Source organism: Mesocricetus auratus, unplaced genomic scaffold, assembly GCF_017639785.1.
Source record: "Mesocricetus auratus isolate SY011 unplaced genomic scaffold, BCM_Maur_2.0 Super-Scaffold_6730, whole genome shotgun sequence".
Lineage (NCBI taxonomy): Eukaryota > Metazoa > Chordata > Mammalia > Rodentia > Cricetidae > Mesocricetus > Mesocricetus auratus.
Window position 1 is genome coordinate 94557591 of NW_024429184.1, and position 72089 is coordinate 94629679.

The window sequence follows — 72089 nt, forward strand, 5'->3', positions numbered from 1 at the left end:
TATTCCTAAGAGTGGAATTGCTGGATTTTGTGGGAGACTGAGTTCCATTTTAGTGAGGAATCTCTATACTGATCTCCAAAGTGGCTGTACAAGTTGGCATTCCCACCAGCAGTGGAGGAGTGTTCACCTTTCTTCACATTTTCTCCAGCATAAAATATCATTGGAGTTTTTTATTTTAGCCATTCTGACAAGAGTGAGATGGTATCTCAGATTGCTCCCCTTTCACCACAACCTCTCCAGCATAAATTGTCCTTGGCGTTTTTGATTTTAGCCATTCTGACAGGAGTAAGATGGTATCTCAGAGTTGTTTTGATTTGCATTTCCCTGATGACTAGGGATGTTGAGCACTTTCTCAAGTGTCTCTTGGCCATTTTAGACTCCTCTATTGATAATTCTCTATTTAGTTCGGTACCCCACTTGTCAATTGGATTATTTGGTGTTTTGGAGACTAGCTAATTGTATTCTTTGGAGGTCAATCCTCTCTCGGATGTGGTGTTGATGAATATATTTTCCCATTTTGTGGGCTGCACTTTGGTCTTGTTGACTGTGTTCTGTGCCTTATATAAACTTCTCAGTTACAGGAGGTCCCATTTATTAATTGCTGATCTCAGTGTCTGAGTTACTGGTGATAGGTTCAGGAAGCATTTAGGGGTAATTCCCACTTTCTATTCTAAGAGGTTCAATGTGGCTGGATTTATGTTGAGGTATTTGATCCATTTGGACTTAAGTTTTGTGCATGGTAATCTGCCATCTTCTGCATGCCAGCATCCAGTCATGCCAGCACCATTTGTTGAAGATGCTCTCTTTATTCCATTGTAGAGTTTTGGCTTCTTTGTCAAATATTGGTTGTTCTTAGATATGTGTGTTAATATCAGAGTCATTAGGTCCATTCCATTGGTACACTTATTTGTTTTTGTGCCAGTACCAAGCTGTTTTCATGATTATAGCTCTATATCAGAGCCTGAAGTCAGGGATGGTGATGTTCCTTTATTGTTCCTTTTGCCTATCCTGGATCTTTCATTTTTCCATATAAAGTTGAGAATTGTCCTTTAAAGGTCTGTGAAAAATTGTGCTGGGATTTTGATAAGGATTGTTTTGTATCTGTAGATTGCTTTTGGTAAGATTGCCTTTTTTACTACATTGATCCTACCTATCCAAGAGCATGGGAGATTTTTCCATTTTTTGGTATCTTCTTTAATTTCTTTCTTTAAAGACTCAAAGTTCTTGTCATACAGGTATTTCACCTGTTTAATTAGAGTTACCCCAAGATATTTTATATTGTTTGTGGGTATTGTAAAAGGTGATGTTTCTCTGATTTCTCTCTTAGTACATTTATTGTCTATTTATAGTAGGGTTTGCTGATTTTTTTAGTTAATCTTGTATCAGCAACTTCTGTAAAGGTGTTTATCTGCTGTAGGAGTTCCCTGCTAGATTTTTCAGGTCACTTATGTAGACTATCATATCTTCTGTAAATAGTGAAAGTTTTACTTCTCCCTTTCCAATTTGTATCCCCTTGATCTCCTTTTGTTGTCTGATTTGCTCTAGCAAGAACTTCAAGTACAATATTGAAGAAATATGGAGAGAGTGGTCAACCTTGTCTTGCTCCTGATTTCAGAGGACTTGCCTAGAGTTTTTCTCCATTTAGATGGTGTGGGTAGTTGGTTTGCTGTATATTGCTTTTATTATGCTTAGGTATGTTTCTGTGATCCCCGATTTCTCCAAGACCTTTATCATAAAGGAGTGTTGAGTTTTGTCAAAGGCGATGATCATGTGGTTTTTCTTTTTCAGATTGTTCATATGGTGGATTACACTGATGGATTTTCAGATGTTGAACCATCCCTAAATCCCTGGGATGAAGTCTAGTTGATAATGATGGAATATTTTTTCTGATGTTTTCTTGGATTCATTTTGCCAGTATTTTAGTGACTATTTTTACATCAATGTTCATGAGGGAGATTGTTCTGTAGTCGCCTAATTTAGTTGTGTCTTTGTGTACTAAGGCAATTGTAGCCTCGTAAAAAGTGTTTGACAGTCATCCTTCTGCTTCTAGTGTGTGGAACAATTTGAAGAGTGTTGGTATTAGGTTTTCTTTGAGTTTCTGGTAGAATTCTGCACTGTAACTATGTGGTCCTGGACTATTTTTTATTGGAAGATTTTTTGATAGCTGCTTCTATTTCTTTAGGGATTTTAGGTCTACTTTGTTTATCTGTTCTTGATTTAATTTTGGCAAGTGACATCTGCCTAGATAATCATCCATTTTCCCTTAAGTTTTCCAATTTTGTGGAGTACAGGTTTTCAAAGTGTGACTTGATGATTCTCAAGATTTCCCCAGTGTCTGTTGTTATGTCCTCATTTTTATTTCTGATTGTGTTAATTTGCATGTTCTCTCTCTGAGAACCAGAACAAGACAGACAATCCTTTATCCAACATAAAAAAGCAAAGAACCAACTCTTTGTTTCATTGATTCTTTGTATTGTTTTCTTTGTTTCTACTTTATTAACTTAAGCTCTCAATTTGATTATTTCCTGGAATCTACTCCTACTGGGTGAGTTTGCTTCTTTTGTTCTAGAGCTTTCAGGTGTTCTGCTAATTCTTTAGTGTGTCTATTCTCCAGTTTCTTCATGTGGACACTTAGTGCTTATGTTTGGATGGATTGTTCTATAAATGTATGTTAATTCCAATTGGATCATAACTTCTGTGAGTTCCTTTATCAAGTTTCGGTCTGGTGGTCCTGTCCATTGGTGAAAGTGGGGTGTTGAAGTCTCTCACTATAAGTATGCAGGGTCTAATGTGTGATTTGAGTTTTAGTAATGTTACTCTTACGAATGTGAGTGCCTTTGCATTTGGGACATAGATGTTCAGAATTGAGACTTCATTGTGGTGGGTTTTTCCTGTGATGAATATGAAATGTCCATTGTCATCTCTTTTGATTAATTTTAGTTTGAAATCTAATTTTTTCTACATTAGGTTAGGTACACCCACTCTCTTCTTAAGTTCATTTGATTGGAAAATATTTTCTGAACCCTTAACTCTGAGGTACCATCTGTCTTTGAAGTTGAGGTATGTTTCCTGTATGCAGCAAAGGGATGGATTCTTTGTTTGTATCCATTCTGTTAGCCTGTGCCTTTTTTTCAGGTGAGCTATGACCATTGACATTGAGGGATATTACTGATCATTGAATGTTGTTTGTTGTTTGTTTCAGGTTCATTTTTTGTGGTGGTATTGTGTGTTATTTCCTCCCCCTATTTCTGGCTTTTGGTAATGTGAGATTACCTATTTCCTATGTTATTTGAGTATAGTGATCTTCCTTAGGTTGTAGTTTTCCTTCCAAACTTTCTGTAGGGATGGGTTAGTGGATATGTATTGTGTGAATCTGGTTTTGCCATGCAATATCTTGTTTTCTCCATGTGTACTGATTAAGAGTTTTGCTGGGTATAGTATTCTGGGATGGAATCTGTGTTCTCTTAGTGTTTGTAGAACATCTCACCAGGATATTCTGGTTTTCCAAGTTTCCATGGAGGAGTCAGGTGTAATTCTGATAGGTTGGCCTTTGTATGTTACTTGGTTGGTTTCCTATTGTGCTCTTAATATTATTTGTTTATCTGTATGTTTGGAGTTTTGATTATTATATGGTGAGGGGAATTTTTTTGGTCCAGTCTATTTGGTGTTCAGTACGCTTCTTGTACTTCATGTCCTCCTTCATGATGGAAAATTTTTCTCCTATGATTTTGTTGAATATATTTTCTGTGCCTTTGAGCTGTGCTTCTTTGCCTTCTTCTGTACCTATTATTCTTAGGTTTGGTTATTTCATGGTGTCCCATATTTCCTGGATATTTTTATTAAGGTTTTGTTGGATTTAAGATTTTTTGACTGATGAATCTTTTTTCTGTAGTTTATATTCTGTTCCTTAGATTCTGCCTTTCATGTCTTGCATTCTGTGTGGTTTTCTTGCAGCTTTTCTATTTTCAGCATTCCCTCAGTTTGTGCTTTCCTTATTGTCTCTATTTCAGTTTTCAGGTCTTGAACTATTTGAATTGTTTCCTTCATCTGTTTGATGTTTTTTAGTTCTTGGCTTTCCTTGCTTTCTTTAAGAAATTTGTTGATTTGTTGCATTTTTTGGTTTATGTTTTCTTCTATTTCTTTAAGTGATTTTTCTTATGTGCTCTTTGAGGGCCTCTATCATTTTCATGACATTGTTTTGAAGGTCATTCTCTTCTGTTTTATGTGTGCTGAGATGGTCAGGTCTTGCTGGTGTAGAGTCTCTGGACTCTTTTGGTGTCATATAAGTTTTTCTGTTGTTTGGTGGTTCTCATACAGTAGTCTTCCCATCTCTTCTTCCAATGGTTATAGGTGACGTCTCTCCCTCTCCTGTTGGGTATGAGTTCAAGGCTCTATCCTCCTCCTCCTCCTCCTGCTTCTCTCTCTCTCTCTCTCTCTCTCTCTCTCTCTCTCTCTCTACTCTCTCTCTCTACTCTCCCTCTCTCTCTCACCTCAAGGGTGGAAGGGCAAGCCAGGAATGATAACCAATGGGATTTCCTTCTTTGTTCTGCCTCCAGGTCCATCTGTGTGGTTCCATGGCACGAAGGGTCTGACTGCTGAGGATCAATGGATTTGAAGAGAGTAAGGTGGGTTAGAAGAGGCCTTGGGACTCATCTCTTTACCAAAGGGTGGAGGGGCAAGAAAGGAATGTTGGCTTATGAGGTTTCCTGCTTTGATTTGCCTCAGATCCCTCTGCGGGGTTGGTGGCAGGAAGTTTCTGGCCCACATGTTTTCTTTAAGATTACCTATGTATAAATTTTTGGCTATCATTCCTACCATTATAACTTTTAAATCCACCCCTTTGTTACAGATTATACAAGGTTTTAATCATATCCAATATGCTTACAAATCTTGATGTAAGTTTTAGAAATCTTGAGATGAGATTTTTACCTTAGCAAAATTTTCAGAAAGTTAAATCAAATCCAAAAGAAGATGAGATGAGTAGCAATAGTCCTTATTGAGAATAGTCGCGTCATTGAATTTAGAGGAGCCATACCCTAACACTAGAGACAGATTTTAAATCAAGGGGAACAACATTAAACAGCACTCTAATGCAAGAAGGAGTTGAGAGAAGCAACAGTCAATGAAGGAAGAGTGTGTGTAGGCTGTGTACATGTTGCAGCTGGCCTACTCATTTGCTTTCTACCCATCCTGTTAGGTCTTGCTCCTACCACAGTATTGGGGCTAGACAAAAACAAAGAAGAGAAATAGGGAATAGCTTTCTATTTTCCTGAACCCTCACAGAACTTGTAAAGGTTCCAAATAATATTAGGATCTAAGGTGCTATCAGGTGGCCCTTTGGATTGATTATCTAAGGAATACTGAAATTTGATTGTGAAAGTGAATACATTTAGTGCCCTTCAGGTCAGTGTCAGGTGGAGAACCTGGAGGTTTTCTAAGAGGCATCCCAAGGAAAATGAGAGGGGGAAGACATGTTCCCATTGATGAGAAGAAAGGAAAATGTCACTGCAGCATGTAGTCATGGGTGTTCCAAGGACTCATGGAGGACCAAATGAGGACCAAACCATTCAGTAGGTCTTTACCAAACTCATCAGGGGACAGGGGCTTACCCAGAGTAAGCCATTAGGGAGACTTGGTTCCCAGTACCAGGGCTTTCAAAGAGGTGAGACAGTAAGAACAAAAACAGAGCTTTAGGAGGAGGGGTCTCATCCATATGTAAGGGTTGAGGAATAGGTTCACAAAATCTACAAGGGCATAAAGGAGCTGTGGAACTATGGGCAGCTCCAGGGGGAAGATTCGAGAAGAGGGCAGGAAGGGGTACAATAGCCTTGCTTGGACTAAGGGAACTGCAGGATTAGAGCTTCAAGGAAGATGGGATGTGGTCATGTGAACAGGGTCAGTCACAGCTTTAAAGACTGTTTCTGGAGGTACCTTCACTTCCAAGAGTAACAGAGGGGTGCCAGACACTCAATGGTAACTTCCTCATACTCAGGGAAACATTTACATGGACCAAAGGCGAAACTTACCTAAATGCTGCTGGTGGATGGAGTGCTGAGCAATTGGTTAGCCAGTGGCTGAGTCTGTTGAAGGTGGACTGGAGATGAGGGATAGGGTAACAGTGAGGCTTAGACCATGAGGGGAAACACAGGCTCTAGAGAGCCTATCTGAGTCCCAGCACCAAATATAAGCATTGCAGCTCAGATGGAAAGGTATCCTGGCAGCTGGAAGTCAAGGAATATCACAAAGTCACACCACACAACAAAGCTCACACGAGATTTATTTGGAAGGAAAAAAGTCAGGAATGAGGCTGCTTCTGCTTGGGCAAGAAACAGAAGCCATCTGAATGGGATACAGGGGTTATAGAGATGTTACGAGGAAGGGGGTGGATCTTTTCATAGTTGAGCTTTCAAGGATGGACATTGGTGGGATTTTATGTCCAGAGACCTTTTTACTCTTTAGGAGGGTCAAGCAGTTATGGCAGTTAGATATACTGTATGTGTATCCTGGCAGGTAAAGGTTCTCAGGGGAGGAACATTGCAACTCCTGTGACTTGAGGGGCTTACAATTTGTACAAGGAACTCATCATCAACTTCGATCACCTGCCCATTCTCAATAGAGAGGTACAAAAGCCAGCTATAGCCATGGTATCATTATTTGTCTTCACTGACCTCAACGAGTCCCTCAATCAATCATTAAAAGTGTGTCTTCATAAACCTTAAATAGTTTCCAAAGATTTTCTACCCCAAAGTCATTAACAGAAACATCTTTAACTTTACTAAAAATTTATAAGTCTAAATTCTTTCTAAGGAATCAGGAATCTGCTCCAACAGAAATACTTGGAAAAAGTCAATCACTATTTTAAGGATCAGTAATCCTGCCCTGTGAGGGGTTAGTTTCATACAACCCACAGATTTTGATGGATGTGGTAACCATGAAGACAACAACCATAGCTATGCTCAATAACAGCACGAGGGCCTCAGGACAAGTAGTCTTCTGGGCTTGCCCAGCCATGTTCCATGAGTTTGAATGCTCTCTATTGATCTCCTTGAATGACCTCCGACAGAGAACTTTGGCATCTTCAGTCACTGTGTCAAGGAAAAGTAGTTGCAAGTAATAGGTTTTCCTAAAGTGAATAGCTGAAGAAAGGGGCCCACCAGTTGCTGACATAAATGTCTCCAAGTATTTCATCAACATTTCCTCTGATGTTTCTTCTTTCTTAGTTTCCAATAAATAAGGAGATTTAATGATTTTTTTCAGTTGTTCAACAGGCACTTGGAAATCCTTGGCAATGAATTCCAGAGATTCAGCATCCACCCCAAAGGTGACTTGATAGTGGTTTAAATTCACCTTTAGCTTCTCCACATCATCCCTGAGGATGCCCACCATAGGAAGTACAGCCATGATTGCAGACATGCTAGCTTCCAACCAGATATAATTCTGCATAGACTTGCGTTTTCTGTCAATGGCTGCCTCCGTAATGTTAGGCAAGGAAAGCATAAAATTGTGGCGCTTCTGAGCAGGAAGATCCTTTATCAGGGTGTCCATCAGAACCGGAAAATCATAGTCAGATAAACTGATGTTAGAGATCAAGAAAATCTGTGGTGCATCCATGTTATTCTGAATAAAGGTTTTCTCACAGTAGCTTCTGATCATCTGCAGGATCCTTTCTCTGTCAAATGTATGTGGTTTGCACTTCTCATTGTCTAAATCAAAGTCTACCTTGGTTCTCACAAAGTAGTAATTCTTTCCCATTATTCTGATTGCTTTGGCAAGGTCCAGTTCAAGTTTGGTAAAACGTGTGGCTGAAACAATAATAAAGAAGTCATACTCTTGGAATTTCACTTTCTCCAGATAATCTTTCGGTGGAAAGTTCATTGTTCCGATGCCAGGCAGGTCCCACAATGTCAAAGTTTTAACTTTGGGGTGTTTGTATGGAGTTCTCTCCATAGTCGTCTCCACTACTCCAACTTCAGCTGCACTTTTGTCTTCATGCCCAACTTCTCTCAGGGCATTGATCAAGCTGGACTTCCCTGCTCCAGACTCTCCTGTCACAGCAATGCTTATTGGGGCATTATCAATATTTTTTAATGCATTACTGATTACAGAGTGTAACCCCTCAATGTTTCCTTTTTTCAGATTATACTCTATTAAATGGATGGTTTCCTGAGAAATGATTTCATTTTCTCTCTTAAACTTCTTAAAATATTCAGTGAAGTCAGACACCAAATCTCCATGGTCTTCATGCTCAGCTGTATAAGAGGAGGACTGACTCATAATTGTGATCAAAACAGTTACTGAAAGAAGGAAGGAAGAGTAAGTTGCAAGAGATCAAAGATTCCTTCATCCTTAGCACCATGTTCCTTCACTATGTTGCATTCTTAATTACATTCTGATTTTGATTAGTTCCCATATATTTTGTGCTGATTGGTTTGTGTTTGTGCCTTCAAATGAATGGAAAGTTAATCAACAAACACATAGCTTCTCAAGTTGGAAAGTAAGTAATAATGAATGATGATTGACATATGTTTAATCAGTCTCTAATGGTCAAATGAATCAATTTTGTCTGTGTTTTGATATTGTCAAGGATGTCAGTAAGTCCAACTGTAATTTTGTCTGAAATAACTTCAATTATTTCAGATTTACTTTCCTTCTGTCTTTTTTATGACATGAAGCTTGTCTCCATGAGGAATATTACTTACAATAACATAAAGCTTATTATTCATAAAGACCATGTTAAATTCCATTTATTCAATAAATATTTTAGAGTCTTCAAGTCATCAATAAGATTAATTGTTTTCTTTTAAACTTTTACTTTATGAAAGCAATCTAACTGTGCACTGCAGATATAGTCATGTGGGAGAGATCTTTCCCAGTGTGAATAAAGCCTTGGGTTCAATCCTCAGCACCTCCTCAAATGCAGCTGCTTATGGATCCCTTTGATTCTGGTACTCAGGGAGTAGATATAAGATGGTCAGTCCCTCCAGGTCATCCTTGATACATAGTGAGTTAGAGGCTAGCCTGGCCTCCTTGAGACTCTGTCTAAAAAATAAGAATATCAAATTCAGCAAGATTACTCAGCAGGTAAATACTCTTGCTGTCAGACTTAAAGACCTGAGTTTTATTGTTGGGTATTTAGTTCAGATCTCCTATTTCTTTCCTTTGTTCTCCACAATCATACCTATTAAACTTCCCATGGCAGCACAGTGGACCCCCACAATCAGCTAAGGAAACAGCAAATCTCTGTTGTCATCCTGAAGCTTCCATTTTATGTCTCATTCATGTCAAATCAGTTTGCGGTTTTAGCCTCTATTTCCAAATCCAATTACAATTGATTATTTCTCCTACATTATCTTCTTCAAGACTTCCTCAATCCCAGTTTTTATGTCATCGACATTAATGTATTTCCCATGGTTGTTCTTGCAACAACATGAATGATCAAACAGCCAGAGTTATCCTATTGACACTGAAGTCATGTGATGTCAACTTAATTCTAAGAAATACTATAAGGATACCATCTCACCCAGGGAAAGTTCATTACGTATAAAGTGCAATAGGTTTTACTACAGTTATGCAGGCTTTAGCTTTGCCATTTACATTTGGAAATAATAATGTACCCAGCTTTATCATTCACCATCATTTCTTTATCATTCACCATCAGAACTCACTGCCACATAATGTGTGTCTGTCTAGGATCAGTTGCTGTCACCCTCCTACAGTATAATGAACTCAGATAACAGATTGTCCCTGTGTCTTGCTCACTTCTTCTTCACCAACACACATGTATATGGTGGTTTATAACCAGAGAATGAATGGGGAATATGAGGAAAGCACTTGGATTTATTGTGAATATTTGTGCAAGTTCTGTAATTCTAAAAGTTCAGTGGGAAATTGAAGTGTTACTACATTAAAAAAGAGTTGGTACCAACAGTCTGGTGAGGGCATAAAAACAGTCTAATATAAAAGAGGGATCTCTATAGAATAACACTGTGCATAAGTGCCTTCACAAGCGTATACAGACTCACTGTACATGCAGCCCCTGTCCAATGCAAAGGACAAATGGGGATCTGTTTGCAGGATACAAGAACTGCAGAACTGTGTTTAAACTGACTGCAGATCTAGGCTAGGAAGATGTGGGAAAAGAAATGTCCTAAAAGAAAAGCTAAACCTGTTTAAATAAACACCATTGCCTGATTTACTGTTGAGGGTGACTGTCACTCACAGGACAGGCACAATGTCCCTGAAAGCACAAATCCTATTCTCATCTTTTCTGTTTTCCTCTAATTCTTTCAGTTTTAGTTCTCAGATTTGTGATGCAGACTCCAGTGTGATAGTTGTGTGCAAGTTTTTTTCTACTGAATATGAGCACTGAGAACAAGAATGCTGTGACACAGCAACATTACAAAAGGAAGCCTGCCTAAATGACAGCTGTCACCCCATCCTGACACAGCTTGCAATCCTCAAGATGGAGAGAATATTGTTTGCATCCCTGCTTTACAGTAAAGAAAATCACAGTGAAGAAGATTCTTCAGACACAGCTTTGCACAGTCAGCTACAGCAGAAGCAGCACATAGAGAGACTTCTTCTCCACAGTCCAGAGGGCTCAGGATCTAAGGAATAAAATAGTTGACCCTGAATCTGGAAGCAAGTTGAGAGTGAGATGCAGCAGCCTCACACACACTGCAGATGTTCTCCCAATGACACATCCATTTACAATCATTTTAGGGGAGGAATAAGGCAAGCCAGAACAATTGGTCACATTTTATCAAAGCTAACATCCCGATCTTGTCCTTTAGCTTTGCCTCAACTGTAAGGACTGGCTGAGCCCATCCATGAGGCAATCCTGTCAACCTACCACTAAAGCACCCTAGATTCCATGCTGAGGATTCCCCACTCTCAGGCTGTTCTGAAATGTCTTGTTACCTCTCAAATCTTTAGAGAAAAGAGATGGTGAGGTTTAGAATTTAGATTTGAATGCTCCTGCCCCTTAGCAGAAAACCCCGAGTCTAATGTATGCACTTACTGTAGTTCATCTGCAGGAACCACTGTCCACTGTGCTGCAGTCTCCTATGGACCCACCCATGCCCTCCTCTGAAGGACTTACATATTCATTTGACTTCTGTTCTCCCTTCTCAGGGTGTTTTGGCCAATCACAGTAGGGCATGGATCTAGTCGCTTTTCAGAATCACCTGGGTTTCCAAGAAAAGGAAAGTGAAATAAAATGAACAGCTGTTTGTAATTCTGTCAACACTTCATTTCTTGGCAGGAAAATCTGCACTTTCCTAAAATAACAATGTGGAATGGGGCTTGTAAAAAGAAAGGGGAAACAGAGAAGCAGCTTACTAGCTGGTCTGGACAGCTACCCTTGAGAAGTAATTTTCCTGATCTGTGACTCCACAAATGCAGCCTAAACTTAAGTAACACAACACATGGTCTTGGGTCCAGCATTGATACCAAATATGGTCTCAACCAAGAAACAACCCATTTGAAACCCTCTGACTAAAACCTCGTTTCTTCACAATTGTCGATTCATGTTCTTTAATTCTTGCCATTATCAATTCCCCTCTCAATGCAGGGCTTGGCAGGTCTTACACATGCTGTCACATTCACACTCAGTTTATATGTGTAGCTGCCTTGCTGTATCCAGAAGGCATTGCATTTATCACAACTCTGGCTCTTTCTTCCATAACCAATCCTGTGCCTTGGAAGTGGAAACAAGTATATTACTTTTGGTGCTGGACATTTATCAATGTCTTATTTTATTATCTTGACCAGTTGTGGCTATCTGTACTGATTATCATCTAATGCAAACAAGACCTTCCATGATAAAGGTTAAGCAATTCCTTAATCTATGGGTATTACAGAGAATTAATAGGAACTGGTTTAAGATAATGCCCTTTTAGCAAAATAATAGTAGGTTTTCACTAGGTTGTATGACCAATATTGTCTTAGATGAATGTCTAGATAGCTTACCAAGTATAGATATCATCAGTGGAATAGTACTAAACCCAATAAGGATATAGTTGGTTTCTATCATAGCAACTTTGTCACTATTACAGTGGTGGTTATATATTATCTGGACAATCATTATTTTTGATCACCTGGATATGGCTAATATTTTATTTTCTCCTCTGCTCATGAGGCTAGAAACTTCCTGCTCTATGAAAGCTAAATATTAAGGATAGATCTTTTGGGTCAGTATCAGCTTGATATCTACATTTTCTGTAACTCAGGAATGTGGTGTTTTCACTCACAGGATCCTACTACCAAGTTCTGGAAGGCAACCAAGAGCACTGACAATGGCCTGTAATTATCATGATCACCACTCACCAACAAGTCCATAAAAGTTAAGTAATTCCTGGGTCTGGGCTTTTTATTTGTTATCCTGTGCTGTCTAACAGGGACATTGCTGCCTCAGTAGAGGGCAACTCCATCTTCTTTTTATACGTTTGTAGATATATTATAGGAAGCTTGTACATTTTGATAACCCTTTCATGTTGTTTATTTATTCTACCTTCAGTCACCTTCCCTATTATCAACTCCCAGCTCAATTTAACCCTTCTTCATCCATAATTCTCTTTTAAATTCCATCTTCCCTGTGTTGCAAGTCCCACTTCATGGCATCATAGTAATTTCAAAACCTCTGTGGGTATTCCAAATGGAACACATATATCTTAGGGTTGAAGCCAAGATCTGTGCATGAGAGGGATTAAAGGATGTTTGTCCCTCTGGGCATCTCTTAAGTTTCTTAATATGATTGTGTCCATCTACATCCATTTCCTCACAAATTTCATAGTTTCGGTTTTGTTAACAGATGAGCAATATTCCATTCTGTAGAGTTCCATGTTTTCATCATTCATTCATCTGTTGATGGGCCTGTAGACTGTTTCCATATCTTGGCTATTGTAATTAGAGTATGAATGAATAGAATGAGTAGCTCAGTAGTAGGAGATGAAGTCATTTAGGAATATTGCCAGGTGTGGTGCAGCTGAATCATGATGTAAACCAATTTTCCCTTTTGTGGTTCTTCCACATATTACCTCAGTAACTTCCCTAGCTTGTCCTGTCACACTCAGTGGCTGAGTGTTCTACTCTCCCTGCCTCCACAACACCATTTGTTGCCATTTGTATTTTTGTTTTTAGCCACTCTGACTTGAGTGAGGTGAAATCTTAAGTGGTTATGACTTGTGTTTCCTTGATGGATAAGAATGCTGTATATTTAAGAACTGTTTCTCACCCACAGCAGACCAAGCAACAATAAATGGCACACTTACTGAAAGTAAAAGTAAGTATTTATTGTAGAAATTACTCACAAGTGACAAACAAGTAACCCAGATGAGTCAAGTAGTTTTCCACCGCCGAACTGGAAGCCGGAAAGCCAGAAAGCCGGAAAGCCAGAAAAGAGAGGGAGACTTCCACTATTCAGTCTTTTATACCTTCCTTAAAAACGCCCCTAGCCATGCCCAAAAGTGGGCCTGGATAGTGACGTAGTTCACCGCCTATGTCCGTATACATCTTTAGTCATGCCTAAAGTGGGTGTGGTTAGTGGTGCGGTAAACTGCCCTTTTATTACCTCATCTGTACGTGCCTCTAATAAGTCACATGGTTAATGGTGGAGCACTGTTTCCTCCTACAAGCAGCCCCAAGTCTACTGATATCCCTGGGTTACTCCCACCCCACTCAGGGGAGAGGTAAACTTGGACTCCCTCTCAGGCCTAACTTCTGCTTGCCCACTCTGGGATCTCCTGGCCTGGGGATGCAGGCAGATCAATTCATCCACTGCAGATTGAGCAACTGCAAGTCTGCTGACAGCACTGTGCTAGCCCAGCTCCCACCACTGGGAGAGGGAGTGCCTCAGACCTGCCTGCATCCACCATGAGATCCATCAAAGTGCTGGACCTGCTTTGACCCATCAGAAGACAACCTTGGACCTGTACACACCAGAAGAGGAAGAGACCCCACCTGTACTCACTGTAAGAAGGGATGGGAAGACGACAAAATAAAAAAAAACAGCAGAAAAAAATTGCACCATCATAGGCTAGGGAATCTACTCCAGCAAGACCTGAATAACCCAACACAGATGAAGCAGAAAATAATGACCTTAAAAACAACTACATTAAGATGTTAGAGACCCAAAAAGAGCAAATGAGAAAATCCTTTAAAGAAATGGAAGAAAAGACAAACAAAACTTATTAAAAAAAAACAAGTGAAACAGTGCAAGGTTTGAAAGCTGATAGAGTCAATAAAAAAAAATCTGGTCTGAGGGAATGCTTGAATTAGAAAAGATCAGGAACTACAGAAGCAAGCATAACCAACAGAGTAAAAGAGATGGAAGAGAGAATCTCAGACGTTGAAGATACACCAAGAGAAATAGATTCATCTAACAAAGGAAATCTTAAGCCCAACAAATCCCTAGCCCAAAATATCCAGGAAATATAGGACACCATGAAAAGGTCAAACCTAATAATAACAGGTATAGAAGAAGGTGAAGAAACCCAACTCAAAGTTGCAGAAATCATTCAACAAAATCATAGAAGAAAACTTTCCCAACCTAAAGAAACACATGACAATGAAAGTATGAGAAACCTACAGAACACCGAATAGAGTGAACCACAAAAAGTCCCCTCTTCATATAATTCTGAAAATACCAAACATATTTAATAAAGAAAGAATATTAAGAGCAGCAGAGGAAAACGTTCAAGTAACATATGAAGACTAACCTTTCAGAGTACACCATGGAAACTTTCAAAGTCAGAAGGTCTGAGATAGATATTCTCCAAATACGAAGAGATCACAGATGCCAGCCTGGACTACTATACCCGGCAAAGCTTTCAACAACTATAGATGGAGAAAACAAGATATTCCATGACAAAACCAGATTTAAACAATACATATCCACTAATCCAGCCTTACAGAAATCACTGGAAGAAAAAAATCCAACCTAAGGAAGTTGTCTACACTCACAAAGACATTGACAATAGATAATCCTACTTTAACAAAGAAAAAGTAGGTAAATCCACACATAAAACCACCACCACCACCAAATACAAAACAAACAAGAATTAACACTCAATGGTCTTTAATTTTCCTCAAGATTAATGGTCCTAACTTGCCCTTAAAAGACACAGGTAACAGAATGGATATGAAAACATCATCCAGCCTTCCTTCTGCTGAATATAAGACACACACCTCAAAATCAAAGACAGACATTACCTCAGAGTAAAGGGTTGAGATAAGATTTTCCAATCAAATGGACACAAGAAACAAGCTAGTGTAGCTATCCTAGTATCTAACAAATTAGACTTAAAACTAAAATCAATCAAAAGAGATGAAGAAGAGCATTTCATATTCATCACAGGGAAGTCCATCAAGATGAAGTCTGAATTCTGAGCATCTATGTCCCAAATAGGAAGGCACCAACATTCATACAAGAAACATTACTAAAACCCAAATCACAAATAAGACCTTATACAGATATAGTGGGAGACTTCAACACCCCATTCTCACCACTAGACAGGACCAGTAGACAGAAACTTAACAAGGAAACAAAGGAACTGACAGAAGTTATGATTCAATTGGTTTTAACAAACATCTATAGAACATTTCATTCAAACACAAAGAATATACCTTCTTCTTAGGGCCACATGGGACCACATACTCAGCAACATAGCAAACTCCAACAGGTATCTTATCCAACTACCATGCTTTAAAGTTAGAATTCAACAACAACACAAATTGCAGAAAACCTACAAACTCATGGAATTGAACCACAGGCAGTCGCAAGGGTCAAGGAAGAAATAAAGAAAGAAATTGAAATGTGAATCAGGGGAGTGCCAGCATAGAATCCCATTGCCAGAGAGTCTGAGAAGCAGAACCTTCAACCAGCAACTGATGAAAGCAGAGGCAGACACCCACAGATAAACACTGAACTTAACTCCTGGAACCCAGTGTCAGAAAGGGAGAACTGAATGGCAAAGGAGTTAAGACTGGGCTGGTTTATCCCACAGAAACAGTTGACCTGACCAAGGTGGAGCTCTTGTCTACATACTGATGGCTGTGTGAACAGCATGGGACTGACCCAGACCCCCTGAATATGAGTGTCAGTGAGGAGACCTAGGTAATCTATGGAGCCTTGAATGCCCATCCCACAGTGAGGGATGCTCTCTCAGCCTGGACTCTTGAAGGAGAGCCTAGACCCTACCCTGGATGACATGACAGACTCTGGAGATCCACCATGGAGGGCCTCACCTTCCCTAGGGATTGGAGTGGACATTGGGTGGGGTGCTGGGGGGATGGATGGGGAGGAGAGGAGGGAGAGGGAGCTGGGATTGACATGTGAAACAAGCTTGTTTCTAACTTAACTAGAAAAGGAAGAAAAGATAACAAAAAAGAAAGAAAGAAATTAAAGACATAATAGAATTAAATGAAATGAAGGCAACCAATGGGGTCCTGAGCAGTGGATCAGTGTTTATCCCTCAAATACTAACAGACATCGTGTGTCCATAACATAAAGAGGGATGCTCTCTCAGTCTGGACTCTTAGGGGAGTGTCTGGACCCTACCTTGAGTGAAATGACAGACTCTAGATATCCCCTATGTGGAAGGAATTGGCAATAGGGAGGATGGGGGGATGGTGGGGGGTGCAGGAGGAGGGAGGGAGAGGGAACTGGGATTGACATGTAAAACAAGAGAAAAATAAATTTATAAAAAAAAGAAAATGAAGACACAACTTACACAAACCTATGGGACACTTTGAAGGCAGTACTAAGAGGAATGTTCATAGCACTAAGTGCTCACATGAAGAAACTGGAGAATATTCACACTAGAAAATTAACATCACAACTGAACATTCTAGAACAAAAAGAAGCAACCTCACCATGGAGGAGTAGATGCCAGGAAATAATCAACTTGAGGGCTGAAATCAATAAAGCTGAAACAAAGAAAACAATACAAAGGATCAAAGAAACAAAGAGATGGTGCTTCGAGACAATCAACAAGATAGACAAACGTTATCCAAACTAACAAAAAGGCAGAGGGAGAGCATGCCCATTAATAACATCAGAAATGAAAAGGGGGACATAACCACGGACACTGAGGAAATCCAGAGAATCTTCAGGTCCTACTTTGAAAATCTGTAATCCACAAATTTTGAAAATTTAAAGGAAATGGACAATTTTTTGGGAAAATGTCACTCACTAAAATTAAATCAAGAATAGATAAGCAATTTAAATAGACATATGACCCCTATTGAAATAGAAGCAGTCATCAAAAGTATGCCAATCAAAACAAGCCCAGGCCCAGATAGCTTCAGTGCAGAATTCTACCAGAAATCCTAAGAAGAGCTAATACCAGTACTCCTCAAATTGTTCCACACAATAGAAGAAGATGGGACATTGCCAAACTCTTTTTATGAGCCTACAATTACCTTGGTACTCAAGCCACACATAGACACAACTAAGAAAAAGAACTACAGACCATATTCCTCATGAACACTGATGCAAAAATACCCAACAAAACACTGGCAAACCTAATTCAAGAACACATTATAAAAATGGTTATCCTGAGCAAGTAGGCTTCATATGAAGGATGCAGGTATGATTCACCATACAAAAATCCAATTTAATCCATAATATAAAGAAACAGAAAAAGAAAAACCAGGTGATCATCTCACTAGATGCTGAAAAAGCCTTTGGCAAAATCCAACACCCCTTCATGGTAAGTAAGGGTCTTTGAGAGATCAGGAATAACAGGAATATACCTAAACATAATAAAAGCAATATATAGCAAACCAATGGCCAACATCAAACTAAATGGATAGAAACTCAACACAATTCTTCTAAAATCAGGAACAAGACAAGGCTGTCCACTGTCTCCATATCTCTGCAATATTGTACTTGAAGTTCTAGCTAGAGCAATAAGACAACAAATGGAGATCCAAGGAATACAAATTATAAAGGAAGAAGCCAAACTTTCACTATTTGTAGATGATATGATAGTCTACAGAAGTGGCCGGGAAAACTCTACCAGGGAAAACCTGCAGCTAATAAATATTTTCAGCAGAGTGACAGGATACAAGGTATCTCAAAAAATTAGTAGCCCTACTATATAAAGACAATAAGTGGACTGAGAAAGAAATCACAGAAACATCACCCTTTACATAAAGGTCATGTAAGCTCTATCTGCATGCCTTTTACCCCTCAGTCGCCATGTTTTGGGCCCACCCACCAAGGTACCCCTCCTGCCTTATGGAAACAGTCCTGTTCTAGTGTGAGTCTCTGGAGCAATCCTTTTCTGTTAGAGCCACATCAGTGCTGTGTTCTTTTCCCAGGGATAAAGATACTGTCACATCCTTCTTCTGACATGAGTTACTACGCAATATGTCTGAGTCACAGATGTGTGTGTGTGTGTGTGTGTGTGTGTGTGTGTGTGTGTGTGTGCATGGCAATTACCTATACTCTACTGAGCCTTAAAGTGAATAGGAACCTAAGTCCTAGGTGACAGGAACTATTAGCTCAGGACCATCACTTTACTGCAGCTCCAAAAATATCTGCCTCCAAATAGGCTAAATTGATGCTGTGACTTCCTGTGAGACACATACCAGGACCTTTTCCAAATAGCTCTGACTTACACTGAGTCTTCAAAAATCTCAGTTATATTGCACATGAACTCCATAGTGACCCCACTCCCAGGAAAGTTTTATGAGAATTTAGTTTTCCTTTTTTCTGAAATGCACTTTCCCTGTTTTTTGTTACAAGCAAACAAACAAACTAAAACTGTACCAAATGGAGAGCAAAGACTTTCTAGTTGCAGGTTCTTCTCAGTTGTACTGAGAATTTCATTGTTAGAAGAATGGTTGAAAATGGGAAGAGAAGAAATGTGATAGATATATGGGGAACTGTATTAATCCAGCCAATATGATGGTGGCTTTGGCCGGGGAGGCTTTGACAAGTACATAATCTAACCTGATAATATGGAATCGCCAGAGTGCTGTGATTGAAGGTATGAACTACATTGTCTCACTTGGAGGAGGGACTCTCAATTGATGGATTCCTTCCATGAGATTGGTTCGTTCAAATGCCTGAGGGCATTTACTTGAAAAATGTTGTAGGAGGACCCAGTCTACTGTGATGAGTGCCATTCCTAGGAAGGTGGTCCTGGGTTGTATGAGAAAGTAGAGTGAGCAAGTCCTGGAGAGCAAGTCAGTACACAGTGTTCCTTTACAGTCTCTACTTCAGTTCCTGCCTGTAACTTGAAAGCCAATTAAATTCCTTCAGGTTGATTTGGTTAGTGTTTCTGTCCTATTGGGCACCGTGAACCTGGGAGAATGGGGACTAAAATTGAGGTGGTCTAAAGTCTCATGCAAAATCCAATTTTATTCAGGACATTAGACAATTTATATTCTGAAGGCATGCAAGCAAGGTCATGTGAGCAAAGATCACATGGGTTCAAGTTTTATACAGTAAGGAGGGTAAGGTAACAGTTTCATAATTAATATAGCATCCTGTGTGTTATTTGGAATTGTAAGCTGACACTCCCCTGATCCATATCTAAAACCCATATATGAATGAGTACATACCATGATTGTCTTTTTTGTGACCACTTACCTCACTCAGGATAATTTCTTCTAGTGCTATACATTTGTCTGTGAATTTCAAGTTTCCATTATTTTTCCTGCTGAGTAATACTCCATTGTGTAATGTACCACTTTTCTCTATACACTCTTCAGTTGAGGGGCATATAGGTTGCTTCCAGATTCTGGCTATTACAAATAAAGCTGCTATGAACTTAGTGGAAGATATGTCCTTGTTGTATGAATGCACATCATTTGGGTATTTTGCCTAAGAGTGGAATTGCTAGATCTTGTGGTAGACTGTGTTCCATTTTAGTGAGGAATCTCTATACTGATCTCCAAAGTGGCTGTACAAGTTGGCGCTCCTACCAGCAGTGGAGGAATGTTCCCCTTTTTCCGCATTCTCTCCAGCATAAAATTTCTTTGGTGTTTTGATTTTAGTCACTCTGACAGGAGTGAGATGGTATCTCAGAGTTGTTTTGATTTGCATTTCCCTGAAGACTAAGGAAGTCCAGCACTTTCTCAAGTGTCTCTTGGCCAATTTAGGCTCCTCTATTGATAGTTCTCTATTTAGTTCTGTACCCCACTTCTCAATTGGATTATTGGATGTTTTAGAGACTAGCTAATTGGGTTCTTTGTAAGTTTTGGAGATCAATCCATTCTCAGGGTTTATGGATATCTTTTCCCATTTTGTGGGCTGCACTTTGGTCTTGTGGACTGTGTCCTGTGCCTTATATAAACTTCTCAGTTACAGGAGGCCCCATTTATTAATTGTTGATCTCAGTGTCTGTGCTACTGGTGATATGTTCATGAAGCAGTCTCCTGTAGCAATTCATTTAGGGGCACTTCCCACTTTGTCTTATAAGAAGTTCAATGTGGCTGGATTTATGTTGTGGTCTTTGATCCATTTGGACTTAAGTTTGGTAATAGATATGGGTTTATCTGCCTTCTTCTACATGTCAGCATCAAGTCATGCCAGCACCATTTGTTGAAGATACTCTCTTTTTCCCATTGTACAGCTTTAGCTTCTTTGTAAAAGATCAGTTGTTCATAGATATGTGTGCTAATATCAGAGTCTTTAGGTCAATTACGTTAGTCCACTTGTTTGTCTTTGTGCCAATACCAAGCTGTTTTCAATACTATCGCTCTATAGCAGAGCCTGAAGTCAGGGATGGTGATGCCTCTGGATGTTCCTTTATTGTACAGGGTTGTTTGGCTATCCTGGGTCTTTCATTTTTCCATGTATAGTTGAGAATAGTTCTTTCAAGATTTGTGAAGAATTGTGTTGGGATTCATGGTGATTGCATTGTATCTGTAGATTGCTTTTGTCAAATTTGCCATTTTTACTGTGTTGATCCTACCTATCCAAGAGCATGGGAGATCTTTCCATTTTTTGGTATCTAATTACTTTCTTTAAAGACTCAAAGTTCTTGTCATACAGGTCTTTCACCTGTTTAATTAGAGTTACCCCAAGATATTTTATATTGTTTGTGGGTATCGTAAAATGTGATGTTTCTCTGATTTCTCTCTCAGCACATTTATTGTCTATTTATAGTAGGGTTACTGATTTTTTTTAGTTAATCTTGCATCAGCAACTTTTGGAAGGTGTTTATCAGTTGTAGGAGTTTCCTGGTAGAATTTTTCAGGTCACTTACATAGACTATCATATCATCTGTAAATAGTGAAAGTTTTACTTCTCCCTTTCCAATTTGTATCCCCTTGATTTCCTTTTGTTGTCAGACTTGCTCTAGCAAGAACTTCAAGTACAATATTGAAGAAATATGCAGAGAGTGATCAACCTTGTCGTCTTGATTTTAGCGGACTCGCCTTGAGTTTGTCTCGATTTAGCTTGTTGATGGCTGCTGGTTTGCTGTATATTGCCTTTATTATGCTTAGATATGTTTCTGTGATCCCCGATTTCTCCAAGACCTTTATCATGAAGGGGTGTTGAGTTTTGTCAAAGGCTTTTTCAGCATCTAGTGAGATAATCATGTGGTTTTTCTTTTTCAGATTGTTCATATGGTGGGTTACACTGATGGATTTTCAGATGTTGACCCATCCCTGAATCCCTGGGATGAAGTCTAGTTGATCATGGTGGAATATTTTTTCTGATGTTTTCTTGGATTCATTTTACCAGTATTTTATTGACTATTTTTACATCAATGTTCATGAGGGAGATTGTTCTGTAGTCGCCTAATTTAGTTGTGTCTTTGTGTACTAAGGCAATTGTAGCCTAGTAAAAAGAGTTTGACAGTCATCCTTCTGCTTCTATTGTGTGGAACAATTTGAAGAGTGTTGGTAATAGGTTTTCTTTGAGTTTCTGGTAGAATTCTGCACTGTAACTATGTGGTCCTGGACTATTTTTGATTGGAAGATTTTTCATAGCTGCTTCTATTTCTTTAGGGATTCTAGGTCTACTTAAATTGTTTATCTGTTCTTGATTTAATTTTGGCAAGTGACATCTGTCTAGATAATCATCCATTTTCCCTTAAGTTTTCCAATTTTGTGGAGTTCAGGTTTTCAAAGTGTGACCTGATGATTCTCAGGATTTCCCCCAGTGTCTATTGTTATGTCCTCATTTTTATTTCTGATTGTGTTAATTTGCATGTTCTCTCTCTGAGAACCAGAACAAGACAGACAATCCTTTATCCAACATAAAAAAGCAAAGAACCAACTCTTTGTTTCATTGATTCTTTGTATTGTTTTCTTTGTTTCTACTTAATAACTTAAGCTCTCAATTTGATTATTTCCTGGCATCTACTCCTCCTGTATGAGTTTGCTTCTTCTTGTTCTAGAGCTTTCAGGTGTTCTGTTAATTCTTTAGTGTGTCTATTCTCCAGTTTCTTCATGTGGACACTTAGTGCTTATGTTTGGATGGATTGTTCTATAAATGTCTGTTAATTCCAATTGGATCATAACTTCTGTGAGTTCCTTTATCAAGTTTCTCTCTGGTGGTCCTGTCCATTGGTGAAAGTGGGGTGTTGAAGTCTCTCACTATAAGTGTGTAGAGTTTAATGTGTGATTTGAGTTTTAGTAATGTTACTCTTACGAATGTGAGTGCCTTTGTATTTGGGGCATAGATGTTCAGAATTGAGACTTCATTGTGGAGGATTTTTCCTGTGATGAATATGAAATGTCCATCGTCATCTCTTTTGATTAATTTTAGTTTGAAATCTAATTTTTTCTACATTAGGTTAGGTACACCCACTCTCTTCTTAAGTTTATTTGATTGGAAAATATTTTCTGAACCCTTAACTCTGAGGTACCATCTGTCTTTGAAGTTGAGGTATGTTTCCTGTATGCAGCAAAGGGATGGATTCTTTGTTTGTATCCGTTCTGTTAGCCTGTGCCTTTTTTTTCAGGTGAGCTATGACCACTGATATTGAGGGATATTACTGATCATTGAATGTTGTTTGTTGTTTGTTTCAGGTTCATTTTTTGTGGTGGTATTGTGTGTTATTTTTCCCCCTATTTCTGGCTTTTGGTAATGTGAGATTACCTATTTTCTATGTTATTGTGAGTGTAGTTATATTCCATGGGTTGTAGTTTTCCTTCCAAACTTTCTGTAGAAATGGGTTAGTGGATATGTATTGTGTAAATCTGGTTTTGCCATGCAATATCTTGTTTTCTCCATGTGTACTCAGTAAGAGTTTTGCTGGGTATAGTAGTCTGGGGTGGAATCTGTGGTCCCTTAGTGTTTGTAGAACATCTCTCCAGGATATTCTGGCTTTCTGAGTTTCCATGGAGAAATCAGGTGTAATTCTGGTAGATTGGCCTTTGTATGTACTTGGCTGGTTTCGTTTGGTTTTCTTAATATTATTTGTTTACTATGTATGTTTGGCATTTTCATTATTATGTGGTGAGGGAACTTTTTTTTTTGGGTCCAGTCTATTTGGTGTTCAGTAGGGTTCTTGTACTTTCATAAGCATGTCCCACTTCAGGTTGGAAAAGTTTTCTTCTATGATTTTGTTGAATATGTTTTCTGTGCCTTTGAGCTGGCCTTCTTTTCCTTCTTCTATACCTATTATTCTTAGGTTTTGTGTTTCCACGGTGTCCCAAGCCTCCCACCCTATCCCCACTTCCTTCCACATAGAGGATATCCAGAGTCTGCCATTTCGCTCAGGGTAGGGTACAGGCACTCCCCTAAGAGTGCAGGCTGAGAGAGCATCCCTCTTTGTGTTATGGACACACAAAGTCCATTTGTATGCCAGAGATAAACACTATCTACTGCCCAGGGCCCCATAGGTTCCCCAGGCCTCCTCACTGACTCTAACACTCAGGGGGTCTGGATCAGTTCCATGCTGGCCTCCCAGCTGTCAGTCTGTGGTCCAAGAGCTCCCCCTTGTTCAGATCAGCTGTCTATGCTGATTTCGCTAGCCCATTCTTTGCCAATTTGCTCATCGCTCCTCTCTCTCTGTCACTGGGTTCCATAGGTTCAGTTCAGGGTTTAACTGTGGGTGTTTGCCTCTGCTTCAATCTGTCAGTGGATGAAGGTTCTAGGATGGCATATAGGGTAGACGTCAAGTTCATTATCAGAAATGGGCATTTAAGGTGGTCTCTCCACTATTGCTTAGGTTACCAGTTGGTGTCATCCCTTTAGATCACTAGAGGTCTAACTGGTGCCAGATCTCTCTTCAAACCTATGACTCCCTCTATTATGGTATTTCTCATCCTGTTCTCCCCCTATTCTACAACCCACACAATCTTCCTGTTCCCCCATGACCTACTCTCTCCTCCTCTTCTCCCCCTTTCTTCTTCCCAGCACCCACTCCCCCCTACCCCTCGCCGTGTTCCCAATCTGTTCAGAAGATCTTGCCTCATTCCTCTTCTCTGCGGTACCATGCATATCTCTCTTAGGTTCTTTCCTGTCTCCCAGACTCTCTGTCAGTGGAAGTACAGACTGGCACTATCCTGATCCATGTCTAAAATCCACATATGAGTAAGTACATCCTATGTTTGTCTTTTTGTGACTGGGTTACCTCATTCAGGATGGTTTCTTCTAGTGCCATTCATTTACCTGCAAATTTCAGGATTCCATTGTTTATTTTCTGCTGATTTGTACTACATTGTTAAAATGTACTACATTTTCTCTATCCACTCATCAGTTGAGGGGCGTCTAGGTTGCTTCCAGGTTCTGGCTATTACAAATGCTGCTATGAACATAGTGGAACAGATGTCCTTGTTGTATGTTGCATCTTTTGGATATATGCCTAAGAGTGGAATTGCTGGGCCTAGTGGTAGATTGATTACCATTTTACTGCGGAATTTCCATACTGATTTTCAAAGTGGGTGTACGATTTGGCACTCCCACCAGCAGTAGAGGAATGTTTCCCTCTCTTTACATCCTCTCCAGCAGAAATTGTCTTTGGTGTTTTTGATTTTAGCCATTCTGACAGGAGTAAGATGATATCTCAGGGTTGTTTTGATTTTTATTTCCCTGATGTCTAAGGATGTTGAGCTCTTTCTCAAGTGTCTCTCAGCCATTTTAGACTCCCCTTTTGAGAAGTCTCTATTTAGTTCTGTACCCCACTTTTTAATTGGATCCTGTGGTGTTTTGGAGACTTGCTTCTAGAGTTCTTTGTAAATTTTGGAGATCAGCCCTCTGTCAGATGTGTGGTTAGTGAATAGCTTTCCCATTCTGTGGGCTGCCTTTTTGTCTTGTTGACTGTGTCCTTTGCCTTACAGAAGCTTCTTAGCTTCAGGAGGTCCCATTTGTTAATTGGCAATTTCAGTGTCTGTTCTACTGGTGTTATGTTCAGGAAACTGTCTCCTGTACCAATTCATTGAAGAGAATCTCGAACTTTCTCTTCTAAGAGTTTCAGTGTGGTTGGATTTATGTTGAGGTTTTTGATCCATTTGGAGTTAAGCTTTGTGCAAGGCTATAGACATGGATCTCTCTGTAGTCTTCTGCATGTCAATACCCAGTTATCCCAGCACCATTTGTTGATGATGCTTTCTTTTTTCCATTGTATAATTTTAGCTTCTTTGTCAAAAATCAAGTGTTCATAGGTGTGTGGGTTAAAATCGAGGTTTTCAAATTGGTTCCATTGGTCTACCTGTCTATTTTTGTGCCAATACCAAGCCGCTTTCAGGACTATATCTCTGTAATAGAGCTTGAAGTCAGGTATGGTGATGCCTCCTGAAGTTTTGTGTTGTATAGGGTTGTTTTGGCTATCCTGGGTCTTTTGTTTTTCCATATAAAGTTGATTATTTTTCTTTTAAGGTCTGTGAAGAATTGTGCCAGAATTTTGATTTGCATTGAATCTGTAGACTGCTTTTGGCAAGATTGCCTTTTTTTATTATGTTGATCCTACCAATCCAAGAGCATGGGAGATCTTTCCATTTCTGATCCTCTTTGATTGCTTTCTTTAGAGGTGCAGATTTCTTGATATTTAAGTCTTTCACTTCTTTGGTTGCTTTCTTTATTGTCTCTATTTCAGTTTTCAGGTCTTGAACTGTTTTAATTGTTTTCTTCATCTGTTTGATGTTTTTTTCTTGGTGTTCCTTGATTTCTTTAAGAGATTCGTTGAGTTCTTTCATTTTTTGGTTTGTGTTTTCTTCCATTTCTTTAAGGGATTCTCTCATGTCTTCTTTTAGGGCCTCTATCATTTTCATGAGGTTGTTTTTAAACTCATTCTCTTCTGTTTTATGTGTGCTGGGATGGTCAGTTCTAGCTGGTGTAGAGTCCCTAGACTCTGCTGGTGTCATATAAGTTTTTCTATTTTTTGATGTGTTCTTATACAGTCGTCTTCCCAAATCTTCTTCCAATGGGTATAGGTAGAGTCTTTCCCTCTCCTGTTGGGTATAAGTTCAAAGCTCTATCCTCTTCTCCCTCCCTCCCTCTCCCTCTCTCCCTTTCTTTCCCTCTCTCTCCCTCTCTATACCCCCCTCCTCCCTAGTGGGTGGATTGGCAAGCCAGGAATGTTGGCTAATGTGGTTGCCTGCTTTGTTCTTCCTCCAGATCCCTCTGCAGTGTTCGGTGTCAGGAAGGGTTTGGCCCACATGTTTTCTTTAACAGTAACTATGTATAGAATTTTAGCTATCATCTCTAGTGTTGTAATTTTTAAATACAGCCTCTTGTTACAGGGTTTTAATAATACCCAATATGCTTACAAATCTTGATGTAAGTTTTAGAAATCTTGAGATAAGATTTTTACCTTTGCAAAATTTTCTGAAAGTTAAATCAAACCCAAAGACCATGAGATGAGTAGCAATAGCCTTATTCGGAATAGTCTGTCCCTTTATTTTGTTTTGTTCTGCTTTCTCTGTCACACAGCAGATGGTTCACATAACATCGAACAAAGATTTTGGAAGGAACATTTAAATAAGCATTATTGAGTCTAGAGGAGCCACACTTTAATCTAGAGCCAGTTTTTAAATCAAGTGGAACAGCATAAATAGCAGTCTAATGCCATTCATCCCCAAAAGACACCCAAATCTCTGTAAAACTGAAGCTAGTAAGCTGAACATAAAGAAGGAGGTGAGAGGAAATTTTTGAGTCCTAATTATAGACAGAGAATGCTGCAAGAAGGAGTTGAGAGAAGCACAAGTCAGTGAAGTGTGTGTGTAGGCTGCGTACATGTTGCAGCTGGCCTACTCCTTTGCTTTCTACCCATCCTGTTAGGTCTTGCTCCTACCACAGTATTGGGGCTAGACAAAAACAATGTAGAGAAATAGGGAATAGGGGAAGAGCTTTCTATTTTCCTGAACCCTCACAGTACTTGTAAAGGTTCCAAATAATATTAGGATCTAAGGTGCCATCAGGTGGCCCTTTGGCTTTGATTATGAAAGTGAATACATTTAGGGCCCTTCAGATCAGTGCCAGGTGGAGAACCTGGAGGTTTTCTAAGAGGCATCCCAAGGAAAATGAGAGAGGGAAGACATGTTCCCACTGATGAGAAGAAAGGAAAATGTCACTGCACCATGTAGTCATGGGTGTTCCAAGGACTCACGGAGGACCAAATGAAGACCAAACCATTCAGTAGGTCTTTACCAAACTCATCAGGGGACAGGGGCTTACCCAGAGTAAGCCATTAGGGAGACTTGGTTCCCAGTACCAGGGCTTTCAAAGAGGTGAGAAGATAACAAAAAAAACCAGAGCTTTAGGAAGAGGGGTCTCATCCATATGTAAGGGTTGAGGAATAGGTTCACAAAAAACTACAAGGGCATAAAGGAGCTATGGGACTATGGGCAGCTCCAGGGGGAAGATTCGAGAAGAGGGCAGGAAGGGGTACAATAGCCTTGCTTGGACTAAGGGAACTGCAGGATAAGAGCTTCAAGGAAGATGGGATGTGGTCATGTGAACAGGGTCAGTCACAGCTTTAAAGACTGTTTCTGGAGGTACCTTCATTTCCAAGAGTAACAGAGGGGTGCCGGACAATCAATGGTAACTTCCTCATACTCAGGGAAACATTTACATGGACCAAAGGCGAAACTTACCTAAATGCTGCTGGTGGATGGAGTGCTGAGCAATTGGTTAGCCAGTGGCTGAGTCTGTTGAAGGTGGACTGGAGATGAGGGATAGGGTAACAGTGAGGCTTAGACCATGAGGAGAAGCACAGGCTCTAGAGAGCCTATCTGAGTCCCAGCACCAAATATAAGCATTGCAGCTCAGATGGAAAGATATCCTGGCAGCTGGAAGTCAAGGAATATCACAAAGTCACACCACACAACAAAGCTCACACAAGAGATTTATTTGGAAGGAAAAAAGTCAGGAATGAGGCTGCTTCTGCTTGGGCAAGAAACAGAAGCATCTTTTTATGGTGGAACTTTCAAGGATGAAGATTTGTGTTTTCATGTCCAGAGACCTTTTTACTCTTTAGGAGGGTCAAGCAGTTATGGCAGTTAGATATACTGTATGTGTATCCTGGCAGGTAAAGGTTCTCAGGGGAGGAACATTGCAACTCCTGTGACTTGAGGGGCTTACAATTTGTACAAGGAACTCATCATCAACTTCGATCACCTGCCCATTCTCAATAGAGAGGTACAAAAGCCAGCTATAGCCATGGTATCATTATTTGTCTTCACTGACCTCAACGAGTCCCTCAATCAATCATTAAAAGTGTGTCTTCATAAACCTTAAATAGTTTCCAAAGATTTTCTACCCCAAAGTCATTAACAGAAACATCTTTAACTTTACTAAAAATTTATAAGTCTAAATTCTTTCTAAGGGTGGTGGCTGAATCAGGAATCTGCTCCAACAGAAATACTTGGAAAAAGTCAATCACTATTTTAAGGATCAGTAATCCTGCCCTGTGAGGGGTTAGTTTCATGCAACCCACAGATTTTGATGGATGTGGTAACCATGAAGACAACAACCATAGCTATGCTCAATAACAGCATGAGGGCCTCAGGACAAGTAGTCTTCTGGGCTTGCCCCAGCCATGTTCCATGAGTTTGAGTGCTCTCTATTCATCTCCTTGAATGACCTCCGACAGAGAACTTTGGCATCTTCAGTCACTGTGTCAAGGAAAAGTAGTTGCAAGTAATAGGTTTTCCTAAAGTGAATAGCTGAAGAAAGGGGCCCACCAGTTGCTGAGACAAATATCTCGAATATTTCATCAATATTTCTCCTAATGTTTCTTCTTTCTTAGTTTCCAACAATAAGGAGATTTAATGATTTTTTCAGTTGTTCAACAGGCACTTGGAAATCCTTAGCAATGAGTTCCAGAGATTCAGCATCCACCCCAAAGGTGACTTGATAGTGGTTTAAATTCACCTTTAGCTTCTCCACATCATCCCTGAGGATGCCCACCATAGGAAGTACAGCCATGATTGCAGACATGCTAGCTTCCAACCAGATATAATTCTGCATAGACTTGCGTTTTCTGTCAATGGCTGCCTCCGTAATGTTAGGCAAGGAAAGCATAAAATTGTGGCGCTTCTGAGCAGGAAGATCCTTTATCAGGGTGTCCATCAGAACCGGAAAATCATAGGCAGAAAAATTGAGGTTAGAGATCAAGAAAATCTGTGGTGCATCCATGTTATTCTGAGTAAAGGTGTTCTTACAGTAGCTTCTGATCATCTGCAGGATCTTTTCTCTGTCAAATGTGCATGGTTTGCACTTCTTTTCTTTGTCTAAATCAAAGTCTACCTTGGTTTTCACAAGGTAGTAATTCTTTCCCATCATTCTGATTGCTTTGGCAAGGTCAAGTTCAAGTTTTGTAAAACATGTGGCAGAAACAATAATAAAGAAGTCATACTCTTGGAATTTCACTTTCTCCAGATAATCTTTCGGTGGAAAGTTCATAGTTCCAATGCCAGGCAGGTCCCACAAAGTCAAAGTTTTAATTTTGGGGTGACTGTATGGAGTTCTCTCCATATTCGTCTCCACTACTCCAACTTCAGCTGCACTTTTGTCTTCATGCCCAATTTGTTTCAGGGCATTGATCAAGCTAGACTTCCCTACTCCAGACTCTCCTGTCACAGCAATGCTTATTGGGGCATTATCAATATTTTTAATGCATTACTGATTACAGAGTGTACCCCCTGAATGTTTCCATTTTTCAGATTATACTCTATTAAATGGATGGTTTCCTGAGAAATGATTTTATTTTCTCTCTTAATGTTCTTAAAATATGCAGTGAAGTCAGACACCAATTTTCCATAGCCTTCTTGATTAGCTGTATCAGTGGAGGACTGAGCCATGACTGTTATAAAAAAGTTACAGAAAGAAGGAAGGAAGAGTAAGTTGCAAGAGATCAAGGATGCCTTCATCCTTAGCACTGCGTTCCTTTACTATGCTGCAGCCTTAATTAAGTAATGATATTGACTAGTTCCCATATATTTTTGCTGATTGATTTGTTTTTGTCAACAAGATACAAACCATAGTACTTTTCGAGGCAACAGCTTCAATTGAAGAATTGCCCCCATCAGAATGCACTGGGGGTTGTCTATGACATTTTTTCTTGATTGAGGAGTGATATGGGAGGTCCCAGCCCACTGTGGGTGGTTCCATATTTGGGCAGGTAGCCCTGGGTAATTTTAGAAAAAAGTATCAAACTATGGGGAGCAAGCTATTAAATACCATTCTCCTGTTGGTTCCACCTCTACTACTGTACAGTTTCTGCTGTGACTTCCCCCAGTGATGGGCTGTGATCAAAATGTGTAAATGTCCCCAAATCCTTTCTTTTCAAACTGCTTTGGTTGTGGTGTTTATAAAGCAATAGAAATGAAACTAGAATAAACTCCTACTAGCTCTCATGCTTCAGGATATTTGACCGCAATGTGACCTTCTGATTGTTTCAATAAAAATCAGAAGGGAAATAGAATAGCTAAGATGGAGAGACAAGGCAGGACTCCAGGGTGAGAGAGAATTTCAGGGAATGAATCTAGGTGGTTAGGAGATGCCAGTTAGACTCTGAGGGTGTGGGTTGTACAGAATGGAGGAGAGTTAAAGAGTCATGTAGCAGAATGTAGATTAATATGTAAGGGTTAAATTAAGTTTTAATAGCTAGTGGAGAGCAAGACTAAGCTAAGGCCAAGCTTTCATAATTATGAAGAAGTCTCCATGTCATTATTTGGGGACTGGGGTTCCAAAGAACTTTCAACAAGATAGACTCATTACACTCTCAGTTAAACCCTTAACTATAGAAAAATTAAAACATAGAGTGAGGAAAATAATGTTAATTTGTGCATGAGTTCTTTAACTAGCATCAACAACTATAAAACCATGAGCAACTGTGCTGCACTGAACCTGAGTGGAGTATTGTATATCCAATCCAAGGTATCTTCTCCATTAAGGTATGTTGATATAATGCTGTCAAGATACCTTCTTCCTTCAGTGTGTGCCTTCAAATGAATGGAAACTTAATCAACAAACATCTAGTTTCTCAAGTTGAAAAATAAGTAATAAGGAATGATAATTGATATATATTTAATCAGTGCCAAATCTCTAATGATCACATGAATCAGTTTTGTCTGTGTTTTGATATTGTCAAAAGATGTCAGTAAGTCCAGCTATTATTTTTGCCTGAAATAACTTCAATTTGCCTAAATTTACTTTCCTTCTGTCTTTTTTATGACACGAAGGTCATTTCCATGAGGAATATAACTTACAATAACATAAAACTTATTATGCATAAAGACCATCTTAAAATCCATTTATTCAATAGATATTTTAGAGTTCTCAAGTCATCATTAAGATTAATTGTTTTCTTTTAATCTTTTACTTTATGAAAGCAATTTAACTGTGCACTGCAGATGTAGTCATTTGGGAGAGATATTTTCCAGTGTGAATAAAGCCTTGGGTTCAATCCCCAGCACCTCCTCAAATGCAGCTGCTTATGAATCCCTTTGATTCTGGTACTCAGGGAGTAGATATAAGATGGTCAGTCCCTCCAGGTCATCCTTGATACATAGTGAGTTAGAGGTTAGCCTGGGCTCCTTGAGACCCTGTCTAAAAATATGAATATCAAATTCAGCAAGATTACTCAGCAGGTAAATACTCTTGCTGTCAGACATAAAGACCTGAGTTTGATTGTTGGGTATTTAGATCAGATCTCATATTTCTTTCCTTTGTTCTCCATAATCCTACCCATTAAACTTCCCGTGGCAGCACAATGGACCCCATAATCTGCTAAGGAAACAGCAAATCTCTGTTGTCATCCTGGAGCTTCCATTCATGTCAAATCAGTTTGCAGTTTTAGCCTCTATTTCCAAATCCAATTACAAATGATTATTTCTCCTATATCATCTTCTTCAAGACTTCCTCAATCCCAGTTTTTATATCATCAACATTACTGTATTTCCCATGGTTGTTCTTGCAACAACATGAATGATCAAACAGCGAGAGTTATCCTATTGACACTGAAGTCTTGTGATGTCAACTTAATTCTAAGAAATACTATAAGGATACCATCTCACCCAGGGAAAGTTCATTACGTATAAAGTGCAATAGGTTCTACTTCAGTTATGCAGGCTTTAGTTTTGCCATTAACACTGGGAAATAATATTGTACCCAGCTTTATCATTCACCATCATTTCCTTAGGTTTTTTTCTCTCTACAGCACTCACTGCCACATAATGTGTGTCTGTCTAGGATCAGTTGCTGTCACCCTCCTACAGTATAATGAACTCAGATAACAGAATGTGCCTTTGTCTTGCTCACTTCTTCACCAACACACAGGTATATGGTAGTTTATAACCAGGGAATGAAGGGGGAATATGAGAAAACACTTGGATTTTATTGTGAATATTTGTGCCAGTTTGTAGTTCTAACTAGTCAGTGGAAAATTGAAGTGTTACTACATTCAAAAAAGAGTGTGCAAAGAGTCTGGTGAGGGCATAAAAACAGTCTAATATTAAAGAAGGTTCTCCATAGACCAACACTGAGCATAAGTGCCTTCACAAATACACACTCACTGAATAGGCACCCCCTGTCCAATGCAAAGGACAAATGGGGAGCTGTTTGCAGGATACCAGAATTGCAGAACTGTGTTTAAACTGACTGCAGATCTAGGTTGGGAAGTTGTGGGTAAAGAAATGTCCTCAAAGGAAAGCTAAACCTGGTTAAATAAACAACATTGCCTGATTTACTGTTGAAGGTGACAGTCACCCACAGGACAGACACGATGTCCCTGAAAGCACAAATGCTGTTCTCATCTTTTCAATTTTCCTCTCCTTCTTTCAATTCTAGCTCCCAGATTTGTGACGCAGTCTCCAGTGTGATAGGCGTCTGCAAGGTCTTTCCCCTGAATATGAACACCGGGAATGAGAAGGCTGCGACACAGCAAGCATTACACAAGGAAGTCTGCCTAAATGACAGCTGTCACCACATCCTGACACAGCTCAGGTCTCTCACAGATGGAGAGAAAATCCTTAGCACCCTGCTTTACAGTAAAGAAAACCACGGTGAAGATGATTCTCCAGACACAGCTTTCCACAGCCAGCTACAGCAGAAGCAGCACTCAGAGAGACCTCTTCTCCACAGGCCAGAGGCCTCTGGATATAAGGAATTAAATAGTTGACCATGAGCCTGGAAGCAAGATGAGCGTGAGATGCAGCAGCCTCACACACACTGCAGATGTTCTTGCACCTGAGGCATCCATTTACAGTCATTTTAGGAGAGGAATAAACCAAACCAAACCAAACCAAACCAAATGGACACGTTTTACCTACGCTAACATCCAGATCTTGTCCGTTAGCTCTACCTCAACTGGAAGGATTGGCTGAGACCATCCATGAGGCAGTCCTCTCCACCTACCACTAAAGCACCCTAGCTTCCATGCTAAGGATACCCACTCTCAGGCTGTTCCTAAATGTCTTGTTACCTCTCAGTGCTTTAGAGAAAAGAGTTAGTGAGGGTTAGAATTTAGATCTGAATGCTCCTGTCCCTTACCAGAATATCCTGAGTTAAGCGTATGTGCTCCCTGTAGTTCAGTTGCAGGAACCACTGTCCACTGTGCTCCAAACTCTTTGTACAGACCCACCCATGCCTTCTCTGCAGGACTTACATACTCCTCTGACTTCTGCCCCTCCCCACTTTAAGGGTGTTTTGTCCAATCACGGAAGAGCATGGATCTAGTTGCTTTTCAGAATCATCTGGGTTTCCAAGAAGAGGAAAGGTAAATAAAATGAACAGCTGTTTGTAAGTCTGTCAACACTTCATTTCTTGGCAGGAAAATCTGGCTTTCTTAAAATAACAATGTGGAATGGGGCTTGTACAAAGAAGGGGAACACAGAGAAGCAGCTTACTAGCTGGTCTGGATAGCAACCCTTGAGAATTACTTTTCCTGACTCAACAAATGCAGCCTGAACTAAAGTGACACAACACATTGGCTGGGTCCTAACGTTGATGCCAATTTTGGTCTCAACCAAGAAACAACCCATTTGATTCCCTCTGTATACATCGTTATTTATTCACAATTATAGATTCATGTTCATTAATTCTTGCCATTGTCAATTCTCCTCTCAATGCTGGGATTAAATCTGGCTTGGGTTTGACAGTTCTTTCACATGCCGTCACATTCACAGTCAGTTTATATGTGTGAGTGCTGTAACTATGTAACCATTGTTCAGGATTCAGAGAGTACTCAGAGCCCTTCTGTTTCCCTTTTCTTCAAGAAGGGGCATACTATGGTTGGGGCTAAAGGTTTCCCAAAGAAAAGTTCATTGGTCACCAGAATGGTGCTTTTGGGACATGGTAGGACCTCTAAGTACTGGGACCTAGTACGAAGTAGTGGGATCACTAGGGGCATGCTGTTGAGGGGACACTGGGACCTAGTCCTATTTCTCTTTCTCTCTCTTGCACCTCTCCCATGAGCTGAGTGTGTGTGTGAGTGTGTGTGTGTGTGTGTGTGTGTGTGTGTGTGTGTGTGTTTCCCTTTCACCTATTCTCCACGGTGATATACAAGTGCAGATTAATAGCAATGGGGCTATGTACTCTCAGATCACAGACACTGAAGCTGTAGGCTAAAAGTAAATCCTTTTACTTTGTGTGATGATTATCTCTGATATTTGTTATAGTAACACCAAGTTGACTAACATGAGGCCTCTTGGCTTATAGTATGATAATAAAGGAAAAAAATCTTGATGGATTTTCATATGTTGAACCTTCACTGCATCCCTGGAATGAAGCCTACTTGATCATGGTGGATGAGTTTTCTGATGTGTTCTTGGATCCGATTTGACAGTATTTTATTGAGTATTTTTGCATCAATGTTCATGAAGGATATTGGTCTGGAGTTCTCTTTCTTAGTTGTGTCTTTGTGTGGCTTGGGTTATTAAAGCCTCATAGAAAGAGTTTGGCAAAGACCCTTCTGTTTCTATTGTGTGGAAAACTTTGAGGAGAATTGGTATAAGCTGTTCTTTGAATTTCTGGTAGAATTCTGCACTGAGGCCATGTGGACCTGGATTTATTTTTGTTGGGAGACTTTTGATGACTGTTTCTATTTCCTTAGGTGTTATAGGTCTGTTTAAATTGCTTATCTGTTCTTGATTTAATTTTGGAAAGTGATATCTATCCAGAAAATTGTACATTTCCTTTAAATTTTTGAATTTTGTGCAGTACAGATTTTCAAAGTATGACCTGATGTTTCTCTGGATATCTTCAGTGTCCGTTGTTATGCCCCCATTTTCATTTCTGATTTTGTTAATTTGCATGTTCACACTCTGCTGTTGGGTAAGCTTGGATAAAGGGTTTTCTATCTTGTTGATTTTCTCAAAGAACCAACTCTTAGTTACAGTGATTCTTTGTATTGTTTTCCTAGTTTCTACTCCATTGATTTCAGCCCTCAATTTGATTATTTCCGGCATCTACTCTTCTGGGCTGAGTTTGCTTCTTTTTGTTATACAGATTTCAGTTGTGTTGTTAATTCTCTAGTGTGAGTAGAAATTCTCCAGTTTCTTCATGTGTGTACTTGGTGCTATGAACTTTCCTCTTAGCATGGAGAAGTTAGTTGTACTTCTTACAGGTTTGCCTTTGGATGTTACTTGACCTTTTTTTCTTAACTGTTCTTAATATTCTTTCTTTATTCTGTATGTTTGGGGTCTTGATTATTATGCAGCGAGGGGATGTTTGTGTGTGTGTGATCCACTCTATTTGGTGTTCTATAAGCTTCTTGTACCTTCATTGGCATGTCTTTCTTTAGGTTGCGAAAGTTTTCTTATATGATTTTGTTGAATATGTTTTCTGCTCCTTTCAGATGGTTTTCTTCACCTTCTTCTATACCTATTATTCTTAGGTTTGGTCTTTTCACAGTGTATCATATTTCCTGGATATTTTGTGTTAGGGATTTGGTGGACTTAAGATTTTCTTTGGTCGATGAATCTATTTCTCCTAGTTTAATTTCCACACCTGAGATTCTCTCTTTCATCTCTTGTATTCTGTTGATTATGCTTGCATCAGTAGTACCTGACTGTTTGCCCAGCTTTTCTATTTTCAGCACTCCATCAGATTGTGTATTTTTTATTGTGTCCATTTCAGCTTCCAACTCTTGTACTCTTTGAATTGTTTCTTGCAGTTTTTGCTTTGTGTTTTCCTCCCTTTCTTGCAGTTTTTTGAATTTTTTGTTTGTTCTTTCTTCCATTTCTTTAAGGGATTTTCTTATATCCTCTTTGAGGGCCTCTATCATTTTCATGAAGTTGATTTTAAGGGCATTGTTTTCTGCTTCATCTGCATTGGGGTGTTCAGGTCTTGCTGGTGTATAGTCTCTAAATTCTGGAGGTGCCATGTCGGTATTTCTGTTGCTGAACGTATTTTTATATTTTCTCCTTCCCATCACTTCTTCCAGTGGGTGCAGAAGGAGTCTCTTCCTCTTCTGGTGTGTACATGATCACGGTTCCCTTCCGTGGGTGCAAGCAGGTCCGATACCTTGGTGTCTCTCCTCCTGTGTGGATGGAGGTGGTCCTTGTGTCTGGGCCTTGGCAGTCTTTGGGTAGGCTGGACCTGGTCTCTGGTGGTTCTGCTCAGGGTACCAGAAGGCAGGCTGCAAACAGGCCCATGCTTACCTCGCCTGTCCCGTTGGTGGAAAAAGGGACTTGGACCCTGGCAGTCTCTGGGTGGACTGACTCCCAGGGGGATGGGGTGCCCAGTGTGCAGCCCCCTGGTCACAGCTGGTTGCCCTGGAAGTCAGGCTGGAGACAGGTCCAGACCTACCTAGTACTGTGGGTGGAGAAAAGGACCAAGGTGTTGTCAGCCTCTGGGTGGGTTGACTCCAGCCAGAATGGGAGCCGCAGTGCCTAGTCCCCTGGCCTTGGATAGTTGTGCACAGAGCACCTGAAGGCAGGCCAGAAACAGGCCATGGCATACCTAGTCCCATGGTTGGAGAAAGGGACTATGGTGCTGGCAGTCTCTGGGCAGACTGAATCCCATTGGGATGGGATCCGCAGTGTGCAGTTCCTAGGCCTCCGGTGGTTCTGTGTCTAATATACATATATATTTTTTAAGCTTGTAATCAACGTCATTGTTTTCTCGGGTAATACAAAGTCTAGATAAAATAAATCAAGCACCAATGTAAACTCTTAGAAGTCAAGTACAGATGGGATTATTGTGACTTCTCTAGACTGTCCTTTTTAGACTGTAGGGTCACACAATGAATTCAAAAGAAAAAAAATTTCCCAAAGCTTTTTATCAGAAAGCCACATAAAGACCCTTGTTTATTAATCAATGTCCAGGGTCATAGAATATAGAGAATATTATTCGCATGAAATACTACAAAAGATTTCTTAAAGTAACACCATTTACTAATCAAATAAAACCATGATTCTTCTACTACAGGAGTTTAAAATGGATACTGGGGAAGCAACTAGAAGTCTTTGTTATTCTTTTGGACAGAAAGCCACAAGCAACCAAAGGATCTACACTAGGAGGCTTCATGCTTTGACCAAAATACATTTGACATAGGTATACCAAAAATACCCATATTACCCAGTGCATAGCATCACATAATTCTAAATACATCATTGGTCAGGTTAAGTTTTACAAGGGCTTATCTTACCGAGGACGCCCCTCTTCCTGCGGACACATGGTGACTCTTCACCCTTGACTACATTTCCCCAAATCCTCCTTGACTCCTATTCCCACCTATTGCTTCCCTATTGACCAACAGTGCTTTATTTATCGACATATACACAGAAGGACTTCCCCCATCAATACAAAAATTCATTAGTAAAATTCCAGACTCAAAAATGTTTGCTCCTTAGAGATCTGTTTTAATGTTGTATGTTCTGTTGGTTTAAATTTTGGTATGTCATATGTGTCTAGAAGTTTCTCCATTTTTCTTATAGTTTCCTAGTTTTTCTTTTTTTCAGAACTTACGTTTTCAAAGTACTCCTCAATGACTCAGCATTCTCTCATTAGTATCTGTTGTCATGGTCATTTTCTCATCTCTAATTCTATTAATTTGTATCTTGTTTTGTTTTGGTTAGTTTTGCTAGAGGTTTGTTAATTTTGCTTATCAATCTGAAAAACCAAATCTTTGTTTCCTTGGTGTCTCCAATGTTTGGCGAATGTATATTTACAATAGTTATTATTTTAACTTTCACTTATTATTTATACAGTGTCCTGCCTGTATGAAAGTCTGTAGGTCAGAAGAGAACACCAGATCTTGTTGCAGATGGCTGTGAGCCATAATGAGCTTTCTGAGAATTGAACTCAGGAACTCTGGAATAGCAGACAATGCTCTTAACTGCCAAGCCATCTTTTCAGCCCTACAATTATTATATGTCCATGACAAATTGTTAGCCTTCATCATCTCTTTTGACTAGTTTTGGTTGGAAGTTAATTTTACCAGGTAGCAGAATAGCTATGACAGGTTATTTTCAGTTTCTGTTTGCTTCATGGATCCCACTGCCCTATGTTTTGATTATTAGTGTGCAGGTATCTTTATCAGTTAGGTGTTTCTTGAAGACAGAAAGTTTTTTAAATTAACCTTAATTCTGTGGTCAACTTCAAGGCCTTATTTCCATGTAACATTACATATTTACTAGTTCCACAGACTAAAATTTAGACAAATTTCTAATAATCTGCCTGTCACAGAAGCAGAGTACCAATAAAATTTGTCTCTAGTTTTATCTATCCGGTCATCAGCTAGTTGTGTGTGTGTGTGTGTGTGTGTGTGTGTGTGTTTAGACTGGTTTCAGCCATAAATTTCATTGTCTGAAGATTTGAGGGGACTGCATGTATATGTAATGATTTTGCATCTGGTGAAGCCCAGCTTTTGTCCTGGGCTATTTTTGTACCAGCAACCTACATCTTTTGCCTAAGTGTATTTGCTTCTGTGAGTTTGTAAGCAGGTGAGCACCTCTCTGGTGTTTGTTTGATCTTCCAGGTCTTCACCCGTTTCATCTGGGTGGATGTACACTGCAGTTTGGAGATGAATTATCACCGAATTTTCCACCTTCCACTGCAGGGCATTTTGCCAATTCTCTTGGTATTCACCATCTCTTTGTATCTACACCATCAGCCCAAGGTGTAGAGTGGCATGGAAGGCTCTCTTTCCAGGAAGATTGTCTTCAGTTCAAGTTTTGTTTGGCTGAGTTTGCTCCTGGAGGTCTTAATTTTTCTGGATTTAAACCCTAGAACAAGGGAGGAGTGGGTGCAAGGAGTTTTCCTTCCCCAGGACTTTCTTCAGGGTTCTGAACTGACATCAGTTGTCTCATTATTAATCTATCTAAGCAGTGGTTTCCGGAAAGGTTAGAATCACTCCTGTGTGGGAGGGAGACCCAAGAAGTGAGAATTTACATAACTGCATTGTGGGGACATTGGACAAAGCCTGGGGTCATTTCTATTGAGATTGATGAATTTTCTAGACTTATCCTGGGCTGAATAAATTAGGATATGTCACATTCTACACAGACGATCATGTGGTATCCATGTGATATTTGTCCAGTTAGTTAGTGGTGGACACATTTGAAGCTCCCTGATCTGACCTTGACTCCTTTGCTGGCCATTAGCCTGGATTATACTGTCACTCATCAAGCTTCAAAGTGTTGCTGGTCTCAGCAATTGATACAGGATGCCAGTTGTTAATGGAACTGAGCTGATTTTGTGTTTAGGTGACATGACCAGCTTGTAGTTTGAACATGGACCCCTTTCCCTGCTCTGTCTATGCAGAGTTAACTCTTAGCACTGTTACCAAAACATACCTGTAGTTTTCCTCAGTTACCACACAATTAGCTCATTGTCTGTGGGGTCGGCTATGGGTGATCTTCCTGGAGTAAGCAAAGGTCTTTTGGAAATGGTTCTTTTTCAAAATTAATTTGTTACAATTAGCCGGGTTAGAAAACAGGCTTGGCAAGTGGGCAGTGGTGCCTGGCCAGTGTTTCTCAGTGTGTGTGGTTTCTTGGGAGCTAGTGAGAGCCTGCTAAGAAGGTAAAAAAACTGCCTTTTATTTTCCTGATTACCTTGGCCTTCTCATGGCTAACTGCAATCCCTTTTATTTTTTTCCTAAGTGTTCGAGGCCATAACTTTCGGCCCTAACATCCCTGTTTTTACCATCAACACTTTTCTATGCTTCATGGCTCTCTTCCTCTTTGCTCTTAGTGGTTCCAGCACCTTCTTCTTCATCCCTAAAGTCCACTGTTTGTTCTTCCTTTGTCATAATGTCCTTGATACCCTGACTCTTCATTTTCAGAGGCATTGAGGGCATGTTTCATCTGTTATATTTTCCCTAAAGCCTAAACTGTCATTTTAAATTAATTCATTGATTTATTGAGACCCAAGGTCTATGGGTTTTTGCTTTTTTGCTTTTTTTGAGACAGGGTTTCTCTGTGTAGTATTGTAGACCAGGCTGGCCTTGAACTCATAGAGATCTGCCTGCCTCTGTCTCCTGAGTGCTGGGATTAAAGGTGTGTACCACCACTGTCTGGCTGTGTTTTGTTTTAATACATCACCAATTAAGCACTGAACTGAACCCAAGGAACCCAGTGACAGAGAGAGAGGAGTGATGAGCAAATTGACAAAGAAAGGGCTGGCAAAACCAGCAGAGACAGCTGACCTGAACAGGGGAGAGCCCTTGGACCCCAGACTGAGAGCGGGGAGGCCAGCATAGGACTGATCTGGATCCCCCAAATGTGAGTGTCAGTGAGAAGGCCTGGATAACCTATGGGACCCTGAGCAGTGGATCAGTGTCTATCCCTGGAATACAAACAGTCATCGTGTGCCCATAGCACAAAGAAGGATGCTCTCTCAGCCTGGACTCTTAGGGGAGTGCCTGGACCCTACCCAGAGTGAAATGACAGACTGTAGATATCCCCTATGTGGAAGGAATTGGCAATAGGGTGGGAGGCTGGGGGGAAAGGGGAGTGTGGGAGGAGGGGAGGGAGAGGGAACTGGGATTGACATGTAAAACAAGCTATTTCAAATTAAAATAAAAAATGATCAAAAAAGGATAAATAGAAGATATTGTGTTTCTTTGGTGGCATAATTTTGTCTTGCTTTTTTCATACCCTTCCCCATGTGGGGTGTGTGTGTGTTTGTGTGTGTGTGTGTGTGTGTGTGTGTGTATGGTGTGTGTGTATGTGTGTGTATGTGTGTGTGTGTGTTTGTGTGTGTGTATGTGTGTGTATGTGTGTGTGTATGTGTGTGTATGTGTGTGTGTGTGTCTGTGTGTGTGTATGTGTGTGTGTTTGTGTGTGTATGTGTGTGTGTATGTGTGTGTATGTATGTGTATGTGTGTGTTTGTGTGTGTGTATGTGTGTATGTGTGTGTATGTGTGTATGTGTGTGTGTATGTGTGTGTATGTGGGTGTGTGTATGTGTGTGTATGTGTGTGTGTATGTGTATGTGTGTGTATGTGTGTGTGTTTGTGTGTGTGTATGTGTGTATGTGTGTGTATGTGTGTGTATGTGTGTGTATGTGTGTGTATGTGTGTGTATGTGTGTATATGTGTGTATGTGTGTGTATGTGTGTGTATGTGTGTGTATGTGTGTGTGTATGTGTGTGTGTGTGTGTTTGTGTGTGTGTGTGTGTGTGTGTGTGTGTGTGTGTGTGTGTGTGGTGTATTCTTGCTTGAGCATGTGCCACAGCATAGGTGGCGAAGTCAGAGAACAACCTCGGCTCCTGGTCATTGTTTTCCTTCTTGTTTGACACAGTGTCTCTTATTGTTTGCACTGCATCTGCAAGGCTAGCTGCCCCACAAGCTTCCAAGCATTCTGTCATCTCTGCTTGCCATCTCACTGCTGTGGTACTGGGGTTACAGAAATGCACTGCCGTATCTGACTTTACATGGTATGACGGCTATTCTTGGTTGTCAGTGTAAACATATATGGAATTAACTAAAACCCAAGCAAGTTCATTCCTTCACTGGCATAAGAGCCTAGTTCTTCAGGATTCTAGTCTTTACTGAAGACCAGCTGACACTTTTAGCTTAGTTGGCTGAGCAACTGAATTCCTGGTTTTCCCACTGATTGTGATTGTTGAAAAATAATGGACTACAACCTGTTAATCATTCTAATCCTTATCTCTGCCTTTATATCTATCTATCTATCATCTGTCTTTCTACCTATCTACCTAATTATCTATCATATCACCATCCATCTACCTATTTATCTATCTTATCAGTTCTGTTCCTTTAGAGAATCCAACTAACACACTTGGAATCTAGGAATCTGAAGTCAGGTCTTATACATGCAGAACAAATGTTTTACCCATTAATCTCCCCATCACTACAACAATTTGTTTTAAAAAAGAAAGATCTCTACTTCATCGATGATGTTAATAGTTTTAATGTAATGATTCTATATATTTTCTTTATTCTCAATAAGTTTTCTTAGAATATTCTTTTCTTTTTCTGGCATTTCCTCGACTCCCTTTGCAGTGTTCATTGACAGGAGATTTTCCGTTTTCTTGGTGGCATAATTTTGCCTTGTATTTCCACATTTCTTGATCCTCTTTGATACATCTAGTGTGTCAGTGTCTAACCAACTGGGTAGGAGAATTAATCAGGAAAATATTTTTCCTGAGGGTATTGGTATTGCCTTAGAGGCTGAATAGGCTTTGGTTCTGCTTGAATATCAATGGTGTCTCCACAAACTAAAACTGAAGACTGTGAGGACTTTATGAACGTGCTAACAAATTCAGAGACCTTGATCTACAGCAGGTTACACAGGGTGATGGTATTTTAATAGCCAAAGAGGTACATATAATTTGTGGTACAGTGATTGAGCCACTCAAGCAGGCTTTGAGGGTGAACCATAAGTTGAAGGTGGGATGAAGTGTGATTAGCTTGGCACCATTACAATGGCACCATGCATCAGTAACTTTCATAGGGGAGGGAGCTATGTAAATAGAGGTACCCATGTGAAACAGTGCGATGGTGTGCATTCCATTGCAACTCTTTCTGGAGCTCAAAACCATTGATGGCTGTAGTATAGCCTTACAGAAAAATCCATGACCTTGTGGTTCTGAGTCTGTATGTACAATTTCTGAGTGGTAAGAGTATTTCTTACATTCAAACAAGCTCAGGTTGGGCCTCAAGAACACAGTATGCAAGGTTCTTTGTTCCCTTCTCCACCTGACCATCTGGAGCCTCCATTTTCCATAATTCACTTTCATGTGCATTATATTCCAGCATTCTCCATATATTCTCAGCAAACATCATCGTCTTGTTCTTTGGTTTTATTTCTTAATAGAGGAGGAATTGTCTTGTATCTCTCATTAGCTATCTTTTTTTTGGCAAGTCTGCATCTCAATTTATGGTACAAAATACTTTGGCATATTTGGTGTTGGTGAGTGGCACAGCTTCTATTAGGAAAGACACTGAACCACCAGAATAATTTGCATAACCTGTTACAGACTGATTGTCTCCCCTTCCCCCCCACCGCTGTCCTGAAATCATATGTTAATAGTTCAACCCTTCAGTGGGATTACGTTAGGAGGAAAGACTTTGAGAGGCATCTATGGTTAGACTGGGTCATTAAAATGGAACCCAAATGATAGGGTCATAAGAAGACGTGACAAGGGAACAATTCTCTGCCCGCATACACCACAGAAGGTGACCAGGAAGAATGCTTTCACTGAGGGTCTGGCCATAAGGACACCTGAATCTCAGACATCAGTCACTAAAGTATGAGAACAAAATTCTGTTGTTTAATCCACCTAGTCTATAGAAATATAGCAGGCCAAATATTAAGACACCACTCCCTGCCATGACAAATTTTCCCCATTCCTCTGTGTCTCTCTTTCAGTCTTATAAATACATATAACTATTTATTTGTATTTTATTTCAAGGATGATAAAACATAGGCTGGGGAATGGGCAATGAGATAAACAGTCAATAATAGTAATACTAAGGACAGTCACGGTGAAGCTATTATGGGTTCTTGGAAATGTCAAGCAGCAATAAATGTCTTTTTTTCAGAAAGAATTTATTAAATGGCTTTTGATATTGATGTGGAGTAAATCAGTCATCTGGAAATCACAACATTCAAAAACCTATCAATATAGAGAAATCCCTTCATCTTCACTGGTTGTGGCACAGAATTAAATAACTTCTTTAGTATTTTCTCAAGGAGTCTGACTAAATAGGATTTTTAGGAATTTCTGTTATTAGTAAGGCTATTGGGATCTCTATGGTTATTCTTTCCCCCTCTTTGTCTTTATTTAAGCATAAATATTTTGAATGTTTGCCTTACATGTATACTTGCTCACCACATGTCTGGCTTGTCCCTGTGGAGGTCAGGAGAGGGTATCAGATCCCCTGGAATAGGAGTTATAGGCTACTATGAGATACTATGTGGGAATCAAACCCAGGTCCTCTGTAAGAGCAGCCAGTGTTCTTAACCTCTGAACCATCTCTCCATTCTAGCTCCTTACCCCTTTTCTGGAGTTCTGGAGACTGAACCTGAGATCTCAGGCATGTGAGGCAAACATTATACCACAGAGCCTTTGCCCCAAACTTTCCTTCTGTTTTTTTTAATGAAAAAACTTTGTGTGTGTACATTTGCATGTGTGATTGCAGGCATGAACATGACATGGCATGTATACAGAGGTCAGAGTACAAATGTTGGGTGTTGTTTTTTTACCTTCCACTTGCTTGTGTCAGGGTCTCTTACTCACTGCAGCACATGGCAGGTTATCTGGCCCCAAAGCTTCCAGGATTCTCTGTCTGTCTTCTATCTCACCATAGGAGTGTGTGGATTATAGAAGCTTAGCTGGCTTTATGTGGCCTCTGGGGGTCTGACTCAGGTCTTCAGACTTGCAAGGCAAGTGCTTTATCTGCTGAGCCATCTCTTTAGCCCAGTTATGGTTTCCCTTTGGGTATTGCTATCAAGAGAGGACACAAGTATCAAATTCAATGTTATAGAGGTCATCATTACCAAGAAGTCACAGCAGCAGCTGGTGGCAGCTATGGCCACTCCACCCACAGTAAAAAGGTAGAGAGCAATGGATGAATGCAAGTATGCCGCTGCTTAGCTCTTCTCTCCACATACACAGTCAGGGATCACCAACTAGGGAATGGTATCACGCACAGTGGGCAAAGCTTCTCACTACAATTAACATCAGCAGAATAATTCCCCAAATGCAAGCCCAGAGGTTCATCTCCTATATGATTCTAGAGTCTGTAGACAACACTAACCATCACAGTGTTAAACATAAAACTGGATACTGATTTATAGTAAAGTAACTCAAGTAAAAGTGTAATTAATTGATCTGAGGGTTTATTGAAAGTGAGGTTATGGCTTTTAGCTCTCAGCTTTTTTACACATATCTGATCCCCTGGCTACTGCTAATGTAATATGACCACTAAGTAATGGTAAAAACCGGATGACCTGAATAAGCCCAGTATATTGTTTTGCAATGTTAGTATCCTATTTTTTCCATCACCGATTCTGATTTTTGGCAGCTACAGGATTTCAGACTATTCAGAAATCAAGTTGTTCCTTAAACATATCTCTCTGAGAAGAGCATTCGCATCATCTGTCACCATGTCAAGGAAATGCAATTTCAGGCAAAACAATTCTTTAACATAGACATTCTTTGTAACTAAGTGTCCATTAGTCAAACAGAATTCCTCATAAAGCCTCGAAAGTCTTTCTTGTATTGTTTCTTTCTTTGGAGTTTCAAACACGTTAGGAGATTTCATCTTTGCCTTGAGCTGATCCACCGACACTTTCCAGTCCTTAGCCAGACTCTCCAAGGCTGCATCATCTACTCCAAACACAGTTCGAAAGTAGTCCATGCTGCCCTTAAGAGTCTCCACATCACTGCCCAGTAAGAAGGTCAGTGAAGGGACAAAATTCAGTAGGTCTCTCCCAAAGGCTTCGAGCCAAATCCTCTGCTTCAGGAACTGCCGCTTCCTTTCAATGGCTGCACTGGTAATATTCGGCAAGGAGAGCATAAAATTGTGTCTTTTGTGTACAGGGAGAGTATTCACTACCTTGTCCATCAGGCTTGGGAAATCATAGTCAGATAAACTTTTGTTAGAGATCAAGAAGATTGGTGGTTTTTCAATGTTATTCTCCAGAAAGCTCTTAACACAGTTGTTGCGGATTTCCTGCAGGACTTTCTCTCTATCAAAGGTTCGTGGTTTGAATTCTTTTTCATTTTTTATGTCAGAGTCCACCTTGGTTCTCACGAAGTAGAAATCCTTCTTCATCAGGCTGATGGCTTTGGCTAGGTCTATGTCATTTTTCTTAAAGCGTGTGGCAGAAACTATGATGAAGAAGTCATATTCATTGAATTTCATTTTCTCCAGGTAGTCTTTGGGTGGGAACGTTGTGCTTCCAATGCCAGGCAAGTCCCAAATCACCACATTGGGAATATTGGGGTGTTTGTATGGATGTCTGTTCATGGTCGTTTCCACCACTCCAATTTCAGCTGCATTTTCCTCTTCATGCCCAACCCCTCTCAGCGCATTGATGAAGCTGGACTTCCCTGCTCCAGTCTCACCAGTCACAGCAACATTGAGTGGGGTACTGTCAATTTCTTTTAATGCATCAGTGATTGAAGAGTTTGCCCCCTGAATGTTTCCTCTTGTCAGGCTTGACCCAATTGAAGCCAGAGTTTCCTGAGGAATGATTGTGTCTACTGTCTTAAACTTCTTAAAATATTGGGTAAAGCTGGAGGCCAAATCTTCATGCTGTTCATCCTTAGGTGAAGAAAACAGCTGACCCATGACTGACAGCTAATAAATGGAACTGAAAGAAAGAAGGCTGAATCAGGAAGGTGTGTATGCAATTTAAGATCTATATTTTAGCAAATTTCAAGTATATTGTCACAAACCATCCTTAATGGCTGTAATTATACATCCAATCTCCCACTGTGTTTATTTTACACTGCTGTGACTTTTTGTCCTTTGACTAGCATCACCCTATGTCACTCTCCCCAAAGCTTTGCCCGCCACCCTCTATGAGTTTAGCTTCTCTAGATTTCACCTGTAAGGGACACAGTATGGCCATTCTTTCTGCAGGTGGATGAGACCATCACACAAGCATTTAATAGTTTATTCTCCATTGTTTCTTCACAGAGCCATCTTACCTTTTCAGCCTGCTCTGTGCTTCTATGTAGCCTGCATCAGCAGACACCCTCGCCTTCTAGCTTCCAGTATAATTCAACTGTATCTGATCATGGCCTCCCTGTTGCCCTGCTTGGGCTGCACATCTGACTATACATGCATCCATCATCTTTGTAACCTATGCTATTTGGCTTTTGCGAACTGTCCACTACTCATGGTATTTTTAAGGAAAATATTTTCTTCTTATTCCTTCAGCTTAGATCTGATAATGACTCTCAAATTTTCTGGCCTCTGGTTGTCACATAGTTCCTTATTTTTATGCTTGGAATATCCAACTTTCTGAATTTGTTCTTTGATTGAAGTCTCTTCATTTGAATGTTTATTGATGAATCCTTCCTGATCTGTAATATATAACACTTTTCCAATACAGAGTTGGATTGAAGGACAATGGCCAAGTCTCTTTCTAAGGTGAAATGGGACCAAACATTACAAAGTATAACACATATTTGCATCTGGTATAGTGTCTACCAGTCCAGTCACCAATGCCACACAGATACATCCTAGGACCAATTTCCTTTGATAACACTTAGCCACCCTGAATAACTGAATCAACAACCAAGCCAGAAAAAGTACTGCTAGAGACATCAACAATCCCAGTGGATGCTGTGGACACAGATGGTACAAGTAGGACACTTAAAGCATTACAAATGAACACAGAAAACATGTAAAGGAGACAAACAATAGCGTAGTCAGTAGGCTCAGTTAATATAGGTAATCATAACTCTGAACTTGGATTTCACAATTGTATAAACAGTTGGGTTATGTGCAGAGGTTTGGTTCATGGATAGCCCAGTGTAAAAGGGAGAACTGGAAGGTATTAGGTCAGCTTCCGTGAAGACAGCAGGTGTAGATAGACACGTATAATTCAGTTCTGGTAGTTTTTCATGTAGCATCCCATAGCCCACAAAGTCCTTGAAACCAGGAAACAGATGTCATTGGAAAAGTGGCCTCTCATCCTTTGGGTGTCATTAGACTCTAGTCCTTGGGTTCGTGTAAAATCTGGATACAAGAAACTATCACGAGATGGAAAACAGGTGAAGCCACTGGCATTCCTATAAAATATTTGGGTATCCTGAACACTGTTCAGCAATGTAAGATCAGACTCCGTGTATGGATGCTCAGATAGGACAAGAACATTTGTCAGTTTGTTGTTGACTAAGCAAGGCAGGCGCCTTCATGGGCAATTTCTGCATTCAACCCGTGAAAACTATCCTTTTCTTTATTGCCAGTTAAAATGTTATTGTGATAGCTGGGGATTCCCAGAGGCATTTCTGTCCATCAGTTTAGGTTGAGTATGATCAGGTAATGCAATGCTATAATGAGCATGTTAAAAGTTGGCCTACCCCTGTATGAATATTTGGACCCCACGAATAAAACTGTCATGCTTCCTTATTGGGGAGTGAGTCAGAGCATCACTTTGGAGATAACTCCTGTGCTAGCTTTGCCTGACTTAGGTAATAAGTGTTTGTCCACTGTGTTATGTTTGGCTTGTTTATTTTGGCTTTTAGTTAACTAAGACATGAACTCAGTGCACTTGGTTTTTATTGCTGGTTATTCCAAAGGGGCCTATCTCAGGAAGGGCCCCTCTCCACTGCCATAGATAAATCAGGGAAGGGACACACCTCAGAGAACTGGATTTCAGCTCTTGTATAGTCTGCCGGTCCTGAGAAAGCTTTTGGCCTCTTTCTGAATCTTCAAAAGTTTTTCCAATCTGGCCAGTGTTGTAGGACCCTTGAGCCAGCTCTTCTAAAGAGGTCTCAGGTCGGTGGAAGAAATCCTGGGCTTAATTTCTGGCAATCTAAAGTGTTAGCCAGGGCCACCTCATTTTGTAAAGCAACCACATTTTGGTTAGACTATAATCATTTCAGAAATGATAGTGATTTGGTTTTCATGACTAAAATCACCTCACCCCTAGATTCTTGCTCCTCCCACCCAGAGATGCTTGACTGCAAGCACACACTACAGGCTTCTCATCAATCTAATGGCACGGAAACACCTCTTTCTGAGACTCATAAGGAGGGTCTCCCACTCTGCCATGTGAGCCTGATCTCAGAGCCTCTGCTATACTGCTGTCTGCCTGTCCATCTACGGCATTAAAATCCATGTACCAAGTGTCTTACTCAAATAACAATCTGCCCGGTGCACTTCTTGAACCCCAGACCTGGGATGTTTCCTAATATTACAGACATGGAGTTTCTCATCCTATAGATCAGTGTAAAGGAATCACAGGAGGAAAGGTGGGATCTGTGTTTGTTTTACTAATTGGATGATTTGCTCTTCATGTTCCAGAACATCCAAACATGTGACTTTTCAACTCAGTTTGACATCAAATGTTGAAATCAAAATTTCAACTGAGTAAAGAAATAGTTTTCATGTTGACTGGTTTCTTTTTCAACTTTATCCCACATCCTGTTTAGTCATTCTGTTTAGGGTACTACATACTGAGACATAAGTTTTCTAATTTGCTTCAAGAGAAAATTCAAAATTTAAACAATAGATTTAAGACTGAAACTCACTCAGTGATACTGAAAAGAACAACCAGAGAGGAAGACTTTAAAAATACCCTGATGGAGCCGGGTGGTGGCAGTGCGTGCCTCCCGGGAGGCAGAGGCAGGCAGATCTCTGTGAGTTCAAGACTAGTCTGATCTACAAGAGCTAGTTCCAGGACAGCTTTCAAAGCCACAGGGAAACGCTATCTCGAAAATCCTAAACAAAACAAAACAAAAACAAAAAGAAAACAACCTGACAGGATAAATTTAACACAAATTTTTTGGTTTTCTTAAAGTGTATTTGGTGTATGATTATATGCATGTGTATATTGTGTTATGTCCACATGTGCACTTATGCTCATACACTGCTTACACGGCACCAAAGGGCCTTGTAGAGGGCATTATGCTAAATTAAAACTGTTAGATTTGCCTAAACACTTTTTAGTTCACATAATATAAATAAATCTTTGACAAATAACTTAGATTTGGTGGTGAAAGGTGAGTTTACCTTCAGAGTTGCTAATGTGTATTTTTTTCTGGGCTGCTGGCCCTTGCGTTAATAATTGCTGAATATTCCAATGCTCTTTGCTTTCCTAAGATAGATTGTGGCTGGAAATATTACGGGGAACTCCCTATAAGACAAAGTTTCTACTCAGAGACAATGGCGACCTTAGCGTAGCTAAAACTGGAAAGTGAGCACAGCCACTGCCCAGAACAGCATCCACAACTTCGTTTAAGTTTCTTAAGGTCAATAAATGGTCCGAGTTAAATCTTCACTGCTTTTGAATTTAAAAGCACAACTCTATTCTGGCTTGTCTTTCTGGGGTATGAGCTGTGTAGCCTCTAGTTTAAGGTATCTGTGTGTTCTGTTGTCTGTGTCCCTTCAGAGCTCTGCTGCTGCAATGTGGGGATATAGCCTCAGCTTTTGTAACAGCTCCTAGGACCTGTTCTGACAAATTGGTCTGATTATGCTTATGACCCTATGATAAAGCAATTAGATCATAGCCCTCCCAGTTTGTCAAGGCAACAGAAACCATTTGTACTAAAAGTTGTTTATTCATATCATTATGTCTTATAATCTTAAAAAAGTAAAAAGATCCAATAAGTAGGATAAAAATGTTTAAAAGGTTGTAAGTATGCTGTTATGATTTTAGAAATGTTAAAGGAAAGGGATTTTTAAATTGGGTTTATACTAAGGTAGAAGATGAGTACAGAGTAAAACATGTGTATATTTATAACTGAGTTAGCTATAGTTGTAGGTTATTAAAATTCCTAGGGTCAAGTTCAATATGCTGATACAAATCTCAAATCTAGTCTTATTTATATCAACAAGGTTCTCTTAAGATACTGATTTGCTTTTGGTAACATTTACAAAAGTAGACCATAAGATAAAGGCTGTGATAAACTACAAAAAGCCTGTATCTAACAGAAACTCATGGTTAGTAAATAATACGTTTTTATATAATATTATGGGATTAGATATCTTAATACCTAAAACGATATGGACTTTTTTGGGCAAAATTTTCTAAACTTTATATTTCCTTAAGGTAACTATTTCCATTTCCTCCCTAAAGCCTGACTGCTTACAGGGACCGGCCCTCAGCCCCAGCACTTCTAGCAACGAAACAGAGCACCAAGCAATAATGTCTACAGAGCCAAAAGCCTGCTCCCCATACTCAGAAAAATGGTGACCCTACAGGGTGGTGAAGATGGCACTCAGCTCCTGGCTTCCTCGCTAGACAATTCCTACTAAAATACCAGGGTCCCCTCTGAATTTTGTTACTCATCTCCCAAGCTGGGTAGACATCCAGATTCTATTCTCAGTAGGCCTCATGCAAATCTAATGGAGAAAGGGTGGGGGACGGGTGAGGGTTCAGACTTAAGCTTTTCTGATAGCTACTGAAATTAACTATTTAGTAATAAATTTGGCCAATTGCAAAAGCTGACTGGATCCTGATGAAAATGAAAGTAATTACATGTATCATAGCAATCATGAGTCTGGATCTAGTGTATTTAGCTTGGTGAAAGCTATCAAGATAGAAGTTTCTGGGGATCTTTTTACAAAACCCTCCCATCCTTTTGGTCCCCATTCCTTGTTCTAATTATGCACACTCTAAAACTGTCTGGGGACAGCAAGATGATTGACAGCTAAGGACACTTTTCACTAAGCCAGATGATCTGAGTTCTAATCCCAAGACTCACAACTTGTTCTTTCACTCCCACATGCACACTCTAGCATTTTGGTACCTAGCCCCAGTGCATGAGAACACAGAAAATGAATAAATGAATGCAATCACGTAACACATGAAACACACTGTACAAAGAGCTACTAACTAGGAAAAGGAAAATGAACAACAAAAACTTGCCTTAAATGTCTTGCACTGAGTATGAATACAATAAATGACAGTGATATGAAATATCAATCATTACAAGAGGATGATTTCTTCATGAGCACTCCAACTGTACATTAAAAACCATGAAGTTAAACAGGGTTCCCTAAAAATATGCCCCACAGCATCTACTACTGCTCTTTTGATAAATGGATACATTGGCAAATTTCCTTCTAAATATTTCTGATTTTATTAGTGATTAGTGATTCTCTCAGCCTCTCCCAGACAAGGGTTTTGCTGTTGTTGCTGCTTATTTCCCATTTGTCTTGTTTTTGCAGCAAGTAGTGTTTTAATGCACAGTCTCATAACTAGTCAAATCGGTGAGAGTAAGTGGTGGTTGAGTGCTCCTTCCTAAATATAACAGGGGCATCTTTATCAAACCCCCACCTGAACCAACTTCAGGAAACACCATGGAAGAGCCAGAGGATGGGGCAGGGGCAATCTTCTGAATGTCACATGGCATTTACACATATGAACTCATGGCAGCTGGGGTTACCTGCAGGAGATTTACAGACAAGATCTGTCTATATTTCAGTGTGAACAAAACCATGAGCACATGAGGCCTTTTCCTTAGCTGAGAAGATTAGGATTAGTCACTGGTGGGGGAGAGTCATTGTTCTTCAGCGATGTGGTCACTACAAAGTGACCCATGGTCAAGTAAATAACCCCACACCGGAACTTGCAGTGATCCTGATTACAATCAGTGGTGTATTAGAAAAAAAGACAAGAAAACATAGGCAATCATGGGAGAAAAGAAAGGATGCTAGATAGAATAAGAGCGGAAAGAGAGGGAGGAATAATGGGGGAAGATGTTAATATGTATGAAATTGTCATACAGTAAATAAAAATATTTTCTAAAAAAATCCTAAAATTGTTTCCCATCAGGTTATAGCAGAAGCACCTTACAGAGTGCATCATTCATCCCAATCCAGCTTCTACTGGAGTTTAGAATAAATATGCTGAACTAGGTACAAAGAAGCAAGAAAAAGTGTACTAGGAAGTAACAGGAATGAGGTACAAAATTTTCCATATATTCTATAGTGACATTTCACAACACATATCCTGAAAGGTTCATTTGCATCTACTCTAGGGAGTAGAGGTGCTCAAAACAAAACTCCAAACCAAAACAACTAGGTAAATTTTAAACGATAACTCGGTTATTTATTTCAGGTCTATCTAAACTTGAAGATTACCTAAGAACATCTCTAAGTCAGCCCCTGCCTCCAATCAAAGACCCCTCGCTTCTAAACTGAGGATCCCAGCTCTGAGGATATGTCTCTACATTATGTCTACACAGGCTCCCTAAGAGAGTAAGGAGAATGAGGGTGAGAATCCAGATCTGAATGTAAAGTTACCAGGCAATCCTGCGTCCAGAGGATGCTCTCCCTGCAAGGGACAGAGGACTAACTCTCAGCTGCTGCTGCGACACTCCACTGACACTCCACTCCGAACTCGACCTCTGCTTCTTCAGCAGAAACAAGGAAGTTGAGCAGCACTTAAATATTCTTTGGCTTTTGTTCCACCTCCAGAGTGTGGCGCCAATCACAGAGGAGAGTGGGTTGAGTTTCATCCCAGAATCTCCTGCATTTACAAGAAATGGAAAGTGAAACTCACTTTTGTTTTTCTTCAGTGATTCTAGAATTCAAGGAAGTGGAAACTGTCCTGACATAACAAAGCTGTATTTACCCTATGACTTAGCCAGTGAGAGGAGCTCCAGGAGCAACTTACTAACTAGGTTAGATCTTTCATGACCTGTTATGGTTCAGTTTCTTTTGACTTCTGTGCTGAATAGTTTTATGTCAGCTTGACAAAAGCTATAGCTTAATTGAGGGAACCTCAATTAAGAAAATACCTCCATAAGACTGGGCTTCAAGGCAAGTCTGCAGGGCATTTTAAAGTTGGTGATTGATTTGGGAGGGCCTAGCCCCTTGTGGGTGATGCCATCCTTAGGTTGGTAGACCTGGGTTCTACATGAAAGCAGGTTGAGCAAGCTATGGGGAGAAAGCCAGTACTTAGCAGCCTTCTATGACTTCAGCATCAGCTCCTGCCTCCAGGTTCCTGCCCTGTTTGAGTTCTACTCCTGGCTGCCTTTGATGATGAACAGTGGTATGTAAGTGTAGGGAAAAGGGACCAGTCAAAGAAACACACTCTGAGCAGAGCCAAAGAAACACACTTTGGCCCTGCAACCAGAACCAAAGAAGTGTACCCTGACCCTGAAACCAGTGCCAAAGAAACACACTTTGTCCCTGGAATCAGAGTCAGTGAAACAAATGCACCCTGGCCCTAAAACTAGAGCCAAAAGGCTAAAAAGGAGCAGTGAAAGAAACACACTTTAGCCCTGAAACCAGAGCCAAATCTTACCCTAAACCTGTGCAGAAAACTAACCAATCCCTGAGCAGGAGATTAAGATCTGACCAATTCCCACCCTGGAAACCCTATATAAACCCTGTGTCTGTTCAGCTTGTGGCTGTTCATGCTACACGGCTGTCCTCTGTCAGAGCAGCCACTCTCCTGGTTTCTTCCCTCCCAATAAACCCCTTCGATGAACTTTGGGTGAAGACCTTCTTTTGCCGCAGAGCAGAGACTACCCAGGGCAAGGTAGAGCACATGGGGCTGTAACTCTTGCAGGGGTACCTTCCCCTGGCAGAGCAGAGTTGTTGCACACAGCTCTCCACTCTCCTGGGAACAGATCTGAACTACAGCAACTTCGCCTCAGAAACTTTCTCCTGCCGGAGCAAAACTGCTACACTGGGCAAACATCCCCAGCTGGAAGATCCGCTCCTGCTGAAACAGAGCTGATAACACTAGGAAAGCCTTTCCCTGAGGCAGGGCTGTAAACTGCTATGCTTACTGTGGCCTGTGGTAGTCCTTGGCTCCTGAGCTCCAGGATACCTTTCCATCTGAGCTGTGACTCCTGAGTGCCAGAATACCTATCCAACCCAATCTGTCCAAAATGCCTACAGTCAGTCTAAGCCAAATAAATTCTTTGCTCCCCCAACTTGATTTTTGGTCATGGTGTTTTATCACAGCAATAGAAACTGTAAGACAAGTTGGTAACAGGATCATGCAGTATTGCATTGTGAGAGACCTGACATGTTGTTTTGAGAAGGATTGTGAAAGGGCCTTGTAACTTTGGTCTAAAAATCCATAAAGAGTTCAAAACTTGATAACCTTTTCTGTGGAAGCTTGGAAGATAAGAATATTGAGAGTAAAGCAGACAATGGAGGCCAGGCATGTGAAGCTCCAGAGGGAAGTTTTAGAGTCACTTAGAGACTAAAGATGAGAATTTGTGGTTCTGGTTATCTGGTGCTGAAGAATTAGCTGTAATTAACAAGAGAACAGAGCTACTGGAATAAGTCTTTGCTTTCCTGGACAATAGACGCTAGCTAACAGAAGCTAAGAAATTAGCAGTAATTAAGAAGAGACCAACATCACTGAGGCAAAATCTTTTGGGAAGTGTTTCCTCAGGGTCATTGCTTAGGAGCTGTGTTCCAGAGGCCATCAAGGTTTTACCACACTCACTGGTAGTCAAACTTGATCAAGCGCAAGAGTCTCTCAGGTGGTACTAATTTTGAAAGTGAAGGGCTCGTGCTTGGCACTGTGAGAGATCAAGATACAAATCTAGTACATGAGCTCTTTGTTGGAACCCACTCCTTAGGGTGGGATGCCATGCTCAGTCTTAATGCAAGGGAGAGAGGATGTCCCTGTCCCAACCTATTGTGCCAGACTATGTTGACTCCTCATGGCAGCCCTTACCCATGTGAAGAGTGGACTGGGGATGAGCTAGAGGAGAGGTGAGGGGGAGTGGGAGGGAGAAATGTGGTTGGAATGCAAAATGAAATATAAAAGTAAAAAAATAAAAAAGTTTTTTAAAGGCATTTCCTGAATCTATTGGCATGACCATGTGATTTTTGTCTTTAAGTCCTTTTATGTGATTTACTACATTTATTGACTTGTGGCTGTTGGACCATCCCTACATCATCTCAGGTATAAAGCCAACTTGGTCATAGTGGATATTATTTTTGATGTATATCTGTTTTTTGCTTACAAATATTTTTTGAGCATGTTTGAGTCTGTGTTCATCAGGAATAATAGCCTGTAGTTCTCTGTCTCTCTGTCTCTCTCTGTCTCTCTGTCTCTCTGTCTGTCTGTCTCTCTCTCTCTCTCTCTGGCGCTCTCTCTCTCTCTCTCTCTCTCTCTTTCTTTTGGTTTGGTTACTGCTGTGATACTGGCTTCATAAAGTGTTGTAGCACTACTTCCCTCCTTCCCTCTCTCCTTCCCTTCCTCCCTCCCTCTTTCTTGTTTTTCTTTCTTTTGAATTTATTAAAAATATTGGTTATAGATCTTTGAAAGGCCGGTGAACCCATCTGGCCCTGGACTTCCTGAAGCAGGAAACTTTTTATTATAATTTCAATCTCATTTATTACAAGTCTGTATTGGTGACTTGGCTGAATCTAGAAACTCACCCATTTCTTTAAGTTTTCCAACTTAATGGAGTACAGGGTTTTAAAAATATTCCCTTATAATATTCCAAGTTTTTTGATGTCTATTGTAATGTGTTTATGTTCATTTCTGATTTTGTTATTTGGGTCCTCTCTTTCTTTTGATTAGTTGAGCCAAGTGTCTGTCAATGGTGTTTATCTCCTCAAAGAACCAGCTCTTAGATTTGCTGATTCTTTGTATTGTTTCCTTGGTATTGTTTATGTTTCTTTGGTTTCTGCTCTGGTTTTTATTATTTCTTGCCATTGACTGGCTTTGGATTTGGTTTGTTTTTTTCCAGTGTTTTCAGTTACATCATTGAATCATTTAATTATGATCTTTCTGATTTTTTAGTATAGGCAATTGGAGCTGTTAATTTACTTCATAAGATTGTTTCCCATGTGCCCCAACGGTTTTGTTGTATTGTGTCTTAATTTCCATTTAGATTCTGGAAATGTTTGTGTTTTTCTTGATTTCTTCTTTGACCTATTCATATTTGCTTAATCGCTATGAGTTTGTGTTTTTGCTTGAGATTTGGATGATGTTAGTTTTAGGTTTTATTTATAGAATAAAAAGAGTAATTTCAATATTTTTGCATATGCAAATATTTGTTTTGTGTGTGTCCCAGTTTGCTGGCTGAGTACAATAGATGTATTCTTTGGTATCTGGGTGGAATATTATGTAGATACCTGTTAAGTCCATTAGATATATATGTCAATTGATTCTGATATTTCTCTGTGTATTTTTTGTTAAAATGACCTGTTGATTGCAGAGGGGTACTGAAACCACCTAATTAAACTATTTCTTCAAATCCAGTATTGTGTGTGTGTGTGTATCTGTCTGTCTGTGAAACTTGGTGCACAAGAGTTTTGTACATATATTTTTAGAATAAAAATATCTTCTTGGTTAACTGTTCCCTTGATTAGAATGAAGTGTTCCTTTTGTCTCTTCTGGTTAGTATTAATTTGAAGTCTATTTTATCAGATGTTAGGATAGAAGGTTTTTTTAAAATAGTGTTCCACATCTCCTGTATGTTCCATTCTGTGTCTTAAAAATAATTTTTTCAAGTTCTTTGCATGTTTTATCTAGACTTTCTCCTTTCCCCTTGAGACCTGATATTCCATCTTCTCCTTGATTCCTTCTTCTTGCAAAGATTTCCTTTGAGTCGTCTAGTTGAGCCATTGGGTTTCTCAACACCAACTTTATTCCATTTTGAATACATCTCAGCATTTCTATCTTCAATTAAATTCCATTCTCATGTCCTGGCTTGTCTTTCTTCTTTCCATTAGCCTCATGTTTATGTTTTCTTGGGCAGCACTTGTTTCCCCCCCCCCTTAGGTTTTTTTTCCTTTATTTTATTGGCATGCTTTTGAATATGTGTATGTTTTCTTTAAACTTCCTGTATTATTTGTTGAAGTTAATGATGGTACTTACAAAGGTCCTGAGGTTCATTTAATAATTCTCAATGGCAAACATTTATATAGGACTGGTAGGTTTTGGAGAGAAGATACAGGCTTGATTTTTCATATTGTTGGCATTTTTGCAATGAGATTGGACATGCAGATTTCTTTATTTTTGTTCTAAGTCTGGTTTTGACAAACAGGTTGGGGCAAAAGAGAGCATGTTAGGGCAGAGTGGGCCTATAGTTTGGAAATGGATTGTGTAGAATGAAGTCAGAATATCAGAAGGGACTGATGGGGAAATGCTGTGTATATGTAAATAAAGCACTGTTGGCCAATAGGGAAGCAAGATAGGTGGCACTAAGAGTCTAGGAGGATTCTGGGAAATGTATTGAAGCAAGCCTTTGCCATGTGATTCCCAGGAAGAGGGGATGCAAGTCTGTGTTCTCAGAAACATAAATCCTTATAAAAATATATATTGGTGATTATGGATCAATAAATAAGTCAGAGCTAGCCAGTGAGAAACAATAGCAAATGGCCAACAACTTCATAATTAATATAGCGTCTTGTGTGTTATTTGGGGGCTCAGACAGCTCAGCAGGGCCCAGGCGGCTGGCCGGAAGAATACACATTGCATATGGTGTCAGAAGTGCGATTATAAATTTCCACATAGAATGACAAAAGCTTAAAAGGGATTTTAGAAACAAAAGAACAGAGAGAAACATGGCTTATTGGTAGCAGCATTTTCTCAGATGGGCTCTGTTTTGCTAGAGACAAGCAGAGACTTCTACGACGAGTGTGGTAAACTTACGCTTGCCATCTTGGAAAAACCACATTTAAACAGCTGCAGTTTTTAACAGATAAGACACGTGGCCAGAAAAACAGAAAGATTTACAGTAAGGTCAGATTCAGATAAAGAGAAACCTCTAAAGGTTCACTGTATATTTAAAAATATACGTAGGCTCATGAGAGGAAAAGATACAGGATAGTGGTGGAAAAGCAGGTTGTGGTGGCACACGCTGGTAGGATTTGCTACAAAGGCAGAGGCAGGCAGATTTCCAGAGAAACCCTGTCTCAGAGAAAAAAATAAATAAATCAAAATAAAAGATATAATGTAATATAAGCCATGTAAAGATAAAAATACACAGAGAGTCTGGATATTGTATGCCATTGTGATTTTCAGTTGTTCAGTGGCTAAGGAAGGGATGACTGCTGAAATATACTTGAGTATAAATGCTGCTAAATTAATCCAACTTATATATATTAAAAATGCTTTGACTTCTAAATTTAAAAATAAGGACAGGTTACGTGGAAAAAGAGTTTTTGTTTATGTTTTACAGAAAATGGAAAGTTGTGGATTACTTCCAGGCTTCTGTGGTTTGACGAAGCAAGACCTCCTGAAGCAATGTCCCGGGCAATCCAGCATCTGAAACATCTGGGATGATACAGCCATACAGAACACAAAAAAGGACTTAGCCAGGTTTCTGAGTTTTGTCATGATCCCCACAGTATGGATAGCGCCCCCTATCAGCAGGAAGCATTTTAGAATGAACAATGTCCAAATCCCCAAATATCGTTTATAAATCTTTGTTTTCATTTAAGTGGGGTTGCTTATAGTTGGTTAATAATCACAACCAATCTCTTTTTTAAAGATAAAAGGAGATTATGGTATGGAAATGAATACTTTGCATTGGTATGGTTTTTCATTTATTGATACAAATTCAAGGTCAATTGTGTGACATGTATATTTCTCCTCTTGTTTAAGTATTTTATTTATACTGATCTTTTAAAATGTAATGCATAATTAAATACAGGTTATAGATAGTTGTTGGGGAAGTCCTGTTATTTGCCTGTGTATTTGTCAATAAAGTACTGTCTGGCCAATAGAAAACCTAGATAGGAGGGACTAGGAGTCGAGGAGGATTCTGGGAAGGGGAAACACAAGAGAGTCGACATGTAACGCCGGGTAGGAGCCCGGAAACTTCTCCGGTAAGAGACATACTTAGATTAACAATTATGGGGTAATTACTTAAAGCAGAGCTAGCCAGTAAGAGACAAGCAAGGCCAACAGCTTCATAATTAATATAGCCTCCTGTGTGTTTATTTGGGACTATTGCGGATCTAGAACCAGGCTGGCGCGACAGAGCCCAGGCGACTGGCGGGGGGATAAACCAAAGCGGCTAACAAAGAAAAAGCTTCTCTTAACAGAATGGTGTCAGAAGTGGGATTAAATTTCCACGTAGAATAACAAAAGCTTTAAAGAAATTTTAGAAACAGAAGAACGGAGAGAAGCACAGATTTTGGTAGCAGCATTTTCTCAGGTGTGCTCTGTTTTGCTATCGACAAGCCGAGATTCACGTGGCTCGCTTACTGGAGTCTTCCTGACTCGACATAAAACAATTCTTTCAGTGGGGGCATTACAATATTGAGGAAGAGATTAAGTCTTAGTAGGATTGAGATGCCCATTTTTCTCTGTGAGGCTGGTGTTAGTTCTGGGGTGGTACTAAACAGTGGAAACTGTGGTTCCCCACTTGGTACAGGAGGACGTGAGAGATGATTTACTGGAGCAAAATTCCCAGAAAATGTATGTTATTCTGGTAAAGAAGGCTCTAATAGTGGTGCCTGAGGGTTGAGCATGTAGGAAGACCTCAGCAGGGGAAACCAGGGTTTCTCATCTGATGGAAGAAGTTCTTGGGTGATGTAGGTCTCAATATGACTTACAAAAACATATTGATCACTGCACCTGTCTTATTCATGTCTCACATAGCTGTTTGATATTCCCTGGTGCTGCCTACAGCAGAAAAACTTATAAACAACTATTACTTGTTCCTTCCTTGCTAACAAAATTTATGAGGGTATATATATATATATATTCATATATATATATTTGTGTGTGTATGTATGTATAAAGAAACACACACATATACACAAGAGAGAGCATGTGTGAGAGAGAGTGAGAGAGAGAGTAAGAGAGAGAGAACCCTCGCACCCTAACTTGGCTCTTCTGTCTTCAGCAGCCTCATTGCTCACTGAAATGGCAATTTTGCAATACCACATGGACTTGGGCTTTTATGAAGCAGAAACCCTGACATGGGAGAACATGTTGGGGATTGGAATTTGTAGATATGGTATCCAAGGCATTGGTCAATGTTTCTGTGACAAGATGCTGGAAATGATATGTCCACTTTCATTAGCTTGCTTTGGAATGTAGGTGGGTCCAGGGAAGACTTGGATCCCATTTGGATGGTAAATAACCCAGCATGTTCCTGCTGTTTATTTGTGATGCCATGTTACCTGTATGGCACACAAAAAATTCACTTAACCTCAATCTCCAAAAAAACTATTTGAAAGAACTACAGTTAGACTAGTATTCCTTTTTTATTTCACCATAGCTAGATTGGAATCACAGGGGGCCTGCCTAAAGAGTTGATGGTGTGAAAGAAATTCTACATTGTTCCCACCAAGTTAAAACCCCAGTGCAGGAATCCCATGGAGAAACAGCAACTAAAGACTGTCCTGGATAGTGTGCAGAAGGAGCACAAATGTGAAGCCTCCGTATTTCTGATCACTGACCTTGAGCCTTTCTTCTAGGACCACCCTACCTCACCATTATTTCTAATGAAGCATCAGGCCAATAAACTTCTTCTACATTTGTGGAGAAAAGAAAACCATGTCGACACACACCAGTCAAACGATGCTATGCAGACATGCATCCTTTGTAAGGATTTCGTGTTGGTAACATTTGCTGTGTTGAAGGATATAGCATTTGGAGAATGTATAATTAGAATCAGGGATGGAGACTGAACGAATGAGAGGAAAAAGCATGCAGTCTGATGGAGAATAGCATGCATTCCTTCTGTGGCACTCTGTATATGCCTGGTGGGAGTCCATGTCTTTCCCCATTGACCCTGAATGCACTGTTTATTTGTGTGGTCACTTTTCAGCTTGCTTTCCTTTCTTGCATTCCTTTTATTCATATCCTCTTAGTTAAAATTGAATGGTATTTTTGCCTTGGGACTTTGGCCATGAATACTACCTTCACACCTGTCTCTTCCATGCTCCAGAGTTCCCACCTACTTTGAGGCTGGATCCACCCCACAGCCCACTGCATTCCCATGAAGAAGCAGCACAAGTGGAAAGGAAAGATTTCAGACTACCTTTCCTTTGTTATTTGTCATCTTCCCCATCGTCTAGTCTTCTCTGGGTACTGTTATGAGGTAAACCCTCATGTGACGTTCAGAAGTGTTAGTATAAGTTTCAAGGATTTGCATAGCCTCTTCGTTGTATAATCTGGCACACTGGTGACTCCTTCACATTTCATTGTGCCTGATTTTAAGCAAAGTGATTGGTGTTCCTATAAATGAGGTTCTGCTGCTGTGGGTGTGCCCTGGTGGTTGACAAATCTCAGAGAGGAGACAAGGAGTAGGCAAGGGAAGAATTGAGTCTGACAATCTTGTAGTCTGAATAATGAGCAATCAGAGTGCACCTTTGTTTATACAGAATTCAGTAAGCAGGAATAGATTCAAGTTGTTCCAAAATGTTGATTGTATAATTTTTGTTTCTGGACCCATGTTAACTTTTTTTCTGACATATCTGAAGTGATTAGTTTAGTCATTATTGATAAACTGTGACAGAACAGAGTTATCTTATACAATCATTATTACTTATCAGCCCCATCACCCCAGGTATTTTTTACATTCTTTTTATTTATTCTATATCGTTTACATCATGTGTCTTGATCCCATTTATTCCCTGTCCCTGCATCCACCCTTTATCCCTGCATTCCACCAAAGTAAAACAAAATTTTAGAGAAAAAATAGAAAAACAAACAAAAAAATTTTGAAAAGAAAAAAATTAAAAATCTTGTCATGGAAGTCACACTGTGAAGCAATGGATAACACACTAAACCCCTTTGTCCACACATTTTCACTTGCAAGTGTTTGTTGAAAGAGTCATCAGTGTGGTTCAAGGTCTCTGGTTTCTACTACACTATCAGTGCTGAGCCCTTACTGGGACTCTTCTTGGATATCCTGTTGCTGCCCTGTGTCATGGAGATCCTTCTGCTTTGGATCTACAGCACGGGTACCTTCATGTGTGCAGGAAGATCATAGATAGGGTGGATGTTGGGGCAGTTCACATCATAATCCCCATTCTGGGCCTGGGAAGGTGCAGGGTTGGTCTCCTCACAGGTTCTCCTCTGTTCTCACCACCAGGGTGAGTCCTCCAGCACTGCCCCAGTTCATTCACCCCTTGTAGCAATTTGTGAGAGGCTGGGCCAGTTCTCCTGCCTTCACACCCTAAGTTAGCTCTGACATACCTATATTCCCAAGGCCAGCTCTATTCTGTTGCCCAGGCAAGGTAAAAGGACCACTATCCACAGTGCTGCATCCGGTGAGGCACAAGGACAGCCCTCCCAGTCTTCTGACCCCAGGACCAGCTCTCCCACCTGTCTCAGGTGTTCATGGGCATGGGGTGGTTGGGGGAGGACACCTCACTTCTGCCCATACTACCATGGTGAGTGATGAGTAATGGGGACAGCTCTTTCCTGCTAAAAACACTGGGGCTGCATTATGCCTACCTCCAACATAACCCAGATTTTAAGAATCTAGAAGCATATGACAGTCTGTTCTCAGGCTGGAAGCTCTTGTGTCTTCAGAGATGTCAGACAAAAAGGAAATCTCCAAGACAGATGGAGCAGAGTTCTGAGCAGTGTATTATAAACTCCCACTGGTCAGAGTGCTCCAGAAAAATCCTCAGGCCACAGCTGCTGGAGTTATTCAAATTTTGGCATAATACAATGTTTATAGTTTATATCTTTCTAGAATTTGTTTATATGTATAATCCTGGCATTCTTTTGTTCCTTGTTCATATGACACCACATTGGGTGTGCAGGAGTCAACTTTTCAAATAAAGGGAGGTCCTGACACCTCATACTTTTACATCTTCTGCACCATTCTTTGTCCATCAGTACAAGTCTCTGTGTAGGGCAGAGGTAACCTTCAGCTATTCTGACTGTATTGCTATATATGCCAAGTAATTGGCTGAGTGTGTAGTGGGGAAAAGGATAGCAGTCTGAACTGTGGTCAACCCATGGACTCTTGATGAACTGTTCCTGAGTAAGTACAGGGACAGATATTTCAAGAATATCTCATAGCCTCATAAAGGGACCTCTGGCTTCTTTATGTATGTCAGAACTTCCAAGGCATATGGAAGACCTTCCAGTAGATAAGGATATCTCCTAAAAGTGGGAAGGGTAGTATGTTCAGAACTTTACTGTGGAAGCTTAGAAGCAGAACTCCTGGGAGAAGGCACACATGATTCATAAGAAATTCCCATCAAACCATTGTCTCCAAACTGTAAAAATATTAAAAGTCCCCAAATAATAAACTCACAGAGATAAAAAAGCAAAAGTAGTGCAGTGACCATCATATGACTTTTGCTGTACCCACCAGATATGGCTGTGCCAGCCTGCCAATGAGACCCCTATGAATCAGGTAGGCAATATATAAAATGATCATAACCTTTATAGTTGTTCAACTGTAATCAGTAACCACAGAAGCAATGCACCCAACAGCTGCGCTGTGCACTCTGGGGCACAAAACAGGACAATCTAGATAACTGATTCCTATGGAATGACTTTCTTCAAAGTTTTCTGTGACAACTTTTTTGTGACTTTGGGTGTATGATAAGACTTTAGGATATTATAAGAGTGATGAATGGTATTGAGGAGGGAAGTTCCTGTCTTACATAATAGTGGGCATTTGACACTATCCCTGCTCTCTGCACAAGAGATGCTATAGCCATCTCATCTCTCAGTTGTGAGAATCACAAATGTCTTCAGGGATTGTTAAGTGTCCTAGGAAGATACGGTAGCTCAGAAGCACTGTGGAAAGTCCTTGTAGGTCTTCACATTGATTGCACCATTACTATGTCATGTGTCTCAGTGTCCTGGTGCCCTCTGTCTGTATTGATATGATTCCAGAAGCCATACTACACTTATAGTCAGCATCCCAGTGTCCAGATATCTATGATCTGACTTAGGTGTAAGTCAATGTACACTTCATACTTTATACCACAGTATTTTGCTTTTATCTTTCTTTAAAAAACATTTTCTTTGAAACATGGGCTTACTGCTGGATTTAGCTGGCTATGCTATGTAACTCAGAGTGGTTCAAAATTCAAAATCCTCCTGTCTCTGCCTCCCAAGTGCTGGGATTAGAGGTGTGGGCTACCATATCCAGTTTGATTTTCTTCTTCTGATGTGTGCATTTTGTGCATATCTGAGCACTAGAAATGTATTATTACGTTTCAGCTTTTCAAATTGCCCTTTCCTTTATTTAGTGTATATTAAGTTCATACAACCATAGGTACCATTATTTTCACATGTAAACATAATATACTTTGATCATATTAAGTCTTACACTATCCTTTCTTATTTATCTTCCTCTCTCCACCCGCTCCATTCCTCTTCCCTCAAAGTCTGCATATACATGTATATGTATACGTATATATATACATATAATTTTTAAATTTAAATTAGAAACAAGGTTGCTTCACATGTCAATTCCTGGTCCCTCTCCATTCCTCCCCTCCTCCTGTGCCTTCCCACCAACCCCCCCAATATCCCCTCATTTCCCCAGGGAGGGTGAGGCCCTCCATGGGGGTGTCCATAGTCTGTCATTTCATCCAGAGCAGGGCCTAGACCCTCCCTCAAGAGTTCAGGGTGAGAGTGCATCTCTCATTGTTGGATGGGAGTCCAAAGTCCATTTGTATACCCGGGATAAATACTGATCAAAGTCTGCTGTCTTTTCTGCCTGAATTCTACATAGAGAAAATGTGGTGCTTGTTTGTCTGAGTCTGTTTATTTTTCTTAAATTGATAATCTTAAATTCCATTTATTTGATATGCAAATTTAATGATAAGATTTTTACGAATAGTAATACTCTGTTATTAGTATCATACTTTCTTTATTAATTACTTTGTTGATGAATACTAAGGACTAGTAAGAACCACAGAACACGAAACAAGTGTAGTGGTGAACATTTTAAATCCCAGCACTTGGGAGACAGAGGAAAATCAATGAGGACTCTAAATAAATGCTTCTCCCTAATTAATTCATGGTGATGGTTTACTTGCCATGGGAAATCTCAGAAGACATGGGTATGGCATTTTAAATGACATTTGTCTCCCCATATTTTCATATGGATGAATACTTGGTGCCTAATTGGTTGAACTGTTTGGGAGATATTAGGAAGTGTGTCCTATTGGAGGAGGTGCGTCACTCAGGTTGGGCTTTGAGGGCACATTGTACCAAACTATATTGGGAAACTTAGCTATATTGTTGCTGCCCATGGCATTACTCCATGATTGCACATCCATGAAATGGGCGATGAGACATACAGTTGAATCTGATGTGTTGGTGAGAAGGCAACTGAGCCATGTGAAAGGATGTAGATTAATGAAAGCAGATGATTTTAAGCTGTAAGAGCTAGTGGGAAAAAAAGAGCTAGTGGGACAAGCCTAAGCTAATGGTCAAGCTTTCATAATTACGAATCAATCTCCATGTGATTATTTGTAGACTGGTGACAAAGTACCGCTGTACTTCATCACATTGGGCTTCTGCTTGAATTCTTTTCTGTGTAACAAGGTGGGACTTCTCACAGAAGGCCCCGCCCCATTCAGAGCACTCATGCGCCTTCTCTCCAGTGTGAGCTCTGTGATGTATAATAAGCTGTGACTTCTGGGAAGACGCCTTTCCACATTCATTACCTGGGTAAGGTTTGTCACCACTGTGAATTCTCTGATGTATAATGATTTCTGAGAGAAGGCTTTCCCACATTTGGAGAGTCATAAGGTTTATCCCCAGTATGAGTTCTCTGATGTAAAGGGAGATGAAAGCTCTCTCTGAAGGCTTTCCCACATGTACCACAGTCATACAGTGTCTTTCCAGTATGGACACTCAGATGCACAGAAAGCTATGACTTCTGAACAAAAGCTTTTCCATATATGATCCAGACACAAATTTCCCCCATGGTTTCCTTATACTGAATAAGTGGTTCATTGTTGCTGGAAATGTTTATAAACTGATTATTTCCATAGGATGTTACCTCATGGTTAGTGTTTCAAAATTTGAATTAGACACTTTGTAGTTAAAAGATTTTTCACAAGCAAAACTTTAATCAAGGTTTCTTCTTATATTATTCTTCATACAAGACAGAGGTCAATATTTGATTTTATGTTCCTTTTAAATATATCGCATTTATTGAGCCTTTGATTTAATATGTAGGGCAATATTGGTCCTTGGAATATTTTCCCCCTTGAATTATATTTATGATTTGATGCCTTAGTCAATGCTTGCTATTAATAAATATGACTGGCCTGAAAAGATTTTATTCACATCTCTGGAGCTGGCCATCATCAGGATCACCTTTTAAAATGGAGTCAAATGAACTGACCCTTTGGACTACAGCAGAAGCTTCTTAAAATTATACACGTATATGAAAGATATCTAAATGGATCACTAAATAAGAGGAGGGACAAAACATCAATTAGACAGCTCTCACCACCAAACAAAAACCCCAGTACTAGGAATGGGTTACATCTAATTGAGTTCTTGGCTGAAGAGGTTCCTGGAGACCCCCAGACAACTCAGGAGATTGCAAAGGTATTGATTGCTCTCCACAAACTGATGGTTACATCCTATGAAGACAACACCTACACACCTCATTGAACACAGAGAAGTTGAGATGATGACTCAACTACCAAGAGCCTTCACCTCTGCTGACTATTGTTGATGGTACTGGAAGGTAATCTGCAAGATATGAGAGGACAAAGGTGAACACCAAACCATCCTAAAATCCAGTGATACACAATGGTGATCTGCCTGAAGAAAGCACTGGGACAACAGTGACATAAAGTTATGAGAGCTACTAAGAACCATCTGCTTGTATTTGAGACCCAGGCCATGAGATGGAACTCATGCTTAACACTGCTTGGTGGTCAACAACCTGAGACTAGGGGAAAACCAGATGCTATTGTTCTGAAAAAGAAACATGCCAATAAAATGTCTCCTAATAACAATCTAATATACTCATAGATCACTGTCTTGCTCATTCATTGTCAGAGAAGCTTCCTCCTGTAGTAGATAGAACAAATATAGAGACCCACAAGTAGAATGACTAAACACTCAGTCCTAAATGGAACGTCACCATCAAAATCCATCTCCTCAGGGATCAGGGATTTCTTCGGGAAAAGGAGGCAAGAGCTAGCGACGATGGAGGACACCAAGGAAACAAGACTGTCTAGACTGACACATATTTGTGCTAACAGAGACTGGCATTGTGCACAGGGTTTGCATAGGTCTAAGCCAGATGGGGTTCCAGTGCTGAGAAAAGGAGACATAAACATCCATCCTTAACCCAAAAGCTATATTCAACTGACAACTTCTCACAAATGAAAACTTAGCTTTCTCCAACAGAGTCACACTAGGTATACATACCACACTTAAGGGTAAGCCCCATGCCCACCTATAGATGGCCAACACAGAGTAAACTCAATACTAGTTTTGGAGTTTTTTTCTCATAATACATTGTTTGGATATTTTTTAAAATCTTACCTGTCTTTTGCTTATATATTATGGTTTCCAATTTTGTGTCTTCATGAGGTTTTTCTGTGTGCAAATGTGTGCATCTCTGCATCTGTATGTGTATCATATGCTTTTCTCTTTGTTTTGTCCTATTGCCTTTTTTGTTGTTAGTGACTTTTTGTTTTCTAATGAGAGGAAGAAAGAGTCTGGATCTCTATTTGAGTGAGTGAGGAAGAGGGGAGAACCTGGGAGGAGTTGGAGCAGAGGAAAACCATGATCAGAATATATTGTATAAAAAAACAATTTTAAGTAAAAAATTATATTAAAATTAAAAAGATTAATGAAGCAAAACACAAGAACAAAGAAACACATGCTGAATAAAGAGTAAATTATCTTTACTTTCAGACACTACACAAACTTTTATAGCTAACAATGCATTTTAACAAACTTTTGTGCATAATGAACTTGAGTTTTCAATCATCACAAGCTTTGATTTTGCATATGAATAAGTAGCACTTTACCATTTGGAATTAAGCTTCTTATTGTAGAAACAAACCCAGCCTTAGAAGGAGAGTTTTCACTCAGGTGAGTCCACCAGAAATAACATTGTAGGACTGGAAGGCTAGACTCATAACCAAAAATATAGAAATAACATTGAAATCTCAGATCTGCATATACTCCAAGAATCAATGAAAAAAAGATCTTTTCACAGAAGTAAGCATGGCCAGTGGGAATTTTCTGAAGGAGGAAACAAGGTGTGTGTGGGGGGGGAGCAGGGGTGTGGGTGTGGTTGGGGGGCAGTATGGGATGGGTAGATGGAAACACTAGGGAATCTCTCTAGAAATTGTTTCTATGTGCCTGGGATTCTGAGAATACAGTGTGGAGAAGATTGTCTTGTGAAGGCACGGATTTAAGTGAGTTCACAAGACCCAAGATAAATGATAAATATGTATTTATTAGGTAAACACTTACACAGATAAGAGTAAATATCCGATGAGTTCTTCCTGCTCCAGAAGATGCAGTCTCTGCCCTTCTTATGCTCTCCATAACCTAAGAGATCATGATCTCCTTTAACATATAATGGGCCGTGTCTGCCCCTGAAACTACATCCAAATGGTGTGGCCACCACAACAAGTTCACTGGCAAGGCAAGATGCCACTACAATCTTTCATTTTAGTGCCTCAGTGCATGTTTCAATTTGGAGGTAGGGGAGGATGTGATGGTTAACATTTCATTTAAAGTTTAAACTTACTGTGACTGAGAGTCCAAAAACCAAAAAATGCCTTTAGCACACAATCCCCTAGTTTGTACAGCTGTATGCTAGCAGCCTAGTTCCCTGTTGTTCTTAGATGTCAAGGACTATTCTTAATTTGACTGATCTTGTAAAATATGATGTTCTTGCAAGATGGTAGGTCATAAGATTAACTGCTGCTTCTGCTTTGGAAACCACACTTGATTACACTGCTCAAAAGATCAGCAAACAAACAAGCAAAACCCCCACAAGACCCTGCCTACACATGTAATCTTCTGGTTTTTGTCATACTATGCCCAGGCTGATATGGTTAGGTGCTGCATCGGGAGAACTCTCAGGTACAGACCTGGCCCCAGTCGGTCCAGGTAACAGTATTTAATAAAAAGTCGCTTCTTATTAAAATTTATTCACATTTCATGGTGAATCTCTGAGCGACCTCTGACCTCTAAGAGAGGACAGGAACCTGACTATAGTTACGCTGAATCAAAACTGGCTGATGGTGACTATGCTCCAGTCGCATCAACATCTGAGGCTTGTAGCCACTGAATTAGGCATTATGGGTGTAGTAATGATTAATTCTGAATCTTCTATTCAAGCTGTGATGACAATGGAAGCTGTGGATACAGGAAGGGGTCACCTTCTGTTTATTCTCAAGAGATCTGTGCTTTTTGTTTGTATATTGCAGTAACAAAGTACCTGAAGCTGGGTACTTTATTTTTATAAAGAAAGTTTATTTAGCTTATAATAATATTAGTTGGCTGGCAAGTCTAACAGCATGGCACCGGCATATTGCAACATGATAACATGAAAAAGAAGCATAAAATGAAATAGTTGTTCACAGAAGTACCATTGATTAATACTAACCTGCATTCCTGAGAAGTCACTTGATTCACAAGAGTTACTTTAATCCCTTGCAACATAATCATAATAAACTAATTACTTTCCTCCAGGCCTGTCCTCTTAGAAATTCACAGCACTTGTGGGAATTTAAATGTAATTGGCCCCCATAATCTTCTAGGGAGTAGCACTATTAGGAGGCATGGTCTTGTTGGAGGAAATGTGTCACTATGGTAGAGGGTTTGGAGCCTCTTTTGCTTCAGTGTCAGTCAGTGAGACAGACCTGCAAGGTTTAGGACTCTGAGCTACTACTCCAGTACCATGTCTGCTTATGTGCCACCATGGTCCCTATCATAATGGTAATGGACTGAACATCTATAACTATAAATGAGCTATCCTGACCAAGCATTTTCTTTATGAGTTGCTGTGGTCATGGTGTCTTTTCACAGCAATAAAAACCCTAAGTCACCTCCCAATATTGTTTTATTGAGTGACACTTCTTAGTGTATTTACCATTAGGTGACAGCCTTAAACCCCAACTGAACCACAGAAAGAGCATTGTAGGAACTGCAAATTTTAGCGGTTTATGCCGAGTAACAGAAAGCTGCGTGCAGTAGTCTGGATGTAATTGGCCTCCATAGCTCATAGGGAGTGATGCTGGCAAGGCAAGTGTGGCTTTGTTGGAGTAGGTGCATCCTTGTTGGAGCAAGTGTGTCATTGTGGGGGTGGGCTTTGCTCAAGGTCTGACCAATGTGGGAGCCAGCTCACTTCCTGTTGTCTGCAGATCCGGATGTAGAACTCTCAGCTCCTTCTCTAGCACCATGTCGGTTGCATGCTGTCATCTTCCACCATGATGAAGATGAACTAAACTTCTGAAACTGCAAACCACCCCAATTGAGTGTTTTCCTTTATAAGAGTTGCTGTGGTCATGGTGTCTCTTCACAGCTATAAAAACCCTAAGACACTCTCCTTGTATGGTATGTACCCTTAGTAAAAAATAAGAAGACATAACGGGAGACCACCTTCCTATGAAATAAATAAAGCCCTGGTAAAATACCATTTCCTGTTACTCCACAAAAGCTTAGGGTTAGTAGTGCTATCACTAAGGAAACAGGAAACAGAAACTCTTATTACTG

The 72089-nt window shown here is 40.0% G+C and overlaps 2 protein-coding genes and 1 pseudogene across 5 annotated transcripts; all 3 read right to left on the reverse strand.

Annotated features, from left to right (window-relative positions):
- Positions 1 to 6260: 6260 nt before the first annotated feature.
- LOC101844667 (interferon-inducible GTPase 1-like) lies at positions 6261 to 34006 on the reverse strand. Of its 4 annotated transcripts, none has more exons than XM_040741776.1 (3): positions 33905 to 34006; positions 11102 to 11186; positions 6261 to 8294 (listed from the first exon to the last, which is right to left on the reverse strand). In XM_040741776.1, the coding sequence occupies exon 3, from the start codon at positions 8272 to 8274 to the stop codon at positions 6859 to 6861; it is 1416 nt and encodes a 471-aa protein (XP_040597710.1). In that variant the 5' UTR covers positions 8275 to 8294; positions 11102 to 11186; positions 33905 to 34006; the 3' UTR covers positions 6261 to 6858. The 4 variants fall into 4 exon arrangements, with proteins under 4 accessions (XP_040597710.1, XP_040597708.1, XP_040597709.1 ...); XM_040741774.1 differs by having other exon boundaries at positions 6261 to 10607; XM_040741775.1 differs by having other exon boundaries at positions 6261 to 10607; positions 11021 to 11186.
- On the reverse strand, positions 28245 to 33989 carry LOC101834730 (annotated as a pseudogene).
- A 9100-nt stretch (positions 34007 to 43106) lies between the features above and the next one.
- On the reverse strand, positions 43107 to 53905 carry LOC101838193 (interferon-inducible GTPase 1). Its single transcript, XM_005088007.4, has 2 exons — positions 53756 to 53905; positions 43107 to 47144 (listed from the first exon to the last, which is right to left on the reverse strand). Exon 2 carries the CDS (start codon positions 47120 to 47122, stop codon positions 45866 to 45868), a length of 1257 nt encoding a protein of 418 aa, XP_005088064.1. The 5' UTR covers positions 47123 to 47144; positions 53756 to 53905; the 3' UTR covers positions 43107 to 45865.
- Between the last annotated feature and the right edge of the window lie 18184 nt (positions 53906 to 72089).

Coding starts and splice junctions, on each gene's coding strand:
- LOC101838193 (XM_005088007.4), bottom strand. CDS start 47,122: ATGGGTCAGCTGTTTTCTTCACCTAAGGATGAACAGCATGAAGATTTG.